Below are 72,089 nucleotides of genomic sequence, written 5' to 3' on the forward strand. Positions count from 1 at the left end.
TGTTGTCAAGCGTGCACTGGAATCCTCCGCTATGAACGCCGTGACAAGACGTGACGATTACAGGCCGGCCGGCCCCCATTTATTACAACGGCCATTTAACCCTTGTGTCTCTTCAACCTTTTGATCGCTCCCCACCATTGCAAGAAGCACACCCACCATGAGAAATTCTTAGAGGGTATCCTGCGCGGCTCCAATGGCGCTCCAAGCGGCTGCCGACGACGAGCAGCAGTTCACCATGCGTGGCGTGGTGGACACCCACAGAAGGTTCATGGACCTCTCGGTGGTGTACACCAACGACCCGGTCTGGGTGGAGCACTCCATCCACATCATGGAGCTGTTGCTTGCCGAGGAGAAGTACAAGGTGGTCGAGTTCGACCTCGAGTACACCCGTGCTCGTGCCGGGTCTCGTCCCAAGGTTGCCGTCGCCCAGATGTGCGTGCGCCACCACGTCCTCGTCTACTACTACTTCCTGGCCACAAGGCCTTGCGAGCGTTTCGGCAGGTTTGCCAACAGCCCCCACTACATGTTCGCTACGGTGGACATCACCAACGATGTAAAGGCGCTTGAGAATTCTGGCATCGCCTGCCAGAATCTTGTCGACATCCAGCGCCAATACAAGATCTGGGGCAGCAAGGAGCATGAGAAGGACTCACTGGTTCACCTCGCCGAGGCCTTCATCGACCCCTACTATAGAGACATGAAGGATTTGTGCAACAAGGACAAGCATGCCTGGCACTCGGCCTGGATGGAGAAACTCGATAAAGCTCACGTCGTGTACGCAGCCAAGGAGGTGTACACGAGCTACGACATGTACAGGCGGATCATTGACATGAGGAAGTGCCTCCTTCCCCAAAACGGCCAGGGATCCAGCCGGAAGCAGAGCAATGGCAAGCGTCGTCGCAACAATAAGTAGATGATTAGATCCTCGTTTCTCCTACTTTAGTATGCATGCAATTGCTTACTTTGGTGTGTGGAAATGTTATGTGTGTAGTCACTTGTGAAATTGTATGCTTAATTTGGTTATGCAATGCTGTCTTTTTAAGTATATATGTTGATGCTCTGTAGACAGAGAGTAGATGTTGTCCGGACAAAGAAAATCACATCGCACAAGGACTAAACAATGGAACCCGTCAGTGATGTTTTCATCAATCACTCACAATTGTATACCAGCAATCGTTTGCTCACAACACACATGGCTTGTTAGCAGTAATCGTCTGTGTTGTTATCGGTCATCGCACGTTTCCGATTACAGACATGTTTGCCTCGTATCACACACATCTTGTTCATTTGAACCGTTTCTGTTCTCATGTCTCAACGCAAACAATTCATCCGAGTGAACCGCATGCCATATATCGTACACATTTTTCATCTGGCTGACCGTTTCTTTTGTGTTGCCTAATCACAAATAGTTCATCCGAGTGAACCGTATGCTGTACATCGCACACACCTTCATCTGGCTGCCCATTTCTTTTGTTCCTCTTCATCGCAAACAGTTAATTGAGCTGAACCGTATGCCCTGCATCGCACACGCAACTAAAATCTGAACCGTGTTTGATGCATCCTCCATCACAAACGTTTTGCACCTTTTGACGGGTTTTTTTACACCACCATTTGCGATTATGGCATCGCACACAGTTTCGTCGAAAGGTCTCTGATCGTAGTGTCGCGTTAGCAACATCCTGCAGTAGTGATACCTGTAGAGCATCTTTATGGTCACCCATTTATGTTGTGACGTTTGATAGCACACAAGGTATTCCTCCGGTATTCGGGAGTTGCATAATCTCATAGTCGATGGAATATGTATTTGTCATCAAGAAAGCAATAGCAATAAACTGAACGGTCAATATGCTAAGCTAACGGATGGGTGTTGTCCATCACATCATTCTCCTAATGATGTGATCCCGTTATCAAATGACAACACATGTCTATGATTAGGAAACCTTAACCATCTTTGATCAACGAGTTAGTCTAGTAGAGGCTTACTAGGGACACGGTATTTGTTTATGTATTCACACGTGTATTTAAGTTTCCAATCAATACAATTCTAGCATGAATAATAAACCGTTATCATGAATAAGGAAATATAAAATAACAACTTTATTATTTCCTCTAGGGCATATTTCCTTCATCTCCTTGACCGGATTGGCGGCATGGAAGACGGCGGTGGCTGATCGCTTGCAAATTGCCATAGCGCAGGCTGGTAGGAGAAGTCGGTGGCGGCGGGAAGGAGAATAGTGTGGCGGGGAAAAAGATAGTGCGGGCTCGAACTAGTATGATGTTATAATCACTGTGACGACACTGCGTCAAGTTGGAACCGGAAAAGGATTACTAAATGTTCAGGATGTTATGTCGTGCACTGACCCCTCAAAAACTTATTTCGTCATGTGACCCCTCCATTCGCGCCTTGTCAACGGTCCGACAGGCGTATAAATTACACGTTACAACACCGTATAAAAAGGCACCTTTGACCGGCCACGATCACGCCGCCAACGTGGCGCCAATAAGACGTGCTGGAGTAAATGGCATGATTCATGATTTGATGTTGTGTCATACAGTTAGGCGTTTTATATTGGTTACATGCCTTTTTTCCAAGCGTTTATATTTATGATACCGGAGCGTCTGACTTTTTATCTGGATGCCTCCATAGTCCTGCTGACCCACCCGACTGGCTGGCGCGTCTTGTTTGTTAGAGTGTCTGACCTATTGCACACATGGCAGACCATCCGATAAATTGTGTAAGGTTGTTGTTTACTAAACTAGTCTGGCTGTTTGGTGTGTCATACTTGTCAGATCCTCCAACCTACCCATTTATTCCCTTGCCAGACTGGTAGGTGCTTTTGGTCTCTTTAAACATGTTTTCCATGCATCGACACATCCCCATTTGCTCGCAAGACCCCCATTTCTGCCGACCTGAGTTTCTTCCCCTCCCAATCTACCCGCCTGAGCTTCTTCCCCTCCCAATCCCAATCCATCAAGGAAGGATGTCAGCATTCCCTAGCATCAAGGATGTCGCCAAGCCTTGTAGCCGTCGGAGCTTGTTACCATCCCCATCCACGAAGCAGGTATTTGTCTTCTCTATCGCCGTCAACTCCTTGTGTTATAAGTATCACCGATGATGGCCCCCCTCTAATCCGCCTCATGGGCAAGTGTTTATTGTGTGATGAGATGAATCGTGAACTCTGCGAATAGGTGCGAGGACATGGTCTTAATGTTTTAGAATATTTGTTAGGGTCCTTTTCTGATCTGCCACAAAGGCAAGTATTTTTTGTGTGATGAGATGAATCATGAACTCTGTGAATAGGTGTGAGCCCATGGTCTTAATGTTTTGGAATATCTGTTAGGGCCCTTTTCTGATCCGCCTCAAGGGTAAGTGTTTTTTGTATTGACATGAATCATGAACCTCGTTTATAGGTGTGAGTCCATGCTCTGAATGTAAAACTTGATCAAATGTTTATATTGCCTGTTGCAAATGGATAAGTTGTGGATGGTTAGGTTCATTGTGCATAAAGCATCTTTCTGTCAACTAGCTCCTGAGCCATGGCTGGAAGACTCAATAACTATTGATAATTTGAAGGAACAGTTGGTGTAGCATGGGTTAGGACAAAATGATTTTATTCACTATGGAAGCAGGGTGAAGTCAAGTGACACGATCAGGTGGAACATAACTGGCAAGAATAAGTCCATCTTAAGTTACAGGAGGATGTTGAAGTCAAGTAATAAGATGTTGATGATGAACCCTAGGTGTAGGACGAGGTTCAACTCAAGTGGGTGGTTGAGGTTGATCACAGGTGCCAGGATGACGATGTGTGAACTAACCAATGATACCACTGTTGGGACGATGATCAAAGAATACAAATCATTTCAGATGGTTGACTTGCATTGTTACAGGAGATCCGAGGGGTTTGTAGAGCCTGCTCCAATTACAAAAGTTGACACCGTGAGGTAGCTACCCTCCTTTCGTGCCCATGGCTGGGCGATGCTATATGATGTTGTCAACAACTTTGAACTTCATGTTTGAAGTGATTTGTTAACTTAGCACCCCATGTACCCCATGTTGTCTGAAAACTCTGAATTTGCTATTACGGTGGCATACTGTTATGCTTTGTGCTTTTTAGGTTAATGTTACTTTCATGTGTATGTAATTACGCTTCCAATTCCAATGTAGGCGCCCATTGAATAAGAGTAGACTATACGATAACTATAGATAAACCCACTTTATTCACTCTCTTTGGTCCAGCTGAACAAAACATAATGTGAAATAATTCTGAATCTAGTCTAACTCTCTAGGTCTTCGCTGGCCTTTTTCCTAGCGCACCACTCTTTGGATTGCTTTTGATGCTTAGCTATATGCTTGTTCTTTTGCTTCTCCTCCAACAATCTTCTTCTCTTTTCTTTCCACGTACCAGACACCGAACTAGTACAACTCGTATTGTTTCTCAGTTTTAAGCCAACATTTGCTTGGGCATCTAGCACCTTCCTGCAATCAGTTCACATGTTTTTTAGATATTGAAGCAGGAAAGCAGATATGATAGGATATCAAAACGTTGGCTTACGAAGTATTGCGCAGGCCCCTTGGTGTGCCGGTAGACGAGTCCCCAACAACCCATTTTCCATTGTTTCTTATCTTGTATTCATCAGCGGTGTAGCAGGTTGGCACACCGCAACGGCAGTGCATGACCTGCGACACAAAAGGAATCCATCTCCTCGGCACATGGCATATCTAGTGGTAGGACAACAGATATAATGATTTTGCTAATAATCATGATAGTCAAGATGAGATGGCCATTGTCAATGCAAAGAGAGAAATTGAGAGCTTGACTAAAGAACTAAACACTCTTATGTTAGCTCATTAAACTCAACAAGAAGATCATAGAGAGCTCCTAAGAACTCATGAGAAGCTACACTTTGAGAAGCTAAATTTAGAGCAAGAACATGAGTTTCTAAAAGCTATCAATGACGATATTAGAAAGAAGAGTTCCCCTTACATTGCCAAATGACTCCTCTTGTCTAGCTTTATCCACAAGTTAAATCTAAGCAATAACAAGAGCAAGAAAGGTTCTACCTCTAGTAGCAATAATAACAATGATAAATATCATTTTGTTGCTTCTAGTAGTTCTATTGATTCCACTAATGATTATCTTAGCCAAGTTACACTTGAGCAAGAAAATGATTTATTGAAAGGAATTATCAAAAAGGGTGTCTACAAGAGCCTTGCCGGGAGTAAGCAGTTTGAGAAAATTTCACGCAAGCAAGGATGGCACCGGAAGAATCAAGGTGTTGGTTTTGAACGAAAGTTCAATGCCAATGGAGTTGAGTGGGAAGAAGATCAGTACCCCAAGACAAAGTTTATTCCCTAAAAGGAGAAGTATGATCCTACTTATTTCAAGGGAACTCAAGCTCAAGATTATCTTCCACCACAAGACCACAAGTTAAAAGGTAAGGATAAGCTTCAAGAGGAGATAGACTCATATGAAGAACCACATCAATATGTCAAGTGGGTTCCCAAGACTACTTCAAGTTCAACTTCATTAAGTACAACTACAACTCCAAGGATTTCCATCAAGTTGATTTGGGGCCCAAATAATAAGAACTAGAGAGTTCTTGAGGGTGACTCTGCCAACAAACTTCACTCATATTCATCCATGGCAAGAACTTGTGCAAATCACTTCAACATCATGCACTAGTTCATGGAGTCACAAACCCTCTTGTTGGTAAGTCAAGGGACAAGGTAATCAATGCATTCATGGACATTATTCTATGTGCACTTGACTCTATGTCTATGGATATCCTTGTTGTTCCTTGTGGGGCTCGCCCATGTAGGTTGAAAGGGCTACAAATCCCAAGGAAAGCTCCCAACTCTTGATGATCACCATCAACATTGAGCTTCCACAACTACAACAACTACATAAAGTATTCAACGACAAAACCCAAGGCTAGTTCATCCCTCTTAGGGGGATCTCACATCTAGGGGGGTCTTTGCTCCAAGACTTGAGCTAAAGTAACTCTATTGAAGTGAACACATTAATTCTTTATGTAAAAATGGTAACCCATTTGTGCTTAAACGATGAGTATGACCTATGATCAAATATTCTCATTTGGCTTCTAAGTCAAGATACTCATATATAGATGACTTTTTCATCAACCATTGCCTTGATAGATGCTAGTTTGGTTGTGCATGTTTGCCATTTTTTATTTGCAACCTTATTGTGTTAGCATGTTGCTATGCATATTTTCCCATTGGAGGACATCCCATTGTTGTTTGCTTGATTTGGATCTTTTGGTCAATTGGATGGACAAGAATGCATAAGAACCTTCTCTAGCTATCTATCTCTACTTGTCTCAATTCATTCTTGCTGGTCACAAATTTTTGAAAAAGTCTCTATTCGGGCCCTCTGGTGAGGAGCACTCGGAGTCACTGACCTAAGTAGGGTTGAACTTTAAAATTTTCATTATGTCTTCGGTCCGACCGACACATTCCTTTTCGGTCCCACCGAGTCACTGTGACCGGTCTGTTTTGAGCCCCTCGGACAACCCGACTGAACACACTCGGCCTCACTAGAACGCTCTGCTTCTGGAAGTTATACATCTTGGTGCCTCCGAACAATTTCACTCGGACTGACCAACAGTGTGTGAGTATATATACCTCGCGGACGGTTCGTCCGAAAACTTCTTCAAACACAATCTTCCGGCAACTCGCCTTTGTCGCCATCTGGATCACCTAATCATCACCGTTGTCTCCCGCGTGCCCTAGCCACAGGATTCTGTCGCCATCGTTGTCAATCTCCACTAATGTCACTGCCGTAGAGGAACGTCACCAACTTAGGGTACAGATTCAATCTCTTGTGCTTTCCAAACCCCGATTCTTAGCACAAGGTTTCACACATTATCTTCCCACGTATGCACAACATCCATCCATCGATAAATTTCGTAGATTCTAGGTTTTGAGCAAAAAAGTTAGGGTTATGGTCTCGTTGTCTTCACTTCGGACTAACCGAACGAACATGCTTCGATGTCGCCGATTTGGCTTAGGCCATTGCACAGAGTACATCTCGGTCTAACCAAATCGTACTCGCTCGGTGTGACCGAATCAAAGATTTGAACTTCCATGAGCACCTCGGAGAGACCGAGTCACATAGTCGGTGGCACCGAAACATGTCGACAAGTCTCTATTGTTGCCTCAAAATTTCCAAATGAGTTCACTCGGTGAGACCAAATTGCAGACAGATATAACCTAAACTTGACTTTTGAACTCAATTCCTTTGCAAAAACCTCTGCATTTTGTGATCCTCATCTTGTTTGTTCCTATCTATTCTATTCACAGGGTCAGCATGCCAAGATGCAAGGGTCAGATGATAGGAAAAATTGGGTTGATGAGGATGATGACTTGAGTGCATGCACCAGTCCTGAGAGCAGCACAAATTTAGATCCAGGTACACCAAGTTCGCATGGTTTACCCAAAGCTGCAACATATGCCAGAAAGAGGAGAAATTCTGATGAGGAGGACTCTAATTTTATCTCAGATGATGCAACCTCCAAGAGGAAGGTTGTGAGCAAAGAGTATGACACTTTTGAAAGAGAGAGCAGTTGCTCAAAAGGTGCCAGCCTCCACAGCAAACAAAAGGGGAATTGCATTGACACATACTGTTGCAGGTAGCTCAGCTCATGGGCAGTATATGAGAGAGACCTATCCATTTTAAACTCTTTTAGGAATGTTCTTTTTTAACTATACTAGACAATTGCATGTGCGTTGCAACGGGAGTATAAACCTTCTAGTTGATTAGCCCGTGACTTCACGTCTATCATTATATTAATGTGTTAAAACCTTAGCAAGTTTTTGTATGCAATCACTATGATTTACCTGCCATTTTATTGTTAAGCACTTATTTGGTAAGACTTTAGTGACTTACTAAATAAAATACGTTGTTGTTTTGGTAAGTTAATAAAATATGAGACAATTGATTCTATTTTATGAAGAATTGATGGGACAAAAAAATCAAAGAGTAAAAGGAAAGAGTGAGACGTATATAAGAAAGGTTGAACGAAAGAGAGGTGAAATGGAAACCTTACGTTCTTTTTAAGTAGTAGAGATAGAGATATATACGCTATAATTCATATTGAACCCATGCGCTCCTTACCCAATCTACTATGGCCCACCACCACTTAACAATCAACATCTCGCTACCAAAAGACCAAAGGCTCAAAGCTCAGTTCGCAAGTCAGCTTTCTCGTCCTTCCAAGTCTATAGACGCAGAGAATAACACGTACTCTAATGGCGGACCGGCGGTTAAGAAAAGTGTGCTTCGTGCTCACATGCCTGGACGGGCTCCTTTTGTTTCGAGGCCCGGGGCACCCTCCCTCCCCACCCCCCTCCCCCCCCCCCGCGCGCGCGCGCACCCTCAGGGCCGGGCCTGACGGGGCGGCTAGTGAGTTTGGAGACGAGCGGCGGGGCGTCAGCCGAGCTTGAGGACGAGCGGCGAGGCATTGACCGAGTTTGGAGACGAGCGGCTGAGCAGCTAGTGAGTTTGGAGACGAGCAACAGGGGCGATTGCTGAGCTTGAGGACGAGCGGCGGGGCGGCTAGCGAGCTTGAGGATGAGGGGGGGGGGGGGTTGATTTTAGGTGATTTAGTGGCATTGGATGGCGGATCCTGTGGCGGCGGAGGTCGATCTGCCGGCGGCGAGGTGAGACGGACCGACTGCAGATCGAGGTAGGCGGCCGGTCGGAGGCGGGGAGGGGAAATTTCAGGGCGGTCGGGTCACGCGGCTGGCCGTTTTGCATCTGGGTTTACATCTTCATCGGCTGGAGATGTAAATTTGCATATCCAAATGTTGTATTTTAGAGTACATTATTTGGAGAAGGCGATGTATTTTTTTACTGCGCATTTAGACCTTCAATATCATCTATCGGATCTTACGCGAACCAATTTTAACTGCGTGACCGGTCTGGTAAAAAGAAGGCAGGCTCGACCCATGAACCGGCCACGGCACCATTTCTTCGCCTTCCCCGCTTGGCCGCTTCCCCTCTTTCTCTCTTCCTTCCGCCTCTCGGGCCACGCCATGCACCGCGCCAGCCAGCCACCACCGCTAATCCCTGCCAGCATTTTCCAAAACTCCTCCGCTTTCTCCGTGGCCTCACATCCCGATTGCAAAGTTTCCCCCCGAAAATTTCCTCACGTTGTGTTTGATCCTCCCCACATTGCTATCGATTCCTCGCAATTTTCGTCGATTTTTCCAATGGAGTGAGCCGATGTGATGGAGGGGCAGGACGCGCTCGACATGTCCGACGCCTCGCCGACCTCGTCGTGGGAGGATGGCGCCGTCGAGCACTTCGACGTCGCGTCGTTCGGCGGCGACGGGTACGTCGTCGACGATGAGGAGATGTCGGACGTGGAGCTCGGCACGGGTTCCCCGGCGGCCCCTTCGGAGGCCTCGACGCAGACTCCTCCGCCGCTGCGGAGGCGCCTAGCGCCGGTCGAGTCCTCGGACGTCCCGGAGGAGGTGGTGCGGGCGGTCGACGCGGTGATCATGGGCGGTGGTGTTGAGCGCCTCCGCGAGATGGTGTCCGAGGAGAACGGCGAGGTCACGCATTTCATCGTAGACGTGCTGATGATCACGATGGGCGGCGTGGACGGCCTCGACGAGGGCGCGGGCGACGGCACCAGCACCAGCACGGAACCCAGCATCATGTCCAGCTCGCGCGCAGCCGCCATTGCTGTCGAACTGATGCCTTACCTTCCATGCGGCACCGAGCCGTCGCCGCGCACCCGTATGGCCTGCGGCCTCCTCGCCACCCTCAGCGCCTGCACCCGCAACCGCACCATGTGCTCCGCTTCGGGCCTTCTCGCTATCCTCCTCGATTCTGCAGAGAAGCTGTTCGTAAAAATGGGTCAGAGCAGGGATTGGGATGGGAAACCGCTCGTGCAGTGCATTCAGGTGCTAGGAGGGCACTCGGTTAGCGTCAAGGACTTGCATTCCTGGCTCCTTTTGGTCAAGAAGGCGCTTGGGACACGCTGGGCAACGCCACTGACACTAGCATTGGAGAAGGCTGTTGGCTGCAATGAGGCGAAGGGACCTGCAGTGACATTTGAGTTCGACGGCGAGAGTTCCGGCTTGCTTGCCCCTGGAGATAGCCGATGGCCATTCTCGAACGGTTTTGGGTTTGCCACATGGATATATGTAGAGTCATTCTCGGACTCACCCAACGCAGCAGCATCAACTTCTGGGAGATCGTCGCGATGGGCCGCCGCCGCCGCTGCTTTCATACATGCTGGAGAACGGGCGAAGGACATGCCCCGGCTTTTCAGCTTCCTTACTGCTGATAACGATGGTGTGGAGGCTTATTTCCAAGGCAAGTTTCTAGTTGTGGAGAGTGGGACTGGAAAGGGAAAGAAGGCTCATCTCCATTTCACCTATGAATTCAAACCACAGTGCTGGTACTTCATTGGTTTGGAGTGCACAAGCAAGCAGGGTTTGCTCGGAATGGTCGAGAGTGAACTACGGCTGTATGTTGATGATAAGCTTCATGAGAGCTGTCCGTTTGAGTTCCCCCGTGTCTTGAAACCGCTGGCATTCTGCTGCATCGGGACAAACCCGCCACCAACTATTACTGGTCTGCAACGGCAATGCCCATTATTTGCAGAAATGGGGCCTATCTATATTTTCATGGAGCCGATTGGCCCAGAGAGAATGGCCCGGCTAGCTTCTAGGGGAGGAGATGCACTTCCCAGCTTCAGCAGCGGTGCTGGTTTGCCTTGGAAAGCTAGCTGTGATCACATTAGGGAAATGTCAGAAGATAGTTATACACTTGACATTGAGATTGGAGGAAGCTTACATCTTCTTTATCATCCTAGCCTACTTAACGGCCGATTTTGCCCCGATGCTTCACCTTCTGGTTCAACAGGTTTGTTCTATAGTTGAACTGTCATCTTGTCTTAATTTTATTTTCAGAAACAGTCAGCAATTAATTCATAGAATAATCCCAACAGAGTATACAAATGGCTGAAAGGCTAATTAAGAAAACACAAACACACGCAAGCAGAATGGCTTGGCTTAATTCTACTCTTATCTTTGGTGTTACCTGGGGAGTTGAACCATGGTCAAGTTACAATCCTCGTGAAGGCTACGCAAATCTTTCTGTACTTCCTGTTTTGCCTGCCGATTATTGCACATTCCAGTCTTTATAAATCTTGTTCCCCAGTTCTGCATCAATCGTTCCTGTAGTAATTGAAAGAAATTGTTATTCTCACATGCCATTAACCATTAGCAGGGACAAAGTATTTCTAGTGGCTATCAAAATTACGCCATACAATGTTATGTGTATATAAATTAAAAAGGTTGATTGAGTTTGGTTCCCAGTTCCCATCAATCATTCATGTATTGATTGCAGTAAATTGTCATCCTTGTTAGGAGAAGAGCAACTTATGACCGAAAATGCATAGGAGCTCTCGGGTGCTACGCCCCCCTATATTCAAAAATAATTTAGTAATTCAAAAAAGTCAAAAAATCCCAGAACTTTTTATGGAATCAAACATGACCAATTATTGCACATAAAAAGATTAAACAGGGAATGACTTTTATTGTATCCGGGGTTAAAGATTTCCCAAAAAATACTAGATACAAGTACTATTCATGCTATATTGTCATCATAAATTTGTCTTTTTTGCCTTGAAGTCAATGAGAATCATTTCTTGGCCAAACTTTTTATATGAGTACAATACCTAGTCATTTTGGTTCAAAAATATATCCAGAATTTTTTTGACTTTTTTCTGAATTATTAATTTATTTTTGAATATAGGGGGGTGGAGCACCCGAGTGCTCCTAATCCGCTTCCAACTTATGACATACAATAATGACTATGTACCTTAAAAAGTGGCTTGGGTTGGTCCAGAAGGATAACTATTGATATTATGTCATGTTTAATCTTAGGTACTCACCGAAGGCCTGCGGAAGTTATTGGGATGGTTCACATATCTTGTCGCGTGCGACCTGCAGAATCATTATGGGCATTAGCTTGTGGAGGTCCAATGGCTTTACTACCATTGACTGTGAGCAATATTGAGATGGATAACCTGGAACCTATACTTGGTGATGTGTCACTGTCTCTTGCTACGTCTTCTCTTTCTGTTCCTATATTCAGAATAATTTCTCTGGCAATTCAACATCCTGGAAATAAGCAAGAGCTTTGCCGTACCCATGGACCAGAGCTTCTATCACAAGTTTTACAATATTTGTTGGAAACACTGTCAAAACTAGAAAGTGGGAAGAAAGAGATACTGAGAGATGAGGAGCTTGTTGCTGCAATTGTATCTTTGTGCCAATCTCAAATAAATGATCCTGGTCTAAAAGCGCAGCTCTTTAGCACTTTGCTGTTGGACCTGAAGATGTGGAGCTCATGCAACTATGTTCTGCAGAAAAAGCTTCTCTCTTCACTTGCAGACATGGTTTTTGCAGAATCTGCTTGCATGTATGATGCAAATGCGTTGCAAATGCTTCTTGATGGATGCAGAAGGTGTTACTGGGTAACTCGTGAAGGAGATTCAATAGATACCTTCACATTGACTGGAACTGAGAGACCTTTAGGGAAAGTGAATGCTCTTGTTGATGAGCTGTTGGTTGTTATTGAACTGTTGATAGGATCAGCTTCTTCCACAATGGCTTCTGATGATGTTCGTCGTTTGGTAGGATTTGTTGTTGACTGCCCACAACCTAACCAGGTAACTGGATTCGACACTGGTAGTCTAGCACAACATTACATGCCCCTTGCCAGAAAACAAAGACTCTCGTCAAAGTTTGGCTAGCGCTTTCTTGTTCACCAGGATGATGTCATACATGGAAATACTTAGTCCTCATATCTGAGTTTGTAATCTGCCTAGTTTTGTACATGCTACTTTGCATTTGGAGTACTTCATACTCAGATGTATTTGTTTCATAACAACAAAATACTGAAGAGAATCTAGTCTTGTGTTCGTTAAACTATTGCCATATTTTTATTTTTCTATTCTTTGTAATTAATCAGTGCTAATGCTTAATGTGGTTTTCTATGCTATGGGATATGCACCAAAGTCACAGTATTAATACCTTTGTATAGCTTCTTGATGTGGAACTTGATTGAAAGAATGGTTCTGATGATTTTTAACAATGTGCTTTGTTGGCAGGTTCCTAGGGTCTTGCTCCTCATCTACAGACTGATTGTGCACCCAAACAGTACTAGAGCGCACATGTATGCTCAGTCATTTATTTCTCGTGGAGGTGTAGAGGCATTACTTGTTCTTTTGCAGAGAGAGGCTAAATCTGGCAATAACAACACTTTCAACAACTACGATGTGCCACAAAATGCTGCTAAGTGGAATGGAAGTTCTCAGTCAAAATCTACTAATAGTCGTTCACTCTTGAAACCAGCTAGTAGTGAAGCAAACTGCAATCGTGAGACACCGTCAGTTGACAGTCATGAGTCACCCTCTCATGATGGTAACTCTGAACCTGTATCCACTAGCAAATGGCGCTTACTAAAAAATCAGTTCCTAAAGAATCGGAGTGGCATGGACCTCCCAAGTATCACTGACAATGTTCAGAACAATGTATACAATATTGATAATGGTGATGGAGTACTTGTTGGGATAGTTCATATTTTGGGCGCTTTGGTTGCCTCAGGTCACCTGAAGTTTGCCTCACTTATTGCAAAACCAAAGTTGCCAAGTGGTTTTCTGACAACTGCTAATGGCGAAGGAAATACCATGTTTGAAGACAGAGTATCTTTATTGCTCTTTGCATTGCAGAAAGCTTTTCAAGCAGCCCCAAGAAGGCTTATGACCAGAAATGTATATAGATCTTTAATATCTGCAGTGGTATGGTGTTCTTTAACTGACTTACGGATATTGGATATGTGATATGTTTTCAGCACTACACTGATTGGTTAATGCAATTCCTGTTTTGCTTTCTACTCCCCCCATTCACAAATATAAGATTTTTAAATTTTGTGTGAAACGGATGTATATAGACACGTTTTAGTGTGTTTGTTCACTCATTTCAGTCCGTATGTAGTCCATATTGAAATATCCAAAACATCTTATATTTGTGAACGGAGGGAGTATTATTAGATTACGCCATCATTTCTAAGTACCTGAATGAGCTAAATATTTGGAATATTACAAAAGCAAGACTTTCAAATAAAATTTCTTTGAAGTTTATCTAGCTGTGCTTCACAATAGTTCATGTTTTGCTCGCTTAAGCATGTCATAGGTGCAACCAATTTTACTCTGGAAACCTGAATTATGTCTTGTATTCTTCAATGCAGATCAATATTTCTTCAGCAAATGATAATCTGAACTTGTATGATTCTGATTATCGCTTTCAGCATATTCCGCTCTTGTTAGTTCTACTACGTTCTCTTCCATATGCATCACGAGCATTTCAAGCTCGTACTCTTCAGGTACATTTACTGATTTATTCAGATAAATTTATCACCTAATTTTTCTTGACATGAATGATGATATAATCACTGATAATATGCTCATATAACATTTTCCATTCTGTGTATTCTCTTGATTGACATCTCTTACGCCATTATCATAATTCTTGTCTTTTGAAGTCTATAATATTACTTTTTTTTAGAAAATGAAAGCTTTATTACCCCTTGCCCTGCACCATTAGATGCATACAGCCAAACTTATTACATTGTTTATTACAAAAGATCAAACTTTGATCTTGCCAAGAGAGGGAAATATAAACACATGGATCAAATTGGACGATCAAACCACATAAGATCACTCTAAACACTCAAAAGTCTATCATTGGCATATGCCGCCCAAAGCGGATCATAAACACCCTGGTGATCCACTCAAGTTTATTCGCATCTGGCTCTATCAGCTCCTTGTACCGCGCCTTCTGTAATAGTGCCCATAACCGCAGCCAATGGGTAGTTTGGTACACAAGAGTAGCACCTCATACAAGAACAAACTTTTATCTTGTAAAATATGACATCATTTATGCAAAGCCAGATAGACCGAAAAGACAGCTGCTACCCCGACTAGAATAAGAAGTCTTAAAGATTTTTTAACCCCTGTAGCCAAGTCCCAAAAATATGTGAAATACTACGAGGTGGGGTGATGTTAAAGGCTAAATACACAGCTCGCCATGCAAACGTTTGGACGGAGTTTTGGTCATGATGGAGCTGTATACTGGTTTTTCTAGAATATTGATTATTATAATTTAACAACTACTCTTCCCATCTTAATCAGTTCTCAGTTCCTTTCATATTTGAAGATTTGCATGATTAAACCATGTGCAGATTAGGTATGGGTGGGAGGGAGTTTTGGTTTATTAGATGGCCTTTGCCTCCAATTTTCATAACAACCTCAGCTCTCACTGTGTTGACAAACAGTTCCAAAGTTAAAATGTGCGGATGTGGCTGGTTTGCCATGGTTTCAACTATCAAAGAACAACTTGGGAGAGACCAATCAGTATAAGTGGGGAGGACATCTGGCGAGTAGCGTCTGATATGGGTAGATGTTAACTTATATGTTGAGACTATCTTTTTAATTTAGGACACAACCAAAATGTGTTTAAATGATGTCTACACCCTAGACACCATGCTCCATGATTAATTTAGAGGCTTGGTTTTGGTTCTTGTACCACATCCCTGAGTTGTTTGCATGATCATTCTGCTAAATGTTGCCTTCGATTCTTCAGTGGTTGCATTAGTTAATTAATATTGTAAGCCCCATAAATCAAATATGTGAATTCCTAACATTGATTTTTCCAAAGCTAAAAAACAGGTTTGTCTTTTTTACTTTGAATATTGCATTTTATTTCTCTTGCGTTTTAATCACTTATGATGCCTTCTATATTATTTCAGGATCTTCTATTTTTGGTTTGCAGTCACCCTGAGAATAGAAGTACTATGACTTCCATTGCAGAATGGCCTGATTGGATTTTGGAGGTTATGATTTCTAATCATGAGGTAATATTTCTGTGATGGCAAATCCAACATTTTGCATTGATAATTATATTAAGAAGTGGCACTTGTATTCTATGCTTATTTTAATATGTAAAGTTGATATTTAGATGGGTGATAACAAAGATTCAGATGGTGTAAGCATATATGAGCTTGAAGACGTCATACACAAGTTTCTACTTATTATGCTGGAGCATTCAATGTGGCAAAAAGATGGGTGGAAGGCAAGTGACGTTGATCTCTTGTGTTTCTGTTTGCACATTAACTTTATAGGATTGTAAGCTTCTTTTTGGAGAATGGGTCGTAATAATTTTTTATGGTAGTTTTGTGGTTGGAATGTTTCCCTAGCCAGACTTCTCTTTGATCCTTGGTTGTGTCTTGATGGTTTTAATGCTGTAATTCTTCAGGATGTGGAGGCAACAATACACTGTGCAGAATGGCTTTCAATGGCTGGGGGGTTTAGCATGGGAGACCAAAGAATTAGGTAAACAAAAAGCAATAAGAAGCAATGCTCCCATGCCATAATATCTTGCTAATTACGTATCCTATCTATGCGTTCCGTATCAACCACCACATGCATTTTTGTTTATCTACTAGACAGCATAAGAAGTATTTACGTGATAAAAAAACATCAGAATCCATAAGATCGTTAAAGCATGACATTATGCAGGGCTGCATATGATCTAAAACTGGAAATTCCTTCTAAATATCCCCACTGTACCTTTTAAAATAACAATAGCTGCAGCCTTTTGTGCTTTACTGCCTCATCGCATTTTTTTCAACAATAGAATGCAGGTGCTTGTCACGCTCTGCCTGATTATTTTACTGATTCAAACATAATATGATGCTTTTATAGAAGATATTATCTTCTTGACTTGGAATATCAGTGTGATATTTTTCTTTGTTTTCAAGGCGTGAAGAAGCATTACCAATTTTCAAAAGGAGATTACTGGGTAGTCTGCTTGATTTTTCTGCTCAGGAGCTTCGAGTTCAGGTAGATGCTCCTTTTTACAAATGTTATTCGCTTGACTTGGACTTTATTATTTTGAAATTACAGAACTAACTAGCAACGCATGGTTCTTGCATATTTGTCAATTGCTATTTTCTACCTTTTTCACCCCATTTATCTGTTAGGCTCTTCTACTTCCTGTTTATATAAAATGAACGCAAAATTTGGGAATAAATCAGTACAAACCTGTGATATTTTGGAGCCTATATTAGCTATATCTATTATCCAGTTTACGGGGGTCATAAGTGAAACAAGCCAACTTATGAAATTAGCACAGGAAACTACATAACGAGTCTTGCTTGTAAGCCCTTGCACCTTGCAGAGTTCCCAAGCCACCTTCTCTGGTTTAAGCTTCTGTTTTAGAAGGATCTTAGGCTTATCAAACATATCTGAAGGTAATCAGGTGTCTAAAACTAGCTTAAAATTAGGACTAGAGTACAAACTAAGCTTGCTCGATCAATTGGGCCCATGTAACATGGTTAAACTTGTATGCCCACTACTTTCTGTGTATGATTGTACATAGGTGCAGTAGCAATACATTGTCAAGGCATATTTGTCATCAATTGTATTCCAAGGAACAGAAAATTGTGGATAATTTTTCTTTTGTTTCAAAACCTCACTTTTATTATGAATTATGGTATTCTTAATACATTGGTCGCCTTGTTTATAACATGCACAGATGAGTTCAGTCTTATGGACAATAACACATAGAGTGTCTGTTAATTTATAAATTAGACGGTTACGGTTTTATCATTTCGCAAATGATGTTCTTTTCTTGGTTGTCGCCACAGCAGTCTGAAGGAATTACCGCTGCAGCATCTGATGTTGAAGTGGAGACTAGAGAACCAAAAATACAAGCAGAAAAGGCTGCCGATCTCTTAGTAGTCTTGGCTGAGAATGCAGTAGTTCTGATGATGCTCGTAGAAGATCATCTGAGGTCACGCAGCCAACAATTTTTTACATCCTGCTTAATTGACAGTGCTTTATCTCCTTTATCGATGGCTTCATCAGCTGCCAGTAGGTCATTGAGCAGAACTGGTAGCGAGCCTTTAGAAGCTGGGGGCTCAAGGCAGTCTTTGTCCAGTGATGCTGGTGGACTGCCGGTTGATGTATGTATATCTAGAACAGGCATATATTATCACAATCTTATTTGCGTAATTTCAATTTATGCCTATATTTTTTATAGGTCCAACTTGTAATGTTCTTTCATTGCTTTGACATGTTGAGTCCCTTTTTTGTTTCTGGGGCAATTTTGTGAATTTCTGAGATGCTATATCATGTGATTGCTGAAAATGTTAAAACTCATTAGTGGTATTGTATTGTTTAGGAATATATGAGATAGATGATTAGAGATCCAGTTTCTAGGGAAAACTTCTTGTGAAGATAATCGATAGTAAAGGGTGGTTTTTGTTTAATTCAAGATTCAAAATAAGACCACTACCATTATAAGAGTTACACTATTTCTTGGAACTCGACAAGCATATGTACATTATTTCTTGTCAATCAGGCCACTACCCTTTATAGGAGTTACACTATTTCTTAGAACTCGGCAAGCATGTGTACACTATTTCTTTGTACTAGTATGAGTATAATCCAGAAGAATACTGTGTGTAGCATATCTTGTTTCAGAATTTTCCCTTTATAGTCCACATGTTCAGTTTCATCTACTGCATACCAACTTTTGCTTGCTATCTTACATCATTATTGGTGTGAAAAAAAATTCCAGGTTCTTGCTTCGATGTCTGGCACAAATGGGCAAATTTCTTCTGAGGTAATGGAACGCGTAACGGCAGCAGCAGCAGCGGAGCCTTATGGATCTGTCAGGCATGCATTTGTATCCTATGGGAGCTGTATTTCAGATCTTTCTGAAGGTTGGAAGTACAGAAGCCGACTATGGTATGGTGTATGCATTCCATCCAAAGCTAATATCTTTGGGGGAGGAGGAAGTGGTTGGGAAGCATGGAAATCTGCTGTAGAGAAGGACTCCAATGGGGACTGGATTGAACTTCCATTAGTGAAGAAATCAGTTGCAATGCTGCAGACACTTCTACTAGATTCTGGATTTGGGGCTGGCCTTGGCTCTGGAGAGGGATCTGCCGGTGGTATTGGTGTTATGAGTGCACTTAATCAGTTGTTAGATAGTGATCAGCCTTTTTTTTGTATGCTCCGGTTGACTCTTATTTCAATGAGGGAGGATGATACTGGGGAAGACGACCTCTTTATGAGAAACATTAGCATGAAGAATGATGATATATCAGAAAGATTGGGCTGTCAAACTGGAAGTGTGATTGAACTTGATGGTAACTCATGTGCGCCTACCATAAAACCTCAGTCTGCACTTCTATGGAGGTACACCTTATCAGCTATTAAGTAGAGTATCATGTTAAAATTAGTTCAAGAAAAGGATTTGATCCAGAATTATCACTCCATGGTCCATAGTAGCCAGTGGCCTTTCATTCTATACTGCATCCATACTAACCATTTTGTCCATTGCTTCTTCACTGATATTTTTTAACATATCTTTACTGATATTTCGAAACCTCTGTTTTTTTACAGATTGCTTGGTCCCTTTCTGAATGTGCCAGTTTCTGAATCTAAGAGACAGAGGGTTCTGGTTGTGTCTTCTATTCTTTATTCGGAGGTAAATTTGTTGTTCATTGATTGAAAAATATGATCAGTATCTAAAAACATACAAGTGTTCCATGCTATCCTTTCAGATTGAATACTTCATCAGAATCACGACATGCAGACACCATAGTCCATGTGTGGTAGTTTCATTTACCATCTTCTTCCTCTTGTTTCTGATGGTCTATGCATGGCCCCAAAATTCACATGCGGTGGTCTCATTATTTTTTGCATAGATGAAGCACTATTTTGCACCAATCTGTTTGATTACTTTATGTATTTTGTGGAATGTAGCATAAAAAGCATGTTCCAAATGCTTATAATCATGTTGCAGTTTTCAAAACACTTATAATTTAAATTCCTGATGCAGAAATCTTGTTGCCCCCACCATATATCTAAATGTCTCGTGTCTTAACTTTGAATTATATGTCCAAAAAGCTATCCTCAAGCTGTTATGATTAATTTTAAAAAGGAAATTCCCTTCACTCATTTAGTGCCTTGATGATCAAAGATAAACCCGTAGTTCATACCAAGAGATATCAGGGAGCAACTTGTATGGAAACACTCCTAAAGAGGTAATCTTGTACAAGTTGCTCTCAGAGATATCACTACAGTAGATGACACTGTGGAACGTTCAGTTAGAATTTTCTGTGTTAGGCCTTAAAATCGTGGGACACTTTTTTTGTGAGAAAAAAAAACGCACTACTTTCAAGACCTTTGTCGAGGACATCACTACTTTAAGACCTAACCTAGGGAAATTGCGTAACTCCATGCTGCTGCTTCCTGAGAGCACTGCTACTTTTAAGGCCCAACGGAGGAAAAATTATAACTCTATGCTGCTGCTTCCTGTTTGTTTATGTTGTTTGTTTTGAATATATAGATCGAACAACGTTTTTTATATTATGTGTTTTCATGAAGCTTATGTTATCCTAACAGGTATGGCATGCTGTAAGTAGCGACAGAAAGCCTTTAAGGAAAAAATATCTTGGATTGTTAATGCCACCCTATGCAGCTGTCCTGAAAAGATATCGCTCTGTTTTGGCTAATATTCACGAGCTTGCATCTTCGGATGGAGAAAATCCGCTACTTGTTGGTGATTGTGCTTCGGCTGCAGATACTTTACCTGTTGAGGTAACAGTTGATTTTAAATAGGCCATAAGATAGCTAACAACTGAAGTTATCTGGTGCTTGTGCTGAGCTCTATAACTGTGATCTAGCGATGCTTGTTACAATCTTATAGCTTTCTAGGAAAAATGCTACTTCTGCAAATAGAACTATGAATTTTGCACATTAGCTTAAAATCAGATGTTTTCCTAACTATTGCTTACTTTGTACTTTCATTTCATGTTCGAGAAATTGTTTTAAATAGTGTGATTTGGATCTTTAGCATAATCACTTCTATCTGGACATTACTTTTGAGGAAGGCCTTGATATTTGTTATGCGACTTTAGTTGCTCCTCTCGGATAAATATCTCATCATTGTTTTTGTGCAAAGTTTTATGTGTTCACAGTGGGATTTTATTCTGTGTCTTTTGAATTCAGGCTGCTGTTTCATTGATATCACCTGGCTGGGCTGCTGCTTTTGCCTCTCCACCAGTTGCAATGGCATTGGCCATGATTGCTGCTGGTGCCTCTGGGGCAGAAACAATTGCACCACCAACAAATAAATTGCGCAGGCGTGACACCTCATTGCTTGAGCGTAGATCAGCTAAATTACACTCATTCTCAAGTTTCCAGAGGCTTCCTGATACAACACCACTCCTGCCTGCATCTGCACCAAAGGACAAAGCATCCGCGAAAGTTGTAGCCTTGGCCGCTGCTTGTGACCTTGAGTTTAGTGCTAAGATTGGCTTGAGAAGGGGTCTTAGTGTTGTAGCAATGGCAACTTCAGGACAACGGAGGTCTGCAGGTGATATTGAGCGTGCGCAGAGGTGGAACACAACTGAAGCTATGGCTGCTGCTTGGATGGAGTGTCTGCAATCTGCCGACTCAAAGTCAGTGTCAGGCAGAGATTTTTCTGCCCTTTCTTACAAATATGTTGCACTTCTTGTTTCAAGTTTTGCCTTAGCACGGAACTTGCAACGAGTTGAGGTATATCAACATCGAACAAAACGCTTCCGCTTATGGTATTCAGTGTTAGTGATACATCACTTAACAACTTTTGGACATGCAGATGGAGAGACGAACACAGGTTGATATCTTGAACCGTCTTTGTGCCTCTGTTGGGGTTCGGGCATGGCGACGTCTTCTTCATTGCTTAATAGAGACAAATAGACTCTATGGACCTTTTGGAGAACTTCTGTGTACTCCTGATAGCGTATGGACCGAATCCAGTTTTTCTTTCACGCTTTCTTGCATTCTTATTAAAAAAACACTGCATGATTGTTTTATTGTTTTGTTAAGCAGATTTTCTGGAAGCTGGATTTTACTGAATGTTCATCAAGGATGAGAAGATTTATGAAAAGAAACTACAATGGGTCAGATCGTTTTGGTGCAGCTGTTAATTTTGAGGAGCAGATGCTTCTTTGTGATGGTGTAGAATCCAATGCATGCCACACAGAGGAAGGGGACACTCGATCTACAAATGCTCTCCCAACAACTTCGTTGATTATAGTGGCTGAGGCAATGTCAGTGGATAGAGGACATGAAGATGCTGAGCACATAGAAACCGAAACAATTTGCAGCAGTGTAGATGATCAATTAAGAAATTCCTTGCCACCTGATCCGTTTAAAGGATCAATAGATTCAAGAAGTTCAGACTTTTCTGGTGTCCGCAACCTGGTTCGATCCACAGCAATTGCACCTGGTTACAGGTCTGGTGAAGAAGATAAAAGAATTATAATTGAATTGCCATCGTTGATGGTGAGGCCATTGAAGACCGTACGAGGAACCTTCCAAGTAAGTGTGTGCTGATGTACGTACTTCCACCTGTATAGTCATACCTAGTGTATAGCTTTTTCTTAGCGAGTCCAAAGAGCTTCTATCGGTGCCATATATTACTTGAACACTGAAATTAAACGAATTGTTACTACGAATTCATGCTTTCGTTACTCCATGAGCCCTTGACCGGGTCCTAATCAACACAGCTCTCTGATGAGCTTAACTAGCTAAGTTCATCATATGATTCTGAATAGTTTTGAGTCGTAGTCTAATCTCTAAGGAGTCCTTAGTAAAGTCCGGTACCACTGTAAGTAAATCAAGGGTGTGGGGATACTGACTAACACACAACACACAGTTATTCACCCTAATTTCCCCTTTGGAGAACAATACAGTGTTCTTGGTATTGTAAGTTCCCCTTTGGAGAACAATAAAAGAATTGTGTTCAATATTAACTATCCTTTATATTCAAGTTCCCTTTATAATATTCATTCAAATATTCCAAGATCCAAAATGAGCAGCGCACTGAAGAATCAATAACTGCTAGTGTAATACTCCCTCCGTTCCTAAATATAAGTCTTTGAAGAGATTCCATTATAGATCACATACGGAGCAAAATGAGTGAATCTACACTCTAAAATGCATCTATATACATCCGTATGTGGTCCATAGTGGAATCCCTACAAAGACTTATATTTAGGAACAGAGGGAGTAGCATATAAAAAACTTGAGTAATTGTGTCCCCACCTAGCTGAATCAAGTTCCAGCAGCCTTGACTACACTGACAATTTTTTTGTTGTTCTTATTTGCATTGAGTGCAGCGTTTCGGTGCCCAGGCTCATGTGCACCCGGTCAGAAAAAAAATCACAGAAAATTCAAAATAAAAATAAAAATGGCAATTGTTTTTTGCATGGTAGAAAATTTGTTGCTGAGGTCCGCCCCAATTTTCAGATCATTTAGACATCTCAATAGCTCTCAGCAAAAAAGACAAATCGGGTCAGAACAGTAGACTTTTTTACAGACCCCGAATTTGTCTTTTTCGCCGAGAGCTGCTCAGATGTCCAAATGATTTGAAAATTGGAGCGAACCTCATGCATCAAATTATCTACCATGCAAAAAAAATGGAATTTTTTGAATTTTTCTAGTATTTGTTTTGATTTGTTTCCTCAGCGTGGGTGCAGATGAGCCTGAGCTCAGAAGTGGATTATCGCCTTACATTGTACCATTCTGCCTATTCTTCTTCATGCCCTACTCCAACATGCTAATGCATATCATAATCCCAAGCATATATTGTTCTCAGGTCACCTTAAAGAGGATTAACTTCATAGTTGATGAGCATACATCTGACAGTGACAGTTACATGGATGATGTTGCATCCACTAGCGGCCAATATGATCAGCAAGATAAAGATCGGAGTTGGTTCATATCTTCGCTGCATCAGATTTATAATAGAAGGTAAATAATTATTTTTATTATCTGGTACTCATTAAAATGTTAAGTTAGGTATTTTCAGCTTTTCTACCATCTGCGCCCCTTCTCGCATATGTAGACTACAGTCTACAGAGTGGACTGCCTGTTCAGTGCTTATAATATATGTTTCATACTGATTAAAGTTAACTATTGCAGGTATTTGTTACGTCAAAGTGCATTGGAATTATTTATGGTAGATAGGTCTAACTTCTTCTTTGATTTTGAGGTACATAGTTGATGAGACTCACTTTATGTTGTTTGAATCTTATGCATGCTATATCTGGATAACCATTTTTAAGTTGTATATGAAATTTATCTAGGATATAGAAGCACGTCGACATGCTTATCGGGCTATCATTCACACCAAACCTCCTTATTTGAATGATATTTTTCTAGCTACACAGGTTGGTGTTCAATGCAGTTCTCTAAATCTGAATGTTTTGAATCTACTCCTACCTGAATCTAATATCATTGTTTTTAGAAACCTGAGCAAATCCTTAAACAGACACAATTAATGGAGCGCTGGGCCAAATGGGAGGTATTTGAGCACAACTCATTTTGACGGTCATATATGTTAAGTAGAGTCAGGATATAAGGAATAGCTTTCTTGTGCAGATTAGCAATTTTGACTACCTAATGGAACTGAACACTCTTGCTGGGCGCAGTTACAATGACATCTCGCAGGCATCCTTGCTTCAGAATTCTCACTTATGAACCTGGCAGGTTCTTGCTTCTGTTTCTATTTAACGATTCCTACCTGTTTCTGCAGTATCCTATGTTCCCATGGGTAGTATCAGATTACCAGTCCAAAACATTGGACTTGGAAGATCATTCCTCATACCGAGATCTTTCAAAGGTAAATTGTGTGCTTCTATTCTTGCCGCTCATAAAGTAAGTTGGATCCCATTTTTATGTATTGCCCTGCTTTTCCAAACACTTACACGGGTGATGGTACTCGATTCTTTTCAATGAAGCCAATTGGTGCTCTAAATCCTGCACGGCTGAAGAAATTCCAAGACTATTACTCTAGTTTCAAGGATCCAATCATCCCAAATTGTCACTACGGTTCACATTACTCTAGTCCTGGCACGGTGCGTATTTTTAGATCTTGCATGCTTTTATTCAGCATTTTGCTTGTGTGTTGTGCCTTTTGTTTGGGCTAAGATGTACTCCCTCCGTCCCAAAATAAGTGACTCAAGTTTGTACTAGCTTTGTACTAAAGTTAGTACAAAGTTGAGTCACTTGTTTTGGGACGGAGGGAGTACTTACGAAGTAATTCCATAATATCAACCATTTCCTCGCTGCATTTCAGTGACTATCCCTTATGTAGTTGATTGGTGTGACCATACCTTGATTGCAATGATGGTGCATTGATATAAATCTCTACTGCAGGTATTGTATTATCTTGCCAGGATAGAACCTTTCACTACCCTCTCCATTGAGCTGCGGGGTGGCAAGTTTGGTGATGATAATCACATGCTCTCTGATATCACCAGAACATGGAACAGTGTCCTTGAAGACATGAATGATGTAAAAGAGCTAGTAAGTTTTGTTGAAAAATGTGCTCTTGATACATTTCCACGTTGCTAGTTTAGAAGTCTTATCAGAATCTTTGTTGGAATCTAATGATGCGACTATTTCTCTAGGTTCCAGAGATGTTTTACCTTCCTGAGGTATTTACTAATGTGAATTCTGTTGACATGGGAACAAATGAACTTGCTAAAAGGCTAGGTAAGTTCGCTTCAGTCTTATACTCATAAGAGAACCGAGTGTCACTCAGTAGACGTGGCAGCCCCCCCTTAACTTTGAGTGTCACTGCAGGCTCTGTAGAATTGCCTCCTTGGGCCGAGAACCCTGTTGATTTTATACATAAACATCGGAAAGCTCTTGAGAGTGATCATGTCTCCGCTCATTTGCATGAATGGATTGATCTAATATTTGGGTACGTTAGTATTGTTATATCTCTGTTGCCATGTCATGATATCACTGCTTTATTTCACTAAATCAAATTCATTGGTCTCATACACATTTGCCAAATGTCATCCATATCCTGTCCATTCTTTCAGCATTAGGGTAAGTATGATGTGAAGGAATACTACTTTTCCCTCCTTCCCACAATGTAAGGCACACTTTTTTTTTTACGCGTCAACGGCGGGCTACGGGGCTTACACCGGCCTGAACTTATATTGCCAAACATGGTCTTTGATGTACGACTTTGACCATTAATATATACCAAAATACATGGAATGCACATGTATAAATGGTATCGTAGTATTTGTCTTGCAAAACAATTTTATTTCATATGTCTTCATACTAATTTTATAGACATACAAAAACGGAAATCATAGTCAAGTTGTGCGATGAAATACTAGAAATAGTCCAAGGGCACCTTATGTTTTGGAAAGGAGGGTGTATTTGATAAGGCTATTAGCTATTCCATTTGACAGTAAAGTAAGTATGACGTGAAGGAATGCACCTATCAAGTATTACCTCATTTGAGCGAATGGAAGGATTTGATTTTCTGGGGTACCTTCAAATGGTGGAGAATTTAATTTCCAATAGATATTCTAATGAAAAAAAAGTCGATACAGTAGCCGCTGGTTCTCCCCTCATTGCAACTGGATCCTTATCAAAATCCCAGCTTTGTACTGGATTGGTGCATCCCATTTGTAACCAATTTTGACTGATCCTACATCATTGAATGTAAAAATCATACAGATAACTTGTGTAAACTTGGAAATACCATTTGAACCATGTAGTAAATGAATGACTGAATCAGTTGATGTGCGCAAAGACAAATGTGTTGAACCCAATCCCAACAAAGGACATCTTGCTGCTGCCATGTTTTTTGGTTATCTTTAGTGTAAAGTTTCTTATATTAAAAGGATGGATGTAAAATTTCTGATTCTGGTTATCCATAGATCACAAGCAATAATCCATGGATTTTTTTAAACAGACACATCATAGGAAAATATATTCAGTGATTATCATTTCACATATTTAGTTTGCTGGCCTTAGAGGCTTGTATTAATGTCATTAATTATTCATCTATGTGTTAAACCCATTTGTCATGTAATACTTTCTCTAATTCAGATATAAACAAAGAGGTAAAGAAGCAGTGATGGCTAACAATGTTTTTCCCTACGCTACATACGAGGGGACAGTAGATATTGATAAAATTGCTGATCCAGTAAGTTTCGCATCCAACCTTTTAGATCATCTCAGTAACTTTCTAGCTGTTAACATTTTGCTGAAAATACTGAAGGTGCAACGGCAAGCTACACAAGACCAAATAGTAAATTTTGGACAAACGCCATCTCAGTTGCTGATAGTTCCACATATACAGAGAAGGCCATTGGCAGATATCTTACAGCTGCAGGTGATTTTTACAAGTACAAAATTGGTGATTTATTTCTGTAATTGTAACTGTTCCAAGTACAAAGACCATGCATAGTTCAGAATAAGCATAATAAAGTATGAGTTTCGCGAGTAAATCACACTCGTGCTGATTAATAATGCGATAACTTATTCAAGGTTCATAACGACACACTATTCAAGAGTTTATAGACTTATTACTTTATTAGGGATACAACCATCTTCATGTTTTGCTCAAGAAATATATCAACCACAAAATCATATTACAAGTTCTATAGTACTTTCGCTTGAGAAAAATTCATATAGTACTCCAATTAACACATGTCAAACTGACTTCAGTGTTGCATGTTACTCCTCATCGTCGGTCCATGTAACTGTGAGAGTAACTCAACTCCAGCCACTACCTTTTCCTTTTAAGCATGTTACTATTCTAAGGCCACCTCTTGCAGGTGCAGCCATTTGTTTCAGGAAATTTTTATTCCTCTCCTTCAAAACATCCTATGTAATATACATTTGGATGCCCCTGAACTTGCCACCTATCTCTTGGCTCCCGGCTGAGACTCTCATTCATCCACTAGTATTTATCTCGATATTGTGCCAAGAGACACTTTTTTTTTAGATCGAAGGGGCCACACAGCCCCCATTTTCATTACGAAAATGGAGTCTTTTTCTTACAGGGACACTGAGCAAACCATTACATCACTGATACAATAACTACACTAGGATGCTCCAAAAACTAACCAGCTGAAGCAAGAATCTACATCCAGCATACCAAGCATACTAACAATCAGGAGAAGCAACTATCCACCAACTACCAAGTAACATCAGTCTGAACTATGAGAGGATAAAACATCAAATTAACATGAAATGCCTTTGAGGCCAGCAAGCATAACAGCAGCTGACTTCACAAAAGTCTCCTTACACGCGGCGCCGATCCATGCCCACCTCTGAAGACATCTCGAGTCACCAGCATAATTCTTCTAGACACCCGATGAAGCATGTTTTGTACCCCTCTTTTCTGCAGATTTTTCCAAGAGTCCAACAGAGTACAAACAAGAAAAATAATGTCAGTAGGATCTCTAGGCACAACACTTTGAAAACAGGACTTGTTCCTTGTTTTCCAGATAGACCACAAGAGAGCAGCAGCACCTAGTGAAACAACTATCCTATCTTTGCCCGTATAGCTAGGCAGCCAGTTCTGGCATAGATAAAAAAAAGAAGAAACTGAAGATCTCTTATTACCCAGAGCACACCCCACAATATTCCACAAAAACTTAGCTACTACCTCCGTCCTGGTTTATTAGTCCCCATTGTATTTTGGGTCAAATTTTGACCATATATTTGACTAGCAAAATATTAATGCATGTCACTGAAAGTTATATTGTTGGATTCGTATTTGAATGTAGTTTTCCATGATATTATTTTTGCTACATACTCCCTCTGTACCAAAATACTTGTAGCTAGGGGAACTTGTAGTAGTTTTCCCCAACAAAGTATTTAGGTACAGAGGGAGTATAACATATATTTTATTAGTTAAAATCATGGTCAAAATATGACCCAAAATAGAAGGAGGACTAGTAAACCAGGACGGAGGTAGTAAGGAGCAAGAGAAAAATAAATGATCCACACTCTCTTCAGAGTCACAAAATTCACATAACTTGGCACCTTTCCAACCTCTCTTGCTCAAATTGTCCTCGGTCAGAATCCAATTTTTTAATTACTAACCAAGAGAACGCCTTAACTTTAAGAGGCATCTTCATCCTCCATAGATTTCTAAAAGGAAAAACAACTTGTCTAGCAATAAGATAGTGATAAAGTGATTTAACAGAAAAACTCCCGGAAGCTGTAAGTAACCATTTAACTTACAGTGGAAGGGCATTCTTTGCCGAGATGGTTTACAGTCTCCGGCTAGCTTAAATATAGCCGACACTGTGCTTCGTGCAGTCATCCCCTTTTGGTTAGGTTATCCGCCATGAGGATCTTCAAGTACAAGGCAACTCATATCTATTGTGTATCTCACTGTGTAGATCAAATTATATCTGTCAACATTGCGTAACATGATAATTGGTTTTGTGTGTCATTAAAAAATCAGATTTTTTCATGACTTAAACAGTTTTCCAATCATGGGACCTTCCAAGTGCTTGTGGCACTGGATACTTTCTCTTATCTCGTGACGTACTATTGTTAATTTTTTTTTGTGCAGACAATATTCCGGAACCCAAGTGAAGTCAGATCTTATTTACTTCCTAATCCAGACCAGTGTAATGTTCCCGCTAGTGCAGTGCATGTATCGAATGACTGTATTGTAGTCGTAGATGCAAATGTGCCTGCAGCACATGTGGCAGTGCACCATTGGCAGCCAAACACCCCGGATGGCTTAGAGACACCCTTCCTCTTTCATCATGGGAAAAATGCCATAAATTCAAGCGGCGGCGCAATAAGGCGCATCTTCAAAGGACCTACTTCTGCAGAAGACTACCATTTCCCAAGGGCTATAGCTTTTGCTGCTTCTGCAATCCAACCTTCGTCAACTGTTGCCGTCACATGTGACAAAGAGGTTATAACTGGTAATTATTGTATTCTCACCTTATTTTCTCCTTTTCTCAAAGCTATCATTTTTTCCACTCATTGATACTTGTCTGAAAACTAGTCTTCTTCACCTTTTTTTTGTGTCTGCTTCACTTTCATGTCTTCTTTGTACTGAGACCTCCTAGTTCTTTTCTGGATGATTCCTGATATCCAGAATGACACATTACAATCTGGTGTCAAAAAACTAGTTTCCTTATTAGTTCCTGAATAAAATAATGTATTATGTTGCTCTTATGCTATCATTTTACATCAAATAGTCGTCTTTATGATATGAAATATTGTAAGACTTCTCCATTCCTGCATTGGTTCTAATGTCCCTTTTTTTTCTTCGACTGTAGGTGGGCATGCAGATAATTCTGTGAAGTTGATCTCCTCAGATGGAGCAAGGACCATTGAAACTGCATCTGGGCATATTGCTCCTGTGACCTGCCTCGCACTATCTCCTGATAACAATTACTTTGTCACAGGGTCTCGTGACACAACAGTTATATTATGGAGGATACATCAGATGAGCTCTTCACATTGGAAAAATGCTCCAGAACCTCCACCTTCACCAACAACACCAAGTACTCCTCTAGCCAATAGTATTAGTAGTGGTAGCAGTCCAATCAGAACTTTGGAAACCTCCAGCAAGCGGCGAATCGAAGGTCCTATGCATGTTCTAAGAGGACATCTTGGAGAAGTAACTTGCTGTTCTGTTAGTTCTGACTTGGGACTTGTTGCTTCCTCTTCACATACATCTGGTGCCCTTCTACATTCTTTGAGGACAGGTCGGCTCATAAGGAAGCTGGATGTGGGAGAGGCACATTTGATATGCTTATCTTCTCAAGGAATCGTATTGATTTGGAATGAATCAGAGAAGAGACTATCCACCTTCACTGTTAATGGAATCCCTATGTCTACCTCGGTCCTGTCACCTTTCTCCGGGCGTGTTAGTTGCATTGAGGTTTCTAGGGATGGCCAGTTTGCTTTAATTGCAGCATGTTTATCTAGCAATTGCACTCGTGACACTAGTACTGATGAAGATCATATGATTGACAACTGCAACGATGATGAGGATGTACCAGAGTCAAAGGAGACCAAGCTATACGTTCATGCTCCCTCGATCTGCTTCATTGATCTACACAAACTTGAGGTGAACACTAAGAGAAAACTTTTGAACTTAAAATCCTATGAGCAAAACTCTCACGGATAAGGGGTATCTTGTCAGGTAATTCATACGCTGAAGCTGGGAGAAGGACAGGACGTCACAGCTGTTGCTCTAAATGAAGATAACACTACTCTTGTTGCCTCAACAGCTGATAAGCAGCTGATAGTCTTCACAAATCCTTCTGTAAGTATTCTATGTGTAGTATATTTTTATCTTCACTAGTTATCTTCAAGGCCTGATTGACAGATGTCCTATAGATTATCTCTCATCAGTAGGAATTTTTCAGGGTTTAATTGTCAAGATAGCCACTGGCACACAGAATGACCATCTCTGCAACTAATTTTCATATTAACTTGCCTGAATATTGCAGTTAGAGTTCTAAAATAGCTGATCAGATGTTGCACGAAGGTGACGGGCTTTTGTAGTCGTGTGAGAAAACTGCCGCTGACTGACATTATTTCACTCACCGAAGCTCCAGCCAATTTTGCAGTGAAAGATACAAAGATACATAGGATGGCACAAAACGGCGTCTGTACGTAAAACAGGGGAGATGCAACACGGGCCCTCTTTTGTGCCGCGGTGAACTGGTACAGATGACTTCGCTTTGGTTGATTGTATGGACCTTGCTGTTCTTGCATGTGGTGAAACGCGCCATACCGCGGAGAAGATCCGGGACCGTCTATGTTTGTGTTGCGGCCAAGGGATTCAGAAGCAAATACCTAAATGTTGCTAATTCTCTGCTCTGAGTACGTGTCTCGGTTGTGTGATACGGTGTGCCTACGTGGACTCTAGGCCGACTGCCATCTCTGTACAAAATCTCTTCCAACTAATTGATCATCTTTCTTTCGTTTATGCATGGCGTGTACACGGCTACACGCAATCCTCTGTTCACGAGTATTGCCAACGCCATATGGTCAGTGAGCTACTCATTGTTGTGTTATTGTTTGTTAACAATATACATGTAGTATTGGGACGAGGATTTGGAGCTCTCAAGTGCTTCGCACCCCCATAGGAACATTTCGTTCAAAAAAATACCGAGAAATTTTAAAAATAATCTGGAATTTTGAGATATCAAACCTGGGTTCCCGATCTACCCTCGGGTGAAATTTCGTGAAAAAATATGAGAAAACGTATTCGTGGCAAAAAAGACAAAAAAATCATATGTATAGAGAAACACTGTTTGGATGGATTTTTGTTCGGACGGTATTTCCTTTACCATGGATATGTCTTTTGTTTTTTTTCCCGTTTTCACAAAAACGAGTAATACTTGTTTTGATAAAACACAGTTTCCCAGCTTTGTGAAAACAGAATTATTCTTATCCACGTTTTTGTTGAAGGGCCCAAACAAGGTTTTAATCTGTTAGGCGGTTACACGGGTTCACGGAAAACCTGTTCGGCTAATCCTACCTATCCAAACAAGGCCGTAGTGTTACACATTCATACAATATAGATGTTGTTGCTGTCATTGTCATTGTCGTCTTTATGTGCATAGTTCAAGTGTTTTGGTGTTTGAGAAACATTCACGATTGCCGTTTCACATTCGTCCATACCACTATTTACATGCATATCAACGATAACCATATTTGTCCTATGCATGTGTGACACTACCACCCGATGTGGAGTTTGGTACTGGCGATCAGCTTCTAAGCACACTGTAACACAGAGCCTTCCACTGAAGGGGCTTGACATGCCCCGCGAAAATCCCATTTGTTCGCACGCACAGCCACACTCCATAAATTATTCAGAAACATGCATAGATTACACCACACACTAAGCACATGTTGCACCAGGAAGTACACCTTATAATGCACGGGGAGTACATGTCGAACCAAAGTGTATGTTGTAAATTTCATCAAGCTTCTTAGACCATCAAATAACCATAACTGCTGCCAGAACGAGCCGTCGATGTGCCGCTATCTTTGCTCTCATTTCGAAGCCGGCCTGACCTTATCAAATATCAATGACAACCAGGAAGTCTTTACCCATGTACTCTAAGGACCAGTGCTCCGAAGCCGCAGTCCTCATCGTTGAACCATTGAATCGATCTGAAGAACAACCAAATCTAGTTTGTCGCGCGTAGGCGCGATGAGAAAAACACAAGTTATACACATGAGAATACACTATAGACGGAGAGTACAACTATGTTACCTTGTGAAGTACAGGTATGTTTCTGCATGAAGTACAAATTTGTTATCTTTAGGACAGGCTGGGCCAAAAAAATCATCGAAATCTATCGCCATGAAATTTTATTTTGAAGATATCGAGAAGAAGAAGGCAATGATAAATACGGTTCTTGATTTGGACGCTCGGTTCGAAAGATATTTGCTTAAAAATTTAGATCTCGTAAAATAAGTTGCATGTATAAGCACCCTCCCGTCTCCGATCCCGGTGGAGAAAATCCACCGAAAGTCTCTGATTGATGCAAATTCGGTTCGGCGCTTATCACCATCAAAGGAACTGAGAATAACATTTGTAAAAGGTGCTCCTTAACTAGTGACATGAAAAAGGTGGCACAATAAAACAAAACGAAAAAACGAACAAAAGAGAACGCCATACCATATTGGGTCGGCTCACTGGCTTATTGTGTTTGTAGTAAGTGTGCATACAACTGTTTATATAGCTAAGTGTGTGTGCATATGTGAAGTGTTTACATCTGTATTGTATTTCTTGCAGAAAAAAATAGAAATAGACAAAGAATAGGAACGCACGACCTTATTGGGCCGACTCACTGCTTCATAGTGTATGTTTACCACAACGGACAGATGACGGACACGGCTATGTGCTGCCCTCAACGGCAAACCCTATTCGGTGCTGCACGCGCTGGTTAAAGGCAATTTTCCTAACCGGCGCCCGCAGCCGCGTTAACTGAGCTTGCCCATTTATCTTTAGGTATTTTTTCTTCTGTTTTCAAAAACAGAAAAGAAGTGTGAGCCAGAAGAGCCGAACAGGTGATCTCCTGTTTCGAGGCGCAACACACTAACCACACGGCCACACGTCCTCATCTGATATTGTTCATCTTTCTCATTCTTTTATTACTACTACTTTTCCTTTCCTTTTTCATTTTCTCTTCTTGCTTATTTTTCAATCGATGAAAACAATTCAATGTTGTGAACTTATTTTTTAAATTGATGAACTTTTTTATGAACTTGATTTTTTAAATCGATGAACTTTTTTTTTCAAAATTGATGAACTTTTTCATATTTTTTGAACTTTTTTATTTTCTGATGAACTTTTCCCATATCAATGAACTTTTTCCAAAATCTATGAACTTTTTCAAAATGGATGAACTTTTTTTCAAAATCCATGAACTTTTTTCAAAATCGATTATCCGTTTTTCAATTCGATGAATTGTTTTTCCAAAATTGATGAACTTTTTTCTAAATCAATGAACTTTTTTTAAATTTTATGAACTTTCTATAAAATCGGTGAACTGTTTCTATTTTGTGAATTTTTTTGAATACATGAACTTGTTTTTTCAAATCCAATGAACTTCTTCCAAATTTGATGAACTTTTTTCAAATATGGTGAATGTTTTTCAAATTCACGAACTATTTTCCATTTTTGCGAACTTTTTTCAATTGGTACAACCTTTTCTTTATTCAAATAATTTATAGCGGGTATATAATACTGCTATGTGTTTTTAGTTTTTACTGAAAGAAGGGTCAAATAAAACTGTTTCCTTTAGCAATCAACTGACTGAGTTTGGCCGGGTGGTTAACGTGATTTGTATCGACGCTGACCATGGGAGTTCGGGTCCGAGTACACGCGACATACCCTTTTTTGAGGGGTGGAAAACAATTTATTCATCACCAAATTCCACATGTTGTGGGAGTGGGATACAAGCTGGGTCATGGGGGTGACCAAACCTGGCGACCCGGACTCAGAGAGAGCAAATCTAGCTAATCTATGTGCTTCATAGTTAATAGCACGACCCTCGAAAGTGAAATTACAATTAAACGAAGTAGCTTTGAGATTTATTTCACTAATGATAGCGCCATATTGGCCTCTGACTCCTTTAGAAATGCCGGAGACTACTTGCTTGCAGTTCGAGGCAACGATGAAGTTTTGCAAATTGAGATCCTTTGTCAGTGCAAATGCCCCTCGACATGCAATGGGCCTCCAGTACCGTAGGTGATGGGGAACATTGCATGAAAATAAAAAATCCTACGAACACCCAAGATCTATCTATGAGAAGCATAGCAACAAGAGGGGAGAGTGTGTCTACGTACCCTCGTAGACCGTTAGCGCATATAACACGGTTGATGTAGTCATACTCTTCGTGATCCGATCATGATCCAACCGATCTAGTGCCGAACGGACGACACCTCCGAGTTTAGCACACGTGCGGCTCGATGACGTCTCCTCCTTGATCCAGCAAGAGAAGACGAAGAAGTAGATGGGATCACAACCAGCACGACGGCATGGTCGTGATGATGGTGGTGGAGTTGGAATACCAGCAGGGTTACGTTAAGCGCTATGCAGGCGTGTAGCGCGTCCGGAGGTAGAGAGGGGCCAATGGGGCTGTTGTGTTGATCTATGAATTTCTCCTCCTCTCGTGTGCCCCCTGTCGGTGTCAAAATCGGCGGATCTCGGGTAGGGGGTCCCAAACTATGCGTCTAAGGTCGATGGTAACAGGAGACGGGGGACACGATGTTTACCCAGGTTCGGGCCCTCTTGATGGAGGTAATACCCTACTTCCTGCTTGATTGATCTTGATGAATATGAGGGTTACAAGAGTTGATCTACCATGAGATCGTAATGGCTAAACCCTAGATGTCTAGCCTGTATGATTGTGATCCGAAGAATTATACTCGGCTTTCCATTTAATGTCGCACCCATCGGCTTCTGCGTCTCCATTGCTTCGGCCTCCACGTGTCGAGCGAACACGAAAGGCCAGAGTATTTTTGCACATAATACCCTGGCCATGTAAGAAAGGCATATATTTAAGTGGATTGGATCTCAGATGCCATCTCACACCAGGCGGAAAATCCTTAGAGCTTGCTAGGAGAAACCATTCCAGCATGGCTAGCGTTCCCGGTTCTTCTTCCCGCCCCCATGGCTCCGAAAAAGGCGATTGGGAGAAATGTTCAGTATCCCATGACCAGCTGAGTAAACTTCAAACGCAGGGATTCCTTCCCCCTGCGTATCTAGTCCCCGTCCGGGCAGGATTAACCTTATTTACAGGTGAAGCCCTGGCGGAAAATTTCCCTGATCCGACCAGGGGGAGCGAGTGTGCTTCATATCCTTCTTAATAAGAGGTGTCGGGTTTCCAATCTACCCTTTCCTCTGAGGCCTCCTGGAGTACTACAGCCTCCAACTGCACAACTTCACTCCGGCCTCCATCCTACATATCGCGGGTTTCGTTGCTCTTTGCGAGCTATTCCTGGGCTGCGAGGCCCACTTTGATCTATGGAGGAAACTTTTCTGCCTCGTCCCACGTACCCAAAAGGGATCCGTATTCGAGGTGGGTGGTGCCGAGATATGGCGCATAGCAGGGACCGGATACCTATCCGGCACGCTGAAGAAGGCATCTGAAGAGTGGCCCTCAGAGTGGTTTTATATTGAAGATGTCGCTCTCCCCGACCCAGTCCGAATGGGCCTTCCCGAAATTTCCAGCGCTCCGTTGAGGAAACGCCACAGCCTCGAGGATGAAGATAGCGCATAAGTCCAACAATTAATGGGCAAGATAAGGACACTCGCCCAGTCCGGATTATCAATAATCGAGGTAATGGCAACTTCCATAGTGCAAGGTGTTCAGCCACTCCAATTCAGAGGGCTCCCTATGTGGCACTACAATGGGGAAGATGACGCCTCACGCTGCGGACGAAAAGGTCCGGACACCCCTGCCGCCCTGGCCACAATATTGACCATCTGTATAAAGGGGAGAAAGAGGAGTTTACTCGCCTTAAGCGCCAAGAGGGATTCTCCATGTACAATCCCCCTAGCTGGGTGAGTTTTAATCCCACCTTCTTACTCAATCCTTTACCCGAGTCATGTTTAATTGACATTTACCCGTCCATTTTTAACAGGAATGGCGGAAGGCTATTGCGGGGATCTATAGCCCCGCTCCACAGCCGAAGGACCATAACTGAGACCTCGATCCCGGATTTGAAGAGGACCCGGACATATTTGTAGAACTCCAAGAGGGAGTCTTCTACCAGGAGAGCTATGATGGCACAGAAGTGGCCATCGTGGCCAATTATCCTGGCCTCCTCCCTGCCTCACATGTAAGTAGCCAGGAGACATCTCCTCCAAAAGAGCTTCCTCATTATGCCTCACCCACCGCACTGTCTCGTGCTCCAAAGGGGAGGTGCTCGGCGCGTCATGCCGCACCAGAGGCGTCTCATAAGAGAGCAGCGCCTACGCCGGGTGGGTCTTCGAAGAGGAAGGCAAATGACAACGCGGCCGAGCCTTCATCAATGAGGTATGACTTTAAATATGCCCCCTGGCAGTCACATCGAAGCGTGGCACTGTCCGTTGTGTTTTATCAGGAAGAGTGTTCGTCGGACTATGTCCGGGGATCCTGCCAGTCGCGCCTCCATCAGTCAGGTTCCAGACCCTGCCTCTAGGGCGGGGGCTGACACGGGAGCGACGCAGGATTGTCCTCCTTCAGAGGATTCGGATAATGTATCTGTCATGAACTCTGAAGTGGAGAGCGCCATGAATCATATGCGCCAGAGGGCTGCTCTTCGCGACCCTGGCTTTACTAAAGAGACGTTCAATGCCTTCAGCTCGGCTGATGCGTACATCCGGGCTGCTTGGGACGGGCTTGTCAGAGCCACTGACCAGCATTTGAAAGATATGCGGGTAAGTACGCATTGTACAGATCTGGTAATTATGTACCAATAGCCCCTGAGACTTGAAACAATTGAAACAACTGATTTAAGGATCATTATATAATTAGGTATTCACAGAGAAGAAGAACATGCTGTCTCATGAGCTGGAAAAGTGCCGGACTCAGCTAGCTATTGTTACCGCCGGACTGGAGAAGTCCAAGGAGGCACCGCCTGGTAATGTTCCCCCCCATCCAGAAAAAGTATAATCATATACCAGTAATGTGAATACTGTTGCGTTTCCGATGACAGGATCAGCAGATCAACTGAAAGAGGAACTAAAAGTCGCGCAGGCAGGTAAACAAGAGGCCGAAAGGCAACTGGCCGCAGGAGAACATGTGCTGACATGAGTCAGGGATGATAAGAGCAAGCTGCAAGATTCCAACACCCTGCTGGGCGAAGAGCTAAAAGATGTACGGGCCCAGCTAGCTGACGCTGTAAAGGAAAATAGGAGGCTACGAGGCGGCATATTCAGTATGCTTTTGAACTTACCTTCGTGTAATTCAGCGAAAAAATGAGCTGGCAGATTTATGTCTACAGGTATGCTGACTGGCCGCCCCGAAGAGGAAATGTCCGGATCTCAAGGCGATCTGCTGCAAGAGCTATCCCAAGTGCACGAGCGAGCCCGACAAGCAATGCAGAGCGTTGCTGAGGCTTTGTGGCCATCCGCCTCCCCTCCAGGAAGTATGGGGGAGCTTGTGAAGCTGTTCCAGGGAGCTCGGCGGTGCTTTTGATTATGGAAGATATTGGCCTACCGAGAAGGTGCGCGAGAGGCCTGGGCCGTGGTGAAAACACGGTACACCAAGCTTGATCCGAATCATATGGCCCGGGTCGGACCTCGGGGGTCAGATGGTCAAGAAATTCTAGTGAGTTTGGTATATGACCAAGTAAAGATAGCCGCCAAGTTCTCCCAACAGGATTGTAAGCTAGACAGCCTGTTAGGCGGCATAGAGGAAGAAGTTTTTGAGTCCAAGTGACTATGTACTTCAATTGACAAATTTGTCCCTAACCGGATTGTAAAACGATTGTCATGGCAGACATTTTCGCTTCAACCTCTGGACCCGAAGGTGCGGAGTGTTTCCGAATACCGGAGCGACAATATAGACCGGGGTATGCGTGGAAACCAGGCGTAGGGGTCATAGTTGCTTGAACAGACAAGTTGTATCCGTCTAGCTATGTTATATTACTTGTTGATTGGAAGAAGCATCTTCCAGGGAGAATAGTTCCGTTAAGGGTTCCTTTCCCTGGGTGAACATGCATTAGTATGCATGCCCGAACTGTGATTAAAAAATCGCAGTATACGTAACATCTGGGGGTTCACAGTGTAATTAGGATATAACGTCTTTAGTCCGCCGACCGAATATTCCCTTAAGAATGCTAGCTTTCGGCTTCACCCAGTCTGAGGTACAAGTCCGGATGACCCGGCTGTAACAATCGCAGAGGTGCTCCCTTTATGCCCTAGCCGAACAAACGGGAACGTAGGGCATAAGCACAGGAGCCAGGCAACCTAGCTTGGCAAAAACTTAAGTCGTAACGGTGCATATAATGGCGAAGAAAAGGTACATATGAGGAAAGGACACATATGTGGGGAGCTTGATGCTCGGAAAATAATAATAATAATAATAAGCTTCTGTAAAAGAAGCCCCCAGGTATCATGAGCGTATACATTTAAGGATGTGTACGTCATAGGTGTGCGGTTTAGCCGCACAAGAGCTATAGAGTTGGAGAAAAAAAATTAAAGAGAGAAAAAATGGGAACAAAGGGAGAAGAAGACGAACAAAGAGTACGACTCTAGGCGTAGAATCTTTGGAGTCTGGCGGCATTCCACGGGTTCGGCTCTAAGCGATTGTCTGGTGCATCACACAAGCGGTACGCTCCTCCAGTGAGAACTTCATCTATGATGAAGGGACCCTCCCACTTGGGCTTGAGTTTGTCCTTTTTCTTTTCTGGCAAGCGTAGAACGAGTTCACCAACATTATAAGTCTTGGCCCACACTTCTCTGCTTTGGTATCTGCGAGCCTATTGTTAATAGAATGCGGAACGTGCTTTTGCAACGTCGCGCTCCTCCTCCAGGGTATCTAGACTGTCCTGCTGATCAAGCTCGACCTCTCTCTCTTCATACATGCGCACTCGAGGTGAGTCATGAATGATGTCGCAGGGCAAAACGACCTCTGCGTCGTACACCATGAAGAATGGTGTGTATCCGGTAGTGCGATTGGGCATGGTCCGCAGCCCCCAGAGTACGGAGTCGAGCTCCTCAACCCAGTGCTTGTCTGATTCTTTCAACGACCGCACTAGTCTAGGCTTAATGCCGCTCATGATAAGACCATTAGCTCGTTCGACTTGACAATTTGTTTGTGGGTGATAGACCGAGGCGTAATCGAGCTTAATGCCCAATTTAGCACACCAGGTTTTCACTTCATCGGCTATGAAATTGGAGCCGTTATCGGTGAAGATGCTGTGTGGGACACCATAACGGTGCACGACACCGGATATAAAGTCTATCACCGGTCCGGCTTCGGTCGTTTTAACTGGTTTGGCCTCTATCCACTTGGTGAATTTATCTACCATGACTAGCAGATATTTTTTCTTATGGCTTCCTCCTTTAAGGGGTCCGACCATATCAAACCCCTAGACCGCGAAAGGCCAAGTAATGGGGATTGTTTGTAGAGTGGTAGGTGGCATATGGCTTTGATTGGCGAAAAGCTGGCATCCGACACAACGTTGGACCAGGTCATGTGCATCTGCTCGGGCCGTCGGCCAAAAGAAGCCTGTACAGAAGGCCTTACTTACGAGGGCCCAAGCCACGGCGTGGTGACCGCCGAGACCAGCATGGATTTCAGCCAGGAGCTGCCGTTCCTCTTCTTCGGAGATACATCTTTGAAGGACTCCGGTAGCGCTTTTCTTGTAGAGCTCTCCGTCATGGACCTTGTAGGCTTTCGAGCACCGAACAATGCAACGAGCCTCATTCTGGTCCTCAGGAAGCTCTCGCCTATTAAGGTAGGCCAAGAAGGGTTTGATCCATGGGGCAATTACTGCCAATATTAGATGGGCTGATGATGTTATTTCGGTGGCTGAGCCCCTGATGATATCAGTATTGTGTTCAGAATCTGGGTGTGTAATCGGATCCGGACTGGTGTTGCTGCTCTCACCCTGCCACACCACGGATGGCTTGAAGAGCCTTTCCAAAAAGATGTTAGGCGGGGCGGGGTCACGCTTGGCGCCCATGCAAGCAAGGACATCCGCCGCTTGATTACTTTCTCGAGCCACATGAGTAAACTCGAGTCTCTCGAACCTAGCTGATATTTTGAGTATGGCGTTACGATATGCCACCATCTTCGGATCTTTGGCGTCGAAGTCTCCATTTATTTGGGATATTGCGAGGTTTGAATCCCCGCGCACCTCCAGGTGTTGTATGCCCATGGAGGCAGCCATCCGAAGACCGTGCAACAAGGCCTCGTATTCGGCTGCATTGTTGGAGTCTATGTATAATATTTGGAGTATGTACTGGACTGTGTCTCCAGTGGGGGACGTTAAGACGACGCCCGCTCCTAAGCCGGCCAGCATTTTAGAGCCATCGAAGTGCATGAACCAGTTGGAATATGTGCCGTACTCTTTAGGGAGTTCGGCCTCTGTCCATTCGGCGACGAAGTCGGCCAATACTTGGGATTTAATGGCTCGGCATGGTTTGTATGTTATATCGAATGGCAGGATCTCAATGGCCCACTTGGCAATCCGGCCCGTAGCGTCGCAGTTGTTTATTATGTCATTGAGTGGTACTTCGGAAGCCACCGTGATCGAGCACTCTTGGAAGTAGTGTCATAGCTTCCGGGATGCCATGAAGACCGCATATGCTATCTTTTGGTAATGAGGGTACCGGGATTTGCATGGTGTGAGGACAGTGGATACGTAGTATACCGGGTTCTAGAGTGGGAATTTGTGTCCATCCTCCTCTCGCTCAACGACGAGCACTGCGCTCACCACCTGGTGTGTTGCAGAGATGTATAATAACATCGGTTCGCCGACGTTCGACGCGGCCAGGATTGGGTTGCTCGCTAAAAGAGCCTTTATTTTTTCCATTCCAGCCGTTGCCGCATCCGTCCACTCGAAGTGGTCGGTGCGTCGGAGAAGGCGATAAATTGGCAATGCTTTTTCTCCTAATCTGGAGATAAAGCGGCTTAAAGCTGCCACACATCCGACTAGTTTTTGGACCTGTTTAAGGTTTGTTGGTGTAGCCAATTCTGACAAAGCTTGGATTTTGGCTGGATTTGCCTCAATTCCTCTATTGGAAACGATGAAGCCCAGCAGTTTTCCAGCGGGAACGCCGAAAACACACTTTTCCGGATTGAGCTTGATGTTGTATGTGCGGAGGTTGTCGAATGTGAGATGCAGGTCGTCTATTAATGACTCGACGTGCCTAGTCTTGATGACGATGTCATCCACATATGCTTCAACTGTCTTGCTAATTTGTTTCTCCAGGCATGTTTGAATCATGCGTTGGTAGGTGGCGCCGACGTTTTTAAGCCCGAAGGGCATAGTGTTGAAGCAGAAAGGCCCGTGTGGGGTAATGAATGCCGTTGCGGCTTGATCGGACTCCATTTTGATTTGATGGTATCCGGAGTATGCGTCGAGGAAACACAGTGAGTCGTGTCCTGCAGTAGCATCAATAATCTGATCGATGCGGGGGAGGGGGAAGGGATCCTTAGGACATGCCTTGTTGAGGTCATTGAAATCGACGCACAGGCGCCCGGATTTGTCCTTCTTTGGCACCATCACTAGGTTTGCTAGCCAGTCCGGGTGTTTTATTTCTCTAATGAATCCGGCCTCGATTAACTTCGCTAGCTCCTCCCCCATAGCTTGTCGTTTGGGTTCGAAAAAGCGCTGCAGTGTTTGCTTGCCCAGCTTATATCCCTTCAATATATTGAGGCTGTTCTCGGCCAACCTGCGTGGGATTCCTGGCATATCGGAAGGGTGCCAGGCGAATATGTCCCAGTTCTCGCGCAGGAACGCTCGTAGTGCGGCGTCAACCATTGGGTCCAGCTGTGCCCCGATGGAAGCTGTCTTCTTGGGGTCCGTCGGGTGGACTTGAAATTTGACTATTTCGTCTGCTGCTTTGAAAGAGGTGGATTTGGGCCGCTTATCAAGGATTACGTCGTCCCTATCAACCATGGAGCGTAGTGCGGTTAACTCTTTGGCCGCGAGGGCCTCGGACAGTGCTTCGAGGGCCAGGGATGCGGTTTTGTTTTCGGCGCGGATGTCTATGTCCGGATCACTGGTGAGAGTGATAATACCGTTGGGACCGGGCATCTTGAGCTTCATATACCCGTAATGAGGTATGGCTTGAAAGCGTGTGAATGCGTCTCACCCCAACAGGGCGTGATATCCACTGTTGAATGGGGCCACTTGGAAGGTTATCTCTTCGGACTGATAGTTCTCCGGTGTGCCGAATACCACGTCAAGTGTAATTTTCCCCGCGCACCGCGCCTCCCAGGTGGGAATGATTCCTCGGAAGGTCGTATTACTTTGCTCGATGCGGCTCCTATCTATTTCCATTTTATTGAGTGTGTCCTCGTAGATGAGGTTTAGCCCGCTGCCGCCGCCCATGAGCACTTTAGTGAGCCGAAAGCCATCCAAAATTGGATTAAGGACCAAGGCGGCTGGTGCCCGGACTGACCAGAATTTTGGTTCGTCATTGGCATTGAAAGTTATGGCCATGTCATTCCATGGGTTTATTGCTGCGACTTGGCAGACTTCGGCGAGGTCGCGGAGTGCCCTCTTGCGTCGATTGTTTGAAGCAAAAGTCTCGAAGACCCTCAATACTATGAGGTCGTCGTCCTCCGGGGGGTGTTGCTCTGAGGTGTCTTTGGTGAGGATATCCTCACCGCTCTTGGCCAATTGTCGGAGTATCCAACATGCTCTAAGGCTATGGGTTGGTACGGTATCCGGTGTCGTGTGTATTTTGCATGGCCTATCGAGCCATCCCTCCAGAACGGTTCCGCGTCCCGTAGTGGGCTTAGTTTTCTTCACTATGGGGTCGGGTGCCCCACGAGGGTGCATCCTTTTTGCTCGCCAGGGGGGTTGAGTGGAGACCGGTGGTTCCCAGCGAGCTGTCTGAGTTTTCCAGGCGCTTTTCATTGCGCAGTACTTCTGTACTATGGTTGCCAAGTCAGCGAAGTGTAATACGTGACGAAGGTTGATGGCGTTGAGGATTCCTTCGTCCGTGCAATTATTGCAGAACACTGAAATCGCGTCCTCGTCGCGGCAATCTTTAATCTTGTCTTTGACAAGGAGGAATCTGGCCCAAAAGTGATGGACTGTTTCCTGAGACTGCTGTCGTACGTACATGAGGTTGCATATATCCGGAGGGCCGGAATTGCTTGGCGAATATTTCTTGTGGTGGGTGGGTGGCTTTAAATCCGATCCCTGGCCCAATTTGGAGTTCGGAGTTTGAAGAACTTCCGAGCTTATTAGTTCGGGCTCCGGGATGTTAAATGATTTTCCGGGCTCGACGCCCGATTCTAGTTTTGGAGGACCGGGAGTGTCGTCGCACAGACAGGTATCGGACTCTTTGATCTCGGAAATCCGAACACAACTCGTCTTCAACATAGGGGAAGAGTTGTTGTTTTGCTCCTCTACGACCGCTATCTGATGGGTGATCGGCGAAGATTTGATTTCTCTCTGATCGGGTTTAAGCCCAATCTGATCATAGTCTGTAGCGACCCCCATGGCGGCGATGCGATCCAGGAGTTCGTCTAAAGACGACAACTCCGTCAGATCCATCCGTTTGGAGTATTCGGAGTCAACACGGAGACGATTTTCGATGACCTGAGAAGTCATCATCGGCTTGACAGCCGAGCGGGCGATCATGGTAAAGCCGCCCAGCTTGAGGGTTTGGCCTGATGCCAGGGCTCTTCCGGAGGTGATATTGTCCTTGATAACAAGGCAAGCCTGTATGAAATCACCAATGTCGGTGTCAAAACCGGCGGATCTCGGGTAGGGGGTCCCGAACTGTGCGTCTAAGGTCGATGGTAACAAGAGACGGGGGACACGATGTTTACCCAGGTTCGGGCCCTCTTGATGGAGGTAATACCCTACTTCTTGCTTGATTGATCTTGATGAATATGAGGGTTAGAAGAGTTGATCTACCACGAGATCGTAATTGCTAAACCCTAGATGTCTAGCCTGTATGATTGTGATTGCCTCTACGGACTAAACCCTCCGGTTTATATAGATACCGGAGGGGCCTAGGGTTGTATAGATTCGGTTTACAGAGGAAGGAATCTTATATCCGAACGCCAAGCTTGCCTTCCACGCAAAGGAGAGTCCCATTCGGACACGGGAGGAAGTCTTCTGTCTTGTATCTTCATGGCCCATTAGTCCGGCCCAAGTCACATAGGCCGGACGCCCGAGGACCCCTTAATCGAGGACTCCCTCACCCCCACTCTATTTATATAGGTGGAGGGGCTAGGAGTCCAGCCCTACTCCTAATAGGAGTTGGCTCCAAGGGAAAGGAGTCCTACTCCTAGTAGGAGTTGGATTCCTAGTCCCCTTCCACATGTCTTAGCCACATGGCACTCTTAGGGGCTGGTGCGCCTGACCCATGTAGGCCAGGGCGCTCCCCTTCAACCCATACTGGCCTATGGGACGTGGTGGACCCCTTGGTGGACTTCCAGACTCCTCCGGAAGTTTCCGGAACCTTCTGGAAGCCTCCCGGTACAATACCGAAAAAAAACTAAAACTTTTTCCAGAACCCAAAATATGACTTCCCATATATAAATCTTTACCTCTCGACTATTCCGAAACTCCTCGTGATGTCCATGATCTTATCCGGGACTCCGAACAACATTCAGTCACCAACATGCATATCAAAATATTACTCTAGCATCATCGAACGTTAAGCGTGCGATCCTATAGGTTCAGGAATCATGTAGTCATGACAGAGACACCTCTCCGGTTAATAACCAATAGCGGGACCTGGATTCCCATATTGGTTCCTACATATTCCACGAAGATCTTTATCGGTTGAACCACGATGTCAAGGATTCGATTAATCCCTATGCAATTCCTTTGTCCGGTAATATGTTACTTGCCCGAGATTCGATCGTCGGTATCTCCATACCTAGTTCAATCTCGTTATCGGCAAGTCTCTTTACTCATTTCGTAATACAAGATCTCGTGACTAACTCATTAGTCACATTGCTTGCAAGCTCTTTACGATGTTGTATTACCGAGAGGGCCCAGATATATCTCTCCATCATATGGAGTGACAAATCCGAGTCTCGATCCATGCCAACCCAACAAACACCTTCGGAGATGCCTGTAGAGCACCTTTATGATCACTCAGTTACGAAGTGACGTTTGGATACACACTAATTATTCCTCCGGTGTCAGGGAGTTGTACAATCTCATGGTCTAAGGAACATATACTTGACATGAAGAAAGTTGTAACAAATAACTAAGCGACACAATCTATTGCTAAGCTTACGGTTGGGTCTTGTCCATCACATCATTCTCCTAATGATGTGATCCCATTATCAAATGACAACTCATGTCTATGGTTAGGAAATCTTAACCATCTTTTATGAACGAGCTAGTCTAGTAGAGGCTCACTAGGGACATAGTATTTGTTTATGTATTCACACATGTATTTAAGTTTTTGGTCAATACATTTCTAGCATGAATAATAAACCTTTATCATGAACAAGGAAATATGATAATAATGAATTTATTATTGCCTCTAGGGCATATTTCCAACAGTCTCCCACTTGCACTAGAGTCAATAATTTCGTCCACATCGCTATGTGATTAACACCTAATGAGTTCTGGGGTTTGATCATGTTTTGCTTGTGAGAGGTTTTAGTCAATGGGTCTGCAACATTCAGATCCGTGTGTACTTTGCAAATCTCTATGTCATATTGTAGATGCTACTACCACGCTCCACTTGGAGCTATTCCAAATGACTGCTCCACTATTCAATATAAATACATATCCGGTTTGGGACTTAGAGTCATCCGGATCTGTGTCAAAGCTAGCATCGACATAGCCCTTTACAACGAGCTCTTCGTCACCTCCATAAACGAGAAACATGTCCTTTGTCCTTTCACGTACTTCAGGATGATCTTGGCTGATGTCTAGTGATCTACTCCTGGATCACTTTGGTACCTCCCTGCCAGAATTATGGCAAGGCACACATCAGGTCTGGTACACAACATGGCATACATTATAGAGCCTATGGCTGAGGAATAGGGAATGACTTTCATCCTTCCTCTTTCTTCTGCCATGGTCGGGCTTTGAGTCATACTCAACTTCACACCTTGCAATACAGGCAAGAACCCTTTCTTTGACTGATCCATTTTGAACTTTTTCAAAACTTTGTCAAGGCATGTGCTTTGTGAAAGTCATATTAAGCATCTTGATTTATCTCTATAGATTTTTATGCCCAATATGTAAGTAGCTTCACCGAGGTCTTTCATTCAAAAACTCTTGTTCAAATATCCTTTTATGCTTTTGATGTCTACTACGCAACTTTATTCTTGTAGACACGTGTTGGGCCTCCAAGCGCAGAGTTTTGTAGGACAGTAGCAATTTTCCCTCAAGTGGATGACCTAAGGTTTATCAATCCGTGGGAGGCGTAGGATGAAGATGGTCTCTCTCAAACAACCCTGTAACCAAATAACAAAGAGTCTCTTGTGTCCCCAACACACCAAATACAATGGTAATTTGTATAGGTGCACTAGTTCGGCGAAGAGATGGTAATAAAAATGTAGTAATGATAGTAGATATTGATTTTTGTAATAGGAACAATAAAAAACAGAAAGGTAGCAATTGATAAAACGGAGCACAAACGGTATTGCAATGCTTGAAAATGAGGCCTAGGGTCCGTACTTTCGCTAGTGCAGTCTCTCAACAATGCTAATCTAATTGGATCATATAACCATCCTTCAAAGTGCGACGAAGAATCACTCCAAAGTTCCTATCTAGCGGAGAACATAAGAAGAAATTGTTTGTAGCTATTCTTTCCGATCGATCTATCCAAGAGTTCGTACTAAAATAACACCAAGTTATTCTTTCCGATCGATCTATCAAGAGTTCGTACTAAAATAACACCAAGTTATTCTTTCTGATCGATCTATCAAGAACACAAGAGAGAGAGAGAGAGATTAAACACATAGCTACTGGTACAAACCCTCAGCCCCGAGGGTGGACTACTCCCTCCTCATCATGGTGGCCGCCGGGATGATGAAGATGGCCACTGGTGATAATTTCCCCCTCCGGCGGAGTGCTGGAACAAGGTCTAGATTGGTTTTTCGTGGCTACAGAGGCTTGTGGTGGCGGAACTTTTGATCTAGGGTAACCCCCGAGGGTTTTGGAATATTTGGCAATTTATAGGGCAAAGAGGGGGTGCGGGAGGCCACCGAGGTGGGCCCAACCCACCTGGGCGTGCCTGGGCCCCCAGGTGCCCCCTGGTGGGTTGTGCCCCCCTCAGGGCACCCCCAGGTGCTGCTCTGGCCCAATAGATGTCTTCTGGTCCAAAAAAAATCCACAAAAAGTTTCACGATGTTTGGACTCCGTTTGATATTGATTCCCTGCAATGTAAAAAACAAGCAAAAAACAGCAACTCGCACTCGGCACTGGGTCAATAGGTTACTCCCAAAAAATGATATAAAGTTGCTATAAAATGATTATAAAACATCCAAGAATGATAATATAACAACATGAATACTTCATAAATTATAGATATGTTGGAGACGTAACAACATCCCCAGGCTTAATTCCTACTCGTCCTCGAGTAGCTAAATGATAAAAGAAATAATTTATGAACCTGGTATGCGTTGATGCTATACAAACGGTTTTTAACCCCTTTCCACGACGACAGTTGGAACCGTCGCCAAGTGAGTGTGGGCGATAGGGGAGTCCTTCCCACACGACCCAGAAATCGTCGGGGATAAGCCCTCCTGGGACACCAAATGAGCTTGTGTGCGATCGGGCGAGGCATCGAAACCCAATCATTTCCGTAGGTATGTACATCCCACACGGTGAATCCCAGAAAAACATTTCCGTAGGTATGTATATCACACAGTCAATCCAAGGAATATGTTTTCGTTCTTATGTACATCCCACACGGTCAATCCAGGGAAAACGTTTCCGTTCTTATGTACATCCCACACAGTCAATCCAGGGAAAACGTTTCTGTTCGTATGTACATCCCACAAAGTTTTATGTGTAGGGTCGTGTGTGAAAGGTGTAACTATCACACATGCTCTGCCTTGGTTAACTGTTTGCTTTTATCAACTACATCACACACGATTTGATGAAGAAAACTGTTTGGCATTGGGCTATCCATCACAAGCGCTTTTACTGCTAGAACTGTTTGCAAAGTTCCATGACACATTTAGCAGGTTTATTAGTTTACAATTAATAATTCCAGTATTACGCAAATTCACATTTCATATTGAACAACTGTTTGCCAATTTCATATCAGGCACATAAATATATTATAACATCACAGTATGATAGCTACATGAAAACAACAAAGTACAACATATAGCTAGTTCAACTTCATAGGAACAATATATTCATTTCCCTAATCGAGATCATCCAGGCTAGTCTTATCCACCTCTTCTTTCAGTTCAGTAAGAACCTGTTTTGCACTGGCCAACTGGGAAAGTGCCTCCTCCTTCGCCAACACCATCTTAACAAAGTCTGATTAAAAAAAATCTAAGCTCATTCTCTACCTTCCTCTTTTATCCCGCATCTTCAAATATTCTTCAGCGTTGACAACACTTTCTCTAAGCCTACGTCTGTTCTCTTCCTCATACATGCTCCAGAGCTTCGCTACGCACATCTTCCAAGACTATGGCCACTCTTGAGCAACCCACTCCAAGTAAGAACACTTCCGTTCATCCTATAATATTTAAAACTAGATCGGTAACAATTGTAGGGGAAATGGTGTTGGGGAACGTAGTAATTCAAAAAAATTCCTACGCACATGAAAGATCATGGTGATGCATAGCAATGAGAGGGGAGAGTGTTGTCCACGTACCCTCGTAGACCGAAAGCGGAAGCGTTATGACAATGCGGTTGATGTAGTCGTACGTCTTCATGATCGACCGATCCTAGTACCGAACGTACGGCACCTCCGCGATCTGCACACGTTCAGCTCGTTGACGTCCCACGAACTCACGATCCAGTAGAGCCTTGAGGGAGAGCTTCATCAGCACGACGGTGTGATGACGGTGATGATGAAGCTACCGGCGCAGGGCTTCGCCTAAGCACTACGACGATATGACCGAGGTGGATTATGGTGGAGGGGGGAACCGCACACGGCTAAGAGATCAATGATCAACTTGTGTGTCTATGGGGTGCCCCTCCCCCGTATATAAAGGAGTGGAGGAGGGGGAGGGCCGGCCCTCTACTATGGCATGCCCTGGGGAGTCCTACTCCCACCGGGAGTAGGATTCCCCCCTTTCCAAGTAGTAGGAGTAGGAGAGAAGGAAGGGGAAGAGAGAAGAGAAGGAAGGAGGGGGCGCCGCCCCTCCCCTAGTCCAATTTGGACTAGGCCTTGGGGGGGTGCGCAGCCTGCCCTAGGAAGCCCCTCTCTCTCCCCCCTAAAGCCCAATAAGGCCCATATACTCCCCGGCGAATTCCCGTAACTCTCCGCTACTCCGATAAATACCCTAACCACTCAGAACCTTTCCGATGTCCGAATATAGCCTTCCAATATATCGATCTTTATGTCTCGAACATTTAGAGACTCCTCGTCATGTCCCTGATTTCATCTGGGACTCCGAACAACCTTCGGTACATCAAAACACATAAACTCATAATACCGATCGTCACCGAACGTTAAGCGTGCGGACCCTACGGATTCGAGAACTATGTAGACATGATCGAGACTCATCTCCGGTCAATAACCAACAGCGGAACTTGGATGCTCATATTGGCTCCTACATATTCTACGATCTTTATCGGTCAAACCGCATAACAACATACGTTGTTCCCTTTGTCATCGGTATGTTACTTGCCCGAGATTCGATCGTCGGTATCTCAATAGCTAGTTCAATCTCGTTACCAGCAAGTCTCTTTACTCGTTCCGTAATGCATCATCCCGCAACTAACTCATTAGTTACATTGATTGCAAGGCTTATAGTGTTGTGCATTACCGAGAGGGCCTAGAGATACCTCTCCGACAATCGGAGTGACAAATCCTAATCTTGATCTATGCCAACTCAACAAGTACCATCGGAGACACTTGTAGAGCACCTTTATAATCACCCAGTTATGTTGTGATGTTTGTAGCACACAAAGTGTTCGTCCGGTATTCGGGAGTTGCATAATCTCATAGTCATAGGACCATGTATAAGTCATGAAGAAGGCAATAGCAATATACTAAACGATCAAATGCTAAGCTAACGGAATGGGTCAAGTCAATCACATCATTCTCTAATGATGTGATCCCGTTAAGCAAATGACAACTCATGTCTATGGCTAGGAAACTTAACCATCTTTGATTCAACGAGCTAGTCAAGTAGAGGCATACTAGTGACACTCTGTTTGTCTATGTATCCACACATGTACTAAGTTTCCGGTTAATACAATTCTAGCATGAATAATAAACATTTATCATGATATAAGGAAATATAAATAACAACTTTAATATTGCCTCTAGGGCATATTTCCTTCAGTCTCCCACTTGCACTAGAGTCAATAATCTAGTTCACATCGCCATGTGATTTAACACGAATAGTTCACATCACCATGTTATTAACACCCATAGTTCACATCGCCATGTGACCAACACTCAAAGGGTTTACTAGAGTCAGTAATCTAGTTCACATCGCCATGTGATTAACACTCAAAGAGTACTAAGGTGTGATCATGTTTTGCTTGTGAGAGAAGTTTAGTCAACGGGTCTGTCAAATTCAGATCCGTATGTATTTGTCAAATTTCTATGTCTACAATGCTCTGCACGGAGCTACTTAGCTAATTGCTCCCACTTTCAATATGTATCTGGATTGTGACTTAGAGTCATCCAGATCGGTGTCAAAGCTTGCATCGACGTAACTCTTTACGACGAACTCCTTATCACCTCCATAACCGAGAAATATTTCCTTAGTCCTCTAAGGATAATTTTTGACTGCTGTCCAGTGATCTACTCCTAGATCAAAATTGTACTTCCTTGCCAAGCTCAGGGCATGGTAACAATAGGTCTGGTACACATCATGGCATACTTTATAGAACCTATGGCTGAGGCATAGGGAATGACTTTCATTCTCTTTCTATTTTTTGCCGTGGTCGGGCTTTGAGTCGTACTCAACTTCACACCTTGCAACACATGCAAGAACTCTTTCTTTGACTGTTCCATTTTGAACTACTTCAAAAACTTGTCAAGGTATGTACTCATTGAAAAAACTTATCAAGCGTCTTGATCTATCTCTATAGATCTTGATGCTCAATATGTAAGTAGCTTCACCGAGGTCTTTCTTTGAAAAACTCCTTTCAAACACTCCTTTATGCTTTCCAGAAAATTCTACATCATTTCTGATTGACAATATGTCATTTACATATACTATCAGAAAGGCTGTAGTGATCCCACTCACTTTCTTGTAAATACAGACTTCTCCAAAAGTCTGTATAAAACCATATGATTTGATCACACTATCAAAGCGTATATTCCAACTCCGAGAGGCTTGCACCAGTCCATAAATGGATTTCTGGAGCTTGCACACTTTGTTAGCACCTTTTGGATCGACAAAACCTTCTTGTTGTATCATATACAATTCTTCTTTAAGATATCCATTAAGGAATGTAGTTTTGACATCCATTTGCCAGATTTCATAAAATGTGGCAATTGCTAACATGATTCAGACAGACTTAAGCATTGCTACGAGTGTGAAAATCTTATCGTAGTCAACACCTTGAACTTGTCGAAAACCTTTTTCGACAATTTGAGCTTTGTAGATAGTAACACTACTATCAGCGTCCGTCTTCCTCTTGAAGATCCATTTATTCTCAATGGCTTGCCGATCATCGGGCAAGTCAATCAAAGTCCATACTTTGTTCTCATACATGGATCCCATCTCAGATTTCATGGCCTTAAGCGATTTCGTGGAATCTGGGCTCATCATCGCTTCCTCATAGTGTGTAGGTTCGTCATGGTCAAGTAAGATGACCTCCAGAACAGGATTACCGTACTACTCTGGTGCGAATCTTACTCTGGTTGACCTACGAGGTTCGGTAGTAACTTGATCAGAAGTTTCATGATCATCATCATTAGCTTCCTCACTAATTGGTGTAGGAATCACTGGAGCTGATTTATGTGATTAACTACTTTCCAATTCGGGAGAAGGTACAATTACTTCATCAAGTTCTACTTTCCTCCCACTCACTTTTTTGAGAGAAACTCCTTCTCTAGAAAGGATCCATTCTTAGCAACGAATATCTTGTCTTCGGATCTATGATAGAAGGTGTACCCAACAGTCTCCTTTGGGTATCCTATGAAGACACATTTCTCCGATTGGGGTTCGAGCTTATCAGGTTGAAGCTTTTTCACATAAGCATCGCAGCCCCAAACTTTAAGAAACGACAACTTTGGTTTCTTGCCAAACCACAGTTCATATGGTGTCGTCTCAACGGATTTAGATGGTGCCCTATTTAACGTGAATGCAGTTGTCTCTAATGCATAACCCCAAAACGATAGTGGTAAATCGGTAAGAGACATCATAGATCGCACCATATCTAATAAAATATGGTTATGATGTTCCGACACACCATTACGCTGTGGTGTTCCAGGTGGCGTGAGTTGTGAAACTATTCCGCATTGTTTCAAATGAAGACCAAACTCATAACTCAAATATTCGTCTCTATGATCAGATCGTTGAAACTTTATTTTCTTGTTATGATGATTTTCCACTTCACTCTGAAATTCTTTGAACTTTTCAAATGTTTCAGACTTATGTTTCATCAAGTAGATATACCCATATCTGCTCAAATCATCTGTGAAGGTCGGAAAATAACGATACCCGCCGCGAGCCTCAACCCTCATCGGACCGTATACATCAGTATGTATTATTTCCAATAAGTTAGTTGCTCGCTCCATTGTTCTGGAGAACGGAGTCTTAGTCATCTTGCCCACGAGGCATGGTTCGCAAGCATCAAGTGATTCATAATCAAGTGATTCCAAAAAACCCATCAGTATGGGGTTTCTTCATGCGCTTTACACCAATATGACCTAAATGGCAGTGCCACAAATAAGTTGCACTATCATTATTAACTTTGCATCTTTTGGCATCAATATTATGAATATGTGTATCACTACGATCGAGGTTCAATAAACCATGCACCTTGGGTGTATGACCACAGAAGGTTTTATTCACATAAACAGAATAACAATTATTCTTTGACTTAAATGAATAACAGTATTGCAATAAACATGATCAAATCATATTCATGCTCAACGTAAACACCAAATAACATTTATTTAGGTTCAACACTAATCCCCAAAGTATAGGGAGTGTGCGATGATGATCATATCAATCTTGGAACCACTTCCAACACACATCGTCACTTCACCCTTAACTAGTCTATGTTCATTCCGCAACTCCCGTTTCGAGTTACTAATCTTAGCAACTGAACTAGTATCAAATACTGAGGGGTTACTATAAACACTAGTAAAGTACACATCAATAAGAAGTATATCAAATATACCTTTGTTCACTTTGCCATCCTTCTTATCCGCCAAATACTTGGGGCAGTTCCGCTTCCAGTGACCAGTCCCTTTGCAGTAGAAGCACTTAGTCTCAGGCTTAGGTCCAGACTTGGGCTTCTTCACTTGAGCAGCAACTTGCTTGCCGTCTGTCGGGTGGTTGGTGCGACATATGCCAACGGATGGCTTATCATTGTGGGTGCCAATAAAACATCGCTGGTGCCTGGAAACGGGATGAGGCGAAGACATGCACGCCGGCGGATCTTACCCAGGTTCGGGGCTCTCCGAGGAGATAACACCCCTAGTCCTGCTCTGCGGGGTCTCCGCATGATCGCTAGGTCAAGGAAAAGTAGCTACAATCGCTCCTAGAGCTGCTGGGTTCAAGGGAGAAGAAGAACAAGGCTAGCTCTTGCTTCTCTCTATCTCTATGGTGTGTGTGCTGTGTTCAGAAGCTAACCCTTTGCATGGGTGCTCCGGGGGGTTTATATAGGCCTACCCCCCGGGGGTACAATGGTAATCCGGCTGCGCACTGGTCCCAGCCGTCAGCGTCTACGCTCGCCGGCTGTTGGGTCCCGCCGGCTGGTGGGTCCCACCGGCTGCCGGCTTCTTGGTCGACAGGCCGGCCCCACCGCCTAGGGTCTTGTCGACGGCTGCTTACTGTAGCCTCGCCTCTGATGACGAGGGCTTTGTCGAGGTAAGCGTGGCTACAGTGGGCCGCCTCGGGGGCTCTCACTGTAGCCTCACCTCGTCTTGTCTCCTTAATGGGGCTCCTGCTTCGAGGAAGGGGGTAGCCGGCTTCTGGGGGCCGGCTATGCCCTTGGCCGACTGGGAAAGGCCGGGCCGCCTTCATGCCTCTCTCTGGCTAAAGGGGCCCGCCGCCCGTGGGCCGTACGGGAGTCCGTCGTGGATGACGTTGAGGCTAGCATGGCTACAGTGCCGAGCCGCACGGGAGACGGCCGTCCCGTACGGCCTCCTGTAGCCATGCCCGCCTCGGGCTTCGGGGGTAGTGGGCCGCACTGTGGCCACACCCCGTCTTGTCGCCGTTATGTGGGAGTAGCTATGGTGGTTGTGGTCTCAGCCGGCTCCTTGGAGTCGGCGCTCTTCTTGGCCAGCTTCTTGGAGTCGGCCACCCCGTAGTCGTCCTGGGGAGGGGTTGCTGAGGCTGGGTCGCCTTCCGGGAGTCGGCTTCAGAGGTAGCCGGCCAGGGAAGGCGGCCCAATGCTTGGAGTGCTTGGAGGCCCGAAGGCCTGATAATTTTTTCAGAAGAACCAGGGGCAGTCGGTCTGGCTACCCGTGGCCATTTACTCCGACAGTAGTCCCCGAAGCTGATTGGGCTTCGAGGTGGAGTAGGGGTTGAGAAGCTCGATCAGCTTCCCATCTTAGCAAGCCGGCAGCTGGGAGCCGGCCTTGGTCAGGCGCGCCGCCTGAGTCGAAATCTTCCGGAGTCGGAGGGCGGGAGCCCGCTGGCGCGTGCACTGGGCCGCGAGCCGGCCACTGGCCGTCTGCGAACCACGTGGCCCTCTTGGCCGGAAAGCCTGCCAGCCCACGCGCGTGACGGGACGTCGCCGCAGGGAGGGGGCCCGCCACGTCCGCGCCCCGGCCCAGGTGCGGATTGTCTACATCCCGAAACCGCCCGCACGTCCCGTGCGGCAGTTTCGGCTCGCATTTATGCGCAATAATCGCGAGACGTGGGGGGAGTGGGTGCAGTTAATCCCACGACTCCCCCCGCGTTCGGCTTCTCCGGTCCTGCCGCGCGAGGCTATAAGTAGGGGGAGGTGGAGGGCGGCAGGCCCTCACACGCTCCTCCTACCTCCACCATCTTCTTCGCTCTCCCGCTCTTGCGACAGCGCCTCGCCGCCGCGCTCTTCCACTACGCATTCCTCCGCCACCGCGCTTGTTTTTGCCATACGTCCCGCCACGGAGCAGCATGGCGGGGATTGGGATGGCTCCAACGTCCACGACTACCACGTCGAGTTTCTCCGCAACACGCGGCGGCTGCCTGGTGCGGACAAGGTGGAGGTCCGCCTCGCGCCGGCGAAGGAAATCAGGCCGGAGCCGCAGGAGGGTGAGCGGGTGGTCTTCCGCTCGCACTTCTTGCGCGGCATCGGCCTTCCAGTGAGCGCCTTCTTCCGCTCCTGGCTCGAATTCTATCAGCTCCAGCCGCACCATCTCACCCCAAACGCGGTGGTGCTGCTGTCCGCCTTCGTCACCCTGTGCGAGGGCTACCTCGGCGTCCTCCCCACCCTTGAGCTCTGGGGGGAGTTCTTCCAGTCGAAGCTGGGCACGCGCATGCGGGGCGTGCCGGCTCAGACTGGCGCCTTCATCGCGTCGCGGAGATCGGTCGCCGACAACCCCTTCCCCGTCATCCCGCTAATCCAATCGGTGAAGAAGTGGCAGAAGTCGTACTTCTACGTGCGGAACATCGCCCCACGGGGCGACTACATCAACCTGCCGGCTTACGTAGCCGGCCCACCGGCGGGCAGGCTGCCCCAGTGGTCCTTCCGGGCTGTGACGCTGACGCCGGCTGGAAACGCCGCCATCGCCCGACTGCGGGTGATGGTCCAGTCGGAGGGCCTGACAGGGCCCGACCTTCTGGCCGCGTTCGTCACGCGCCGGGTTCTTTCGCTCCAGAGCCGGCCTCATCTGATCTGTCAGATGAGCGGCCAGCTCGATCCGAGCCGAATGTGCACCAAGGAGATGCCGCGCGAGGAGGTCGCCTACATGGTGAACTACCTTGCGAATTGCAAGCTCTCCGAAGAGTGGCAATTCGGCAAGGAGCCATACAGCCAAGCCAATCCACCGCCCACGGTATGCTCTCCCTGTGTCTTCTTTTTCTCTCAACTTCGTTGCCGAGTTCCTTTTAGCCGATTCTGACTTAGTCGGTTTGCTTTTCAACAGAGCCCTCTGCTTCGGCCGGTCGACGGGTCAGACTCGGAGCGCCGATTCGTCCCCGACCGGACCGAACATGATCAGGAGGACCCGACCTGGCGGTGGCCGGTATGGACGACGACGTCGAGCCAGGTGGTGGCCAAGCCGGCGGCGAAACAGGCGGCTCCGGGCTCGGAGTCACCTTCGACGACTGGCCGGACGACGATGAGGCCGAAGTCGTCCCGTGCCGCCAGCCGGCATCTGGACGCGGCGCGGGTTCCTCCGCCGCACCGCCTGCTCCAGGCGGACGTCAAAAGCGTCGCGCCGCCCAGGGTTTGTTCGGTAGCCGGATGAAGAAACCCAGGGGCGGGGCAGCAGCCACCAGGCGGGAGGAGGCGGCCGCGAAGGCGGCTCGCTTCCGTAAGGCGGTGAAGCAACCGCAGACCGTGTCGGCGTAAGTTCTCTTTCTTTCGTATACTCTTTTTTCTTTCTCTTCCTTGGTGGTTCCTGAAACCTTGTCTTTTTCTCCAATGATCAAGGCTCCACTGTCGCTTGAGCGGGCGGCTGCTGGCTCCATCGTCGAGTCGCCGAGGGGCTCTGGGAGCACCACCCGCCGCGTGGACCCTCGTGCCGACCTCCAGGAGGTGACAGAAAGGAACGCGCGGGAGGCGCGGGCGGAGCGAGAGGCGCGGGAGGCGGAGGCACGGAAGGCGGCCGCCGCCCAGGCGGCACGGGAGGAGGAGGCGGCGAAGGCGCTCGCCGATGCTGTAGCCAGGGCCCAAGCAGAGGCTGCAGCAGCAGAAGCAGCGGGGGAGGTCTTGATGGTCACCCCTCTGCGTGTTGCGGCGCCGGGGCCCATGGAGCCCTTGCCAGAGGGAGCCAGCGGCGACCAGCCAGGGCTGGGGGGAAGCGGCGACGACGTCATCATCTTGGAGAAGGCGCCGGTGCCGACCCCGCCAACTGGGGCGGCCCAAGGCGGCCGGCCTGATACGCCGCCTGCACAGTCGGCGGGGGGGCGAGCCGGCCGTGGGGGCTGAGATGTCAGTCCGGATTCCGCGAGCCGGCGTGCGGGGAAGGCCGCGTCGGAGCCGCAGAAGGCCGCGTCGGAGCCACAGCCGGCCGTGGGTTCCAGCTCGTCGGCCCGAGATGCGGAGGCGGCCAGCGCTACCTCGGGGTGGACGCCAGGTGGAGGGATGGCCGTGGTGAACGTGGCTGCGCAAGACGTCCGGACCCGGCTCCAAAGCCAAGCCGCGGCGCTGAGGCAGTTCACCGACGAGTTCCTCGCGACGCGGGCGGCCATCCGGGTTAGTATTCCCATCTTACTTCTTCTTGATCTTGCTTTCTCTTTGATCTTGATTTCTCTTTGATCTTGATTTCTTCCGTGGGGGCGCGTCAGCGCACCCACTGGGTGTAGACCCCGAGTTCCGAGTCGGCTGCTGAGCAGGCGACTTGGAACTTCTTGGTGGATTTGTCTTTTGCTATTCTTGTTCTTACTTCGGTCTTCTGTCCATCTTGCAGGACTACCACAACCTTCGAGCGGCCGCCTTCAACTCCCAGGCTCGGGAGCTGGCTCAGAAGACCGCCGACCTTACTGAGAGCCGAGGTATGTGCTTTGTTCTTTGTCTCATGTGGGGGCGCGTCAGCGCACCCACTGGGTGTAGTCCCCGAGATTCGGGCCGACTGCTGAGCAGTCGGGTCGGATCTTCCTTGACGATTTCTTATTGTTCTTCTTTTCCTGCCGTCTCTGCAGCGGCCAACGCCAGTCTGAGGGCACAGCTGGGGGAGTCTCAGACCGCCCTTCGTGCCAAGGATGCCGAGCTCGCCGCCTTGGTGCAGGAGCGCGACCGCCTAGCCAATAAGTTGGCTGACCAGGAGGAAAGCCACAAGGCGGCACTGAAGGTGGTGCAGCACCGCGAAGCCGCCCTCCAGGCCGAGTACGAGACGGAGGCGGCTGGCTGGGCTGAGGCCAGGCAGACTCTGGTCTCTGGCTATGGCCAGATCGAAGATCTGGTTGACGGTAAGCCGCCTACCTCTTCGTCCTTTCTTGCCATCTGCCACTTTGGCTTGTTTTCTGATTTCGGTGTTCTTTTCTTCCTTCTTGCGCAGAGTATTTCCCTGGCTATTCTACTGCCGCCAACCAGACCATCGAGGCCCGTCGCCAAGCGCGAAGGCAGGCTGGCTTTGAGATCTCGCCAACCGCCGGCCGCTCGCTGGAGGAACAGCTCCTGGCGATCCAGGCTCGCATCCAGCCGGCTCACCGGCTGCTCCGCCGGCTTCAGCGTGCCGGGGCGCAGGTCTTGGCCGCCCTCTGGCCCGGCCAAGTGGTCCCTCGCACTCCCAGTCGGACTGCCGACTGGCTGGAGGTGGCAGTCGGCCGCTTTGAAGCTTGGAAGGGCTCGGCGGCTCGCTCCGGTGCCAGGCGGGCGCTGGAGTTCGTCAAGGCCTGGTATCCCTGCCTGAGCCTGGACCAGCTGGCTACCTGGCGGCAGCAAGCCGACACGGAGCTGGAGCCGGCACGGCCGGCCATCATCCGGCGGGCTTCGGCAATCGCCGACTACACCGACACCAGCGTCTTCGCCCTCGAGGTGGACGACAACGGTGTTGCCCAGCCGAAGGAGTGGTTCGGTCTGGACCCGGCGTACGGTGAGGACTCGGCGGAGGAGATCGACTCCAGCGACGAGGGTGAAGAAGAGGAGGAGGAGGGTGAGGATGCCGAGCCGGCTGGTGGAGCAGCCGGCCAGCCTCAGCCTGACCGCACCTCCAGCACCACGTCACGCGCGAGTGCGTCGCCTGCCGTAGGTGGTGGTCAAGCCGAGACCCGCTAGGCGGCCACTCCTTCAGCCGGCGAGGCCGCCTTCACCGACCAGCTCGGCCTTCATGTCGCGCCCTAGTCTGCTATCTTTTGCTTTTCCTGTCTTGTTACTTTGGAACAATGTTTGGTTAAGTCTGCACAATTCCACCCACTGGGTGTATTCAAACTTATGTCTGTTGCCAGCCTGTTGGGGGCTTTATGTGTATATATAATTTATGCATTTGGCCTTTCCTTGTACTTTTGCTTTTTGTCCTTCTGCTGTTTCCTTTGCCGCCCTCCCTTGGTTGCCGCCTCCCCAGTCCAACAGTTGCTGCGCAATCTGAAGCTGGAGGAGTGCTTGGCCAATTGGGGGGGGGGAGGAGTACTTTAGCTTTGCTGGACTAAAGCTAAGTGCTTAGGAAGTCGGCCAGCCGGCTGTTTTGACAGCCGGCAGGCATGTTTGGAGGCCGTCTTTTTGCTATATAGGTTCGTTGTTCCTTAGCCATTTTTCGTGTGGGCATCCTTTCTGTCTTCCTTCTTGCTAGTCGGATAGTCAGTTCTTTGAGCTACGACTTTCAACAAGAGAGGACTCGGGAGCCGGCGCACTACTTTTCTGACTTCGGGAAGAACTTTCAATATAGCTCAAGGCGGCCAGTCCCCGGGCCGACTAGTCGAACCCGGTGCCAGACAAGAATTCAAAATGTAATAATACATTCATGGATATGACGCTTGTCATTCATAGATAAACAAAGGCAGTCCCCGAGTACTGTTCGGGGGGCCTGTTGGTTTGTGCTTAATACAAAAGGGGAGCGTGATACATACTGCTTTTCAGCTGTAAAATCGTCTTAGGAGGTTTGCGTTCCATGGTCGCTCCGACTCCTTGCCGGAGTCGTCTCTCTTGCGAGCTCTTGGTTTTTGCGCGTCGATCAAGTAGTAGGAGTCGTTGCCGAGTGCCTTGCTGACGACGAAGGGGCCTTCCCAAGGGGCCGAGAGCTTGTGCTGGCCGGCTGTTCGCTGGATCAGCCGGAGCACAAGGTCGCCCTCTTGGAAGGATCTTGGCTTGACCTTGCGGTTGTAGTAGCGGCGCAGCCCTTGCTGGTAGATGGTGGACCGGCTGAGTGCTAACAGCCGGCCTTCTTCCAGTAGGTCCACGCCGTCTTCTCTTGCTTCTTTGGCCTCCTCCTCCGTGTACATGGTGATCCGAGGCGAGTCGAACTCGATGTCTGTTGGGATGACCGCCTCGGCACCGTACACGAGGAAAAATGGAGTGAAGCCGGTTGACTTGTTGGGTGTAGTGCGCAGGCTCCAGAGGACAGCCGGCAGCTCTTCGAGCCAGCAGCCGGCCGATCGTTCCAGTGGTACAACCAGTCGGGGCTTGATGCCGGAGAGGATGAGTCCATTTGCTCGCTCGACCTGGCCGTTTGACTGCGGGTGGGCAACGGACGCTAAGTCCAGTCAGATGCCCTGCGTCACGCAGAAACGTGCCAGTGCTCCTTTGGCGAAGTTCGTGCCGTTGTCGGTGATGATGCTGTGCGGCACGCCGTACCGAGTAGTGATGTTGGTGATGAATGTTACGGCAGTCGGCCCATTGAGCTTCTTGATTGGCTTTGCTTCAATCCACTTTGTGAACTTGTCCACAGCAACAAGTAGATGTGTCAGGCCGCCGCGGGCTGTCTTGAAAGGGCCCACCATGTCCAGTCCCCAGACGGCAAAAGGCCAAGTGAGGGGAATGGTCTTGAGGGCAGAAGCCGGCAGGTGTTGCTTGGAACTAAAAACTTGACATCCTCTGCAGCTCTTGACTATTTCTTTAGCATCCTCCAAGGCAGTCGGCCAGAAGAAACCATGGCGGAAAGCCTTGGCTACAAGGGATCTTGAGGCTGCGTGGTGGCCGCATTCGCCTTGGTGGATGTCTTTGAGGATTGCCACTCCTTTTTCTGGCTCGACGCAACGCTGGAAGACTCCAGTGACGCTGCGCTTCACAAGCTCTCTGTTGATTATTGTATATGCTGCGGCTCGTCGTTGCACTAGTCTTGCTGAGATCTCATCAGCCGGCAGCTCTCTGCTGACTAGGAACTTGAGGATGGGTTGGGCCCATGAGGGAGCTGTGACTTCTTCTTCTGTTAATGTAGCCACCATGACTCGGGTGGGTGGGTTGGGTGAGTCGGCCACTGCTTCTTGTGTCGTTGCAGTCCCCGGGCCGACTGCTGCAGTCCCCGAGCCGGGTTCTGAAGTCCCCGGGCCGGGTGTGACTACGGCAGTCCCCGGGCCGGTTGTCGAAGTCCCCGTGCCGCCTGCGGGGTTTCTCCAGTCGGATCCGGCTGTATCTGGCGCAGGTGGTACGAAGATGGAATCCGACTCTGGAGACGGCTTGATGGACGGCTTGAGGAGGCGCTGGAGGGAGACGCCAGTCGGTATGGCTTGTCGGGTGGAGCCGATCCGTGCTAGGGCATCTGCTTGGTCGTTGTCGGCCCTTGGCACGTGGAGGAACTCGCAACCCTCGAAGTATCCGCTGATCTGCTGGACGAGGAATCAATAACTCGCCATGTTCGCGTCCTTGGCGTCCCAGTCGCCAGACGATTGCTGGACCACCAAGTCTGAGTCGCCGTAGCATAGGATCCGGCGTATGCCAAGCTCTTTGGCTAGCCGGAGCCCGTGTACGAGCGCCTCGTACTCGGCCACGTTGTTGGAGGCGGCGAAGTGGATCTGCAGCGTGTACTTGAGCTTGTCGCCTTTGGGAGAGGTGAGGACGATGCCGGCTCCCAAGCCGGTGCGCATCTTGGACCCGTCAAAGTGCATCCGCCAATGGGTAGAGTCGGGAGCCGGCGGTAAGTACTGGGTCTCGGCCCAGTCTACGAGGAAGTCGGCCAATGCTTGCAACTTGATGGCGGTGCGGGGTTGATAGAAGATCGTGTAGGGCGCCAATGCAATGGCCCATTTTGCCACCCGGCCGGATGCATCCCAGCTGCCTATGATCTCGGCGAGCGGGGCAGTGCATACGACCGTGATGGGGTGCTCTTGGAAGTAGGGCTTTAGTTTCTTGGCAGCGAAGTACACCCCATAGCACATCTTCTGGTAGTGCGGGCAGTTTTGCTTTGAGCTGGACAGCACTTCACTGAGATAGTACACCGGCCTCTGGACTAGCTGGGCTCGGCCTTCCTCTGGGCGCTGGACCACAACAACAGTGCTGACGACTCGGCTAGTCGCGGCGATGTAGAGGAGCATGGGCTCCTTCTCAGTCGGCGCAGCCAGGACAGGCGGAGTGGTCAGCATTTTCTTCAACTCATGGAAGGCTTGGTCGGCTTGATCATTCCACTCGAAGTGAGTGGACTTCTTCATGAGTCGGGACAAGGGGAGAGCCTTTTCTCCTAGTCGGCTGATAAAACGATTCAGGGAGGCTAAGCAGCCAGTGAACTTCTGCACATCTCGCAGCTTGGTGGGAATCTCCATCCTCTCGATGGCCTTGATCTTGACAGGGTTGCACTCAATGCCGCGTTCGGAGACCAGGAAGCCTAGCAGCTGGCCGGCTGGCACTCCGAACACGCACTTCTCGGGATTGAGCTTGATTTGGAATCGGCGCAAGTTGGCGAATGTTTCTTTCAGGTCTTCCAGCAAGGTACCGTGTTTCTCCGTCTTCACCACAATGTCGTCTACGTAGACGTGGGCATTTCTGCCGAGTTGTTTCAAGAGACATTTCTGCATGCAACGCTGAAAAGTGGCACCGGCATTTCTCAGGCCGAATGTCATAGTCAGGTAGCAGAAAGCTCCAAAGGGTGTGATGAAGGCAGTCTTCAGGCGGTCCGCTGGATCCAACTTGATCTGATGGTACCCTGAGTACGCATCCAAAAAACTTAACAGCTCGCATCCGGCTGTGGAGTCTATCACTTGGTCAATCCGTGGCAGAGCAAACGGATCCTTTGGGCAGGCTTTGTTCAGACTGGTGTAGTCTATACACATACGCCACTTGTTATTCTTCTTCAGAACCAAAACGGGGTTGGCAAGCCATTCTGGAAAGAACACTTCCATGATAAAGCCAGCGGCAAGGAGCAGGGCTATCTCTTCTCCCACAATTCTTCGCTTCTCTTCTGACAGTCGGCGGAGGGGTTGCTTGACCGGCTTCGCATCAGCTCGGACATGTAATTTGTGCTCGGCGAAATCCTTCGGGACACCCAGCATGTCCTTTGGGGACCATGCAAAGATGTCTCGATTCTCACGGAGGAAGTCGACGAGCTCGCCTTCCTATTTACTGTCCAAGTTCGCCCCAATGACAGCGAACCTCTCCGGGTTCTCCGGGTCCAGAGGTATCTTCTTCGTCTCTTTGGCGGGCTGGAAGGAGCCCTGCGCATCACAATCCTTGGGGTTGGGGGACAAGGCCAGCTGCTTGCCGGCCATGGCCACAACCCGTTCCAACATCTTCTTCTCTTCTGCCACCACGAGGGACTCGGCCAGCCAGCTACTGGCCATGGCGCACTCGATGGACTTCTTGTAGTCGCCGGCTACCGTGATGATCCCCTTCGAGCTCGGCATCTTCATCTTCAGGTAGGCGTAGTGGGGCACAGCCATGAACTTGGCCAGAGCAGGTCGGCCAAGCAGTGCATGATAGGGGCTCTCCAGATCCACTACCTCGAACCATATTGCTTCTCGGCGGAAATGATCTTTATCTCTGAAGAGAACATCCATTTTGATCTTGCCGATTGGGGAGCAAGACAGGCCGGGGACGATACCATGGAAGACGGTGCGGCTCGGCATGAGCTGCTTTGCTTTGATGTTCAGCTTCTCCATGGTATCGCGGTACAGTATGTTGATACTGCTTCCGCCGTCTATCAGAACGTGGGAAAATCTGGCAGCTCGCCTCTCCGTCGCGAGGGTGACGTCCAAGACCATTGCATAGGAGCCAGGCGAAGGCATCACCTCTGGGTGGTCGGCCTGGCTCCAGCTGATCGGCTTTTCTGACCAGTGCATGAACTCGGGGGCGTTGGTGGCGACTGCATTCACTTTTTGGTGCTGTCGGCGTCGGCTGCGCTTGTCGTCGGCTTGACTAGTGAAGACGACGTAGGCGGCGTGCTCTTCGGGAAATTCGTCTTGGATGGCGCCGACTGCCGGCCGAGCCGCCGGCTGCTGAGGGGCTGGAGGCGGCAGGCCGGGAGGCGGAGGTGGCAACATCCCCTCGCCCTTGGTGATGCGGGTGAGCCAGTGGCATTTCCGGGTTGTATGGTTGGACAGCTTCGCGCCGCTGTGGAACTTGCAGGGGGCGTCGAGAGCTTGTTCATAGGAGAAAGACGGCTGCCAAGCCGGCCTTCCACCCTTCTTCTTGGGAGCGGGCCGCTCTTCGGGCTGCTCGTCTTCAACTGTGGCCACCTACCGACTGGAGGAAGTCGGCATGGGGCCCTTGCGCTTGTGGTCGTTCTGGTAGGGGCGCCGATTAGGGTCGCCAGCTGGCGTCTTGGGAGCCGGAGCAATCACCTTCCCCGAAGCGTCTACTCGGAGTTCGGTCTTCATTGAGGAGTCGGCGGTGGCGTACTTGTCCGCGATGACCAGCAACTCGTCGAGGGTAGCCGGCTCGTCGCAGAGGAGTCGGTGCTTGAGGAGGGTGCCCTCTCGGCACCCGGCGGTGAAGTACTCGATGGCCTGGACCTTGTGCACCCCCTCGCAGGAGTTGCGGAGCTCGACCCATCGCGTGAGGTAGTCGCGGGTCGACTCGTTGGGCCCTTGGACGCAGAGGGAGAGCTGGCGAGGCTTGGGAGGCCGCTTGTAGGTGCTGGTGAAGTTGCGGACGAAGACTTCGGTGAAGTCCAGCCAACTGTTGATGCTGTAGGGCTTGAGGCTGTTGAGCCATGTGCGCGCCGTGCCTTGCAGCATGAGGGGGACGTACTTCACGGCGACGCGCCGATTGCCGTTGGCTATGCTGACGGCCGTGGAGTAGTCGATGAGCCAATCTTCCGGCTTCACCGAGCCGTTGTACTTGGGCGTGTCTCTGGGGAGCGAGAACCCTTTGGGGAAGGGCTCGTCGCGGATGCGGGGGCCAAAGCATGGCTGGCCGACATCGTCTTCTTCTTCTAACGCCAAGGATCGAGCAAGGCGGTCGATCCTGTGGCGGGCGTCGTTCTCGCCGACTCCTTCTCGGCGGCCGAGTCGGTCGCCATGAGTCGGGTGTGTGATAGGCGGCGGAGTGAGGCGTCTTTCTCTTAGAGGTGGGGGAGGAGGCAGATTCCCTTGGTGTTCAACCGCTCGAGGGCGGCCTTCCGCGTCGTGCTCGATGGTAATGCGAGTCCGGCTGCGGCTGGCAGCCGGCTCCTTGTCTTTCTTCTGGCGCGCGCCGCTCGCAGTCGGCGAGCGGGACGTCGCGGCGTGCTCCCGGTGCGGGGGATGACTATCAGCACGGGCGCCGGCTTCGTGCCGTTCTGCAGCCGCGTCGATCAGCTGCTGGATCCGTCTCGTCATGTAGGGGAGCTCATCGGCTCCCAGCCCATTGAGCTCTTCTGCAGCCGCCTGAGCGGCTCACAGATTCTCGAGCGGGGTGGCGTAGACGGGGCGATCCGCGCCCAGCATGCTGGCGACGGCCGCGCCGCGCTTCTGGACGAAGCCGGCTCGGCTCGGGCCGCTAGGCGGCGGCGTACCGAAGGCGGCGCGGTCGACTTCGCGCTGGTGGGCCTCGGTGAGGCGTCTCATGGAGGCTATCTTCTGGCCCTCCGCGATGAGGGCAAGGCGGCGCGCCTCCAGGGTCTCGGCGTCGGCGTCGGCCGGGATGGGGACGGAGAGGTCGTGCATTGCCGCTTGCAGGGCGTCGTGGGCGTTCTCGCCCGAGTTGGCGACGTGGCTGATGACCAGCACTTCGGTGACAGCGCTGCTGCCGCTGTCAGCTCGAGGGAGGGGGTCGTCGAAGACCACCACGTCGGAGGGGTAGGCGTCAAGTGATGCTGTGTCGGAGTCGATGAGCATCGGGTCGGTGGAGCCGACCGACTCCATGTCTGCAGCAGGCTCGCTGCAGACGTGAAGCTGGTCGAGGAGGCTGACGAGGCGGTTCTCGGGGTAGTCGGTGCCTGCGTCGGACGCAGGCGCATCGGAGATGCGAGTCTCGCCGAGCAGATCGGCGAGGCGGCTCGCTGCGCAGGCGTCGTCGACGCCTTGCAGCACGTCGAGGCAAACGCCATCAGGCGCAGCAGGCTGGCTGCGCTCGTGGGGGAGGAAGAGGGTTCCCATCCAGAAAAGGTCTCCGGACGACGGTGCACCTGGCCCCACGGTGGGCGCCAAATGTCGAGTGGTTGGTGCGACATATGCCAACGGATGGCTTATCATTGTGGGTGCCAATAAAACATCGCCGGTGCCTGGAAACGGGATGAGGCGAAGACATGCACGCCGGCGGATCTTACCCAGGTTCGGGGCTCTCCGAGGAGATAACACCCCTAGTCCTGCTCTGCGGGGTCTCCGCATGATCGCTAGGTCAAGGAAAAGTAGCTACAATCGCTCCTAGAGCTGTTGGGTTCAAGGGAGAAGAAGAACAAGGCTAGCTCTTGCTTCTCTCTATCTCTATGGTGTGTGTGCTGTGTTCAGAAGCTAACCCTTTGCATGGGTGCTCCGGGGGGTTTATATAGGCCTACCCCCCGGGGGTACAATGGTAATCCGGCTGGGCACTGGTCCCAGCCATCAGCGTCTACGCTCGCCGGCTTCTCCGCCGGCTGTTGGGTCCCGCCGGCTGGTGGGTCCCGCCGGCTGCCGGCTTCTTGGTCGACAGGCCGGCCCCACCGCCTAGGGTCTTGTCGGTGGCTGCTTACTGTAGCCTCGCCTCTGATGACGAGGGCTTTGTCGAGGTAAGCGTGGCTACAGTGGGCCGCCTCGGGGGCTCTCACTGTAGCCTCACCTCGTCTTGTCTCCTTAATGGGGCTCCTGCTTCGAGGAAGGGGGTAGCCGGCTTCTGGGGCCCGGCTACGCCCTTGGCCGACTGGGAAAGGCCGGGCCGCCTTCATGCCTCTCTCTGGCTAAAGGGGCCCGCCGCCCGTGGGCCGTACGGGAGTCCGTCGTGGATGACGTTGAGGCTAGCATGGCTACAGTGCCGAGCCGCACGGGAGACGGCCGTCCCGTACGGCCTCCTGTAGCCATGCCCGCCTCGGGCTTCGGGGGTAGTGGGCCGCACTGTGGCCACACCCCGTCTTGTCGCCGTTATGTGGGAGTAGCTGTGGTGGTTGTGGTCTCAGCTGGCTCCTTGGAGTCGGCGCTCTTCTTGGCCGGCTTCTTGGAGTCGGCCACCCCGTAGTCGTCCTGGGGAGGGGTTGCTGAGGCTGGGTCGCCTTCCGGGAGTCGGCTTCAGAGGTAGCCGGCCAGGGAAGGCGGCCCAATGCTTGGAGTGCTTGGAGGCCCGAAGGCCTGATAATTTTTTCAGAAGAACCAGGGGCAGTCGGTCTGGCTACCCGTGGCCATTTACTCCGACACCGTCCTTTTGAAGTTCCCCTTCTTCCCTTTGCCCTTTTCTTGAAACTAGTGGTCTTGTCAACCATCAACACTTGATGCTTTTCTTGATTTCTACCTTCGTCGATTTCAGCATCACGAAGAGCTTGGGAATCGTTTCCGTTATCCCCTGCATATTATAGTTCATCACGAAGTTCTAGTAACTTGGTGATAGTGACTAGAGAACTCTGTCAATCACTATCTTATCTGGAAGATTAACTCCCACTTGATTCAAGTGATTGTAGTACTCAGACATTCCGAGCACATGCTCACTAGCTGAGCTATTCTCCTCCATTTTGTAGGCAAAGTACTTGTCAAAGGTCTCATACCTTTTGACATGGGCATGAGTCTGAAATACTAATTTCAACTCTTGGAACATCTCATATGCTCCTTGGCATTTCAAAAATGTCTTTGAAGCCCCGATTCTAAGCCATAAAGCATGGTGCACTAAACTATCAAGTAGTCATCATATCGAGCTTGCCAAACATTCATAACGTCTGCATCTGCTCCTGCAATCGGTCAGTCACCTAGCGGTGCCTCAAGGACACAATTCTTATGTGCAGCAATGAGGATAATCCTCAGATCACGGATCCAATCCGCATCATTGCTACTAACATCATTCAACTTAGTTTTCTCTAGGAACATATCAAAAATAAAACAGGGGAGCTAAACGCGAGCTATTGATCTACAACATAGATATGCTAATACTACCAGGACTAAGTTCATGATAAATTAAAGTTCAATTAATCATATTACTTAAGAACTCCCACTTAGATAGACATCCCTCTAATCATCTAAGTGATCACGTGATCCATATCAACTAAACCATGTCCGATCATCACGTGAGATGGAGTAGTTTTCTATGTTGAGCATATCTTCTATATGATTCACGCTCGAACTTTCGGTCTCCAGTGTTCCGAGGCCATATCTGCATATGCTAGGCTCGTCAAGTTTAACCCGAGTATTCTGCGTGTGCAAAAATGGCTTGCACCCGTTGTATGTGAATGTAGAGCTTATCACACCCGATCATCACGTGGTGTCTCGGCACGACAAACTTTTGCAACGGTGCATACTCAGGGAGAACACTTGTACCTTGAAGTTTAGTGAGAGATCATCTTATAATGCTACCGCCGAACTAAGCAAAATAAGATGCATAAAGAATAAACATCACATGCAATCAATATAAGTGATATGATATGGCCATCATCATCTTGTGCCTTTGATCTGCATCTCCAAAGCACCGTCATGATCACCATCGTCACCGGCGCGACACCTTGATCTCCATCGTAGCATCGTTGTCGTCTCGCCAACTATTGCTTCTACGACTATCGCTGCCGCTTAGTGATAAAGTAAAGCCATTACATGGCGATTGCATTTCATACAATAAAGCGACAACCATATGGCTCCTGCCAGTTGCAGATAACTCCGTTACAAAACATGATCATCTCATACAATAAAATTTAGCATCATGTCTTGACCATATCACATCACAACATGCCCTGCAAAAACAAGTTAGGCATCCTCTACTTTGTTGTTGCAAGTTTTACGTGGCTGCTACGGGCTGAGCAAGAACCGTTCTTACCTACGCATCAAAACCACAACGATTTTTCGTCAAGTATGTGATGTTTTAACCTTCAACAAGGACCGGGCGTAGGCACACTCGATTCAACTAAAGTTGGAGAAACAGACACCCGCCAGCCACCTGTGTGCGAAGCACGTCGGTAGAACCAGTCTCACGTAGGCGTACGCGTAATGTCGGTCCGGGCTGCTTCATCCAACAATACCGCCGAATCAAAGTATGACATGCTGGTAAGCAGTATGACTATTATCGCCCACAACTCACTTGTGTTCTACTCGTGCATATAACATCTACGCATAAACCTGGCTCTGATACCACTGTTGGGGAACGTAGTAATTTCAAAAAAATTCCTACGCACACGCAAGATCTTGGTGATGCATAGCAACGAGAGGGGAGAGTGTTGTCCACGTACCCTCATAGACCAAAAGCGGAAGCATTATGACAACGCGGTTGATGTAGTCGTACGTCTTCACGATCGACCGATCCTAGTACCGAACGTACGACACCTTCGCGATCTGCACACGTTCAGCTCGGTGACGTCCCACGAACTCACGATCTAGTAGAGCTTCGTCAGCACGACGGCGTGATGTCGGTGATGATGAAGCTACCGGCGCAGGGCTTCGCCTAAGCACTACGACGATATCACCGAGGTGGATTATGGTGGAGGGGGGCACCGCACACGGCTAAGAGATCAATGATCAACTTGTGTGTCTATGGGGTGCCCCCGTATATAAAGGAGTGGAGGAGGGGGAGGGCCGACCCTCTACTATGGCGCGCCCTGGGGAGTCCTTCTCCCACCGGGAGTAGGATTCCCCCTTTCCAAGTAGTAGGAGTAGGAGAAGGAAGGGGAAGAGAGAAGAGAAGGAAGGAGGGGCCGCTGCCCCTCCCCCTAGTCAAATTCAGACTAGGCCTTGGGGGGGGGGGGCACATAGCCTGCCCTAGGCAGCCCCTCTCTCTCTCCCCTAAAGCCCAATAAGGCCCATATACTCCCCGGCGAATTCCCGTAACTCTCCGGTACTCCAATAAATACCTGAACCACTCAGAACCTTTTCGATGTCCGAATATGGCCTTCCAATATATCGATCTTTATGTCTCGAACATTTCGAGACTCCTCGTCATGTCCCTGACCTCATCCCGGACTCCGAATAACCTTCGGTACATCAAAACACATAAACTCATAATATCGATCGTCACCGAATGTTAAGCGTGCGGACCCTACGGGTTCGAGAACTATGTAGACATGACCGAGACTTATCTCCGGTTAATAACCAACATCGGAACCTGGATGCTCATATTGGCTCCTACATATTCTACGAAGATCTTTATCAGTCAAACCGCATAACAACATACGTTGTTCCCTTTGTCATCGGTATGTTACTTGCCCGAGATTCGATCGTCGGTATCTCAATACCTAGTTCAATCCCGTTACCAGCAAGTCTCTTTACTCGTTCCGTAATGCATCATCCCGCAACTAACTCATTAGTTACATTGCTTGCAAGGCTTATAGTGATGTGCATTACCGAGAGGGCCCAGAGATACCTCTCCAACAATCGGAGTGACAAATCCTAGTCTTGATCTATGCCAACGCAACAAGTACCATCGGAGACACCTGTAGAGCACCTTTATAATCACCCAGTTACGTTGTGACATTTGGTAGCACACAAAGTGTTCCTCCGGTATTCGGGAGTTGCATAATCTCATAGTCATAGGAACATGTATAAGTCATGAAGAAGGCAATAGCAATATACTAAACGATCAAATGCTAAGCTAACGGAATGGGTCAAGTCAATCACATCATTCTTTAATGATGTGATCCCGTTAATCAAATG

General features: G+C 46.8%; 1 protein-coding gene across 4 annotated transcripts; it reads left to right on the forward strand.

The window, feature by feature from the left end:
• The first annotated feature begins 8,988 nt into the window (after positions 1-8,988).
• Positions 8,989-32,024, forward strand: LOC123145020 (BEACH domain-containing protein C2). 4 transcript variants are annotated; one of them, XM_044564312.1, is made up of 31 exons: positions 8,989-10,898; positions 11,924-12,711; positions 13,153-13,842; positions 14,292-14,426; positions 15,852-15,956; positions 16,061-16,174; positions 16,358-16,434; positions 16,863-16,944; positions 17,751-18,068; positions 18,686-19,308; positions 19,516-19,600; positions 20,521-20,715; positions 21,127-21,675; positions 21,758-21,901; positions 21,991-22,482; positions 23,762-23,916; positions 24,088-24,157; positions 24,252-24,335; positions 24,413-24,469; positions 24,547-24,615; positions 24,701-24,787; positions 24,906-25,022; positions 25,324-25,473; positions 25,578-25,662; positions 25,753-25,873; positions 27,025-27,121; positions 27,197-27,310; positions 29,510-29,873; positions 30,234-31,030; positions 31,106-31,228; positions 31,416-32,024. In XM_044564312.1, exons 1-31 carry the CDS (start codon positions 9,251-9,253, stop codon positions 31,425-31,427), a joined length of 8,547 nt encoding a protein of 2,848 aa, XP_044420247.1. In that variant the 5' UTR covers positions 8,989-9,250; the 3' UTR covers positions 31,428-32,024. The 4 variants fall into 4 exon arrangements, with proteins under 4 accessions (XP_044420247.1, XP_044420248.1, XP_044420245.1 ...); XM_044564313.1 differs by having other exon boundaries at positions 17,754-18,068; XM_044564310.1 differs by having other exon boundaries at positions 27,025-27,310.
• The last annotated feature ends 40,065 nt before the right edge of the window (positions 32,025-72,089 follow it).

The sequence above is a fragment of the Triticum aestivum genome, chromosome 6D (genome assembly GCF_018294505.1).
Source record: "Triticum aestivum cultivar Chinese Spring chromosome 6D, IWGSC CS RefSeq v2.1, whole genome shotgun sequence".
Lineage (NCBI taxonomy): Eukaryota > Viridiplantae > Streptophyta > Magnoliopsida > Poales > Poaceae > Triticum > Triticum aestivum.

What these genes read in the sequence shown, in the direction of transcription:
- LOC123145020 (XM_044564310.1), top strand. Translation starts at nt 9,251, where the DNA reads ATGGAGGGGCAGGACGCGCTCGACATGTCCGACGCCTCGCCGACCTCG. An exon ending in CTGGTGGACTGCCGGTTGAT is followed by an intron (nt 18,069 to 18,685) that starts GTATGTATATCT and finishes AAAAAATTCCAG; the next exon opens with GTTCTTGCTTCGATGTCTGG. An exon ending in CTTCTATTCTTTATTCGGAG is followed by an intron (nt 19,601 to 20,520) that starts GTAAATTTGTTG and finishes TTATCCTAACAG; the next exon opens with GTATGGCATGCTGTAAGTAG.